Raw genomic sequence first — 72,089 nt, 5'->3', positions numbered from 1 at the left:
GAATAATAAGATCATACACATAACGTTAGCTAGCGAGGCAGCCAGCTAACGTTAGCTAGCTAGCTAACAGTACACTAACTTGAAATGAAAATACTTTATTTCAAAATTAGAAATGTGTAACATCTGAAAATGTAGCTAGCTAGACTAACTTTACTAACTTACCTCCTGGTTCATCACCTCCTGGTTCATCACCTCCCCGGCCTGGTTAATCATTTCCTGGTTCATCACCTCCTGGTTCATCACCTCCTGGTTCATCACCTCCCTGGCCTGGTTAATCATTTCCTGGTTCATCACCTCCTGGTTAATCATCTCCTGGTTAATCATCTCCTGGTTCATCACCTCTTGGTTCATCACCTCCCCGGCCTGGTTAATCATTTCCTGGTTCATCACCTCCTGGTTCATCACCTCCTGGTTAATCATTTCCTGGTTCATCACCTCCTGGTTAATCATTTCCTGGTTCATCACCTCCTGGTTAATCATCTCCTGGTTAATCATCTCCTGGTTCATCACCTCCTGGTTCATCACCTCCTGGTTAATCATCTCCTGGTTAATCATCTCCTGGTTAATCATCTCCTGGTTCATCACCTCCTGGTTCATCACCTCCTGGTTAATCATCTCCTGGTTAATCATCTCCTGGTTAATCATCTCCTGGTTCATCACCTCCTGGTTTATCATCTCCCTGGCCTGGTTCATCACCTCCTGGTTCATCGCCTCCTGGTTCATTGCCTCCTCGGCCTGGTTCATCACCCTTTGCGTTATCATCTCCCAGGCCTGGTTCATCACCCCCTTGTTCATCCCTTCCCATCACCTTACAAAGAATCTTAGTAAGAGGATAGGGGCCTAAGATGCTCGATCAGGACAGAGTAAGAGGATGGGGGCCTATGTCCTGATCAGGAAAAACAGTTTATGTCGGAAGTTTACATACACCTTAGCCAAATACATTTAAACTCAGTTTTTCACAATTCCTGACATTTAATCCCAGTAAAAATTCCCTGTTTTAGGTCAGTTAGGATCACCACTTTATTTTAAGAATGTGAAATGTCAGAATAATAGTAGAGAGAATTATTTATTTCAGCTTTTATTTCTTTCATCACATTCCCACTGGGTCAGAAGTTTACATACACTCAATTAGTATTTGGTTGTATTGCCTTTAATTTTTTTTACTTAGGTCAAATATTTCGAGTAGCCTTCCACAAGCTTCCCAGAATAAGTTGGGTGAATTTTGTCCCATTCCTCCAAACAGAGCTGGTGTGACTGAATCAGGTTTGTAGGCCTCCTTGCTCGCACACGCTTGTTCAGTTCTGCCCACAAATTTTCTATAGGATTGAGGTCAGGGCTTTGTGATTGCCACTCCAATACCTTGACTTTGTTGTCCTTTAGCCATTTTACCACAACTTTGGAAGTATGCTTGGGGTCATTGTCCATTTGGAAAACCCATTTGCAACCAAGCTTTAAATTCCTGACTGATGTCTTGAGATGTTGCTTCAATATATCCACATAATTGTCCACGCAAAACATCCCCACAACATGATGCTGCCACCCCTGTGCTTCATGGTTGGGATGGTGTTCTTAGGCTTGCAAGCCTCCCCCTTCTCCCTCCAAACATAACAATGGTCATTATAGCCAAACAGTTCTATTTTTGTTTCATCAGACCAGAGGACAATTCTCCAAAAATAACGATCTTTGTCCCCATGTGCAGTTGCAAACCATAGTCTGGCTTTTTTATGGTGATTTTGGAGCAGTGGCTTCTTCCTTGCTGAATGGCCTTTCAGGTTATGTTGATATAGGACTCGTTTTACTGTGGATATAGATACTTTTGTACCTGTTTCCTCCAGCATCTTCACAGGGTCCTTTGCTGTTGTTCTGGGATTGATTTGCACTTTTCGCACCAAAGTACATTCATCTCTAGGAGACAGAATGCCTCTCCTTCCTGAGTGGTATGACGGCTGTGTGGTCCGATGGTGTTTATACTTGCATACTATTGTTTGTACAGATGAACTCAGCCTCTAGTATTTATGCTGCAGTAGTTTATGTGTCGGGGTCTAGGGTCAGTCTGTTATATCTGGAGTATTTCTCCTGTCTTATCCGGTGTCCTATGTGAATTCAAGTATACTCTCTCTAATTCTCTCTTTCTCTCTTTCTTTCTTTCTTTCTTTCTTTCTCTCTCTCGGAGGACCTGAGCCTTGTGTCCCCAGTCCACCTGGCCGTGCTGCTGCTCCAGTTTCAACTGTTCTGCCTGCGGCTATGGAACCCTGACCTGTTCACTGTGATTACTATTATTTGACCATGCTGGTCATTTATGAACATTTGAACATCTTGGGCCATGTTCTGTTATAATCTCCACCCGGCACAGCCAGAAGAGGACTGGCCACCCTCATAGCCTGGTTCCTCTCTAGGTTTCTTCCTAGGTTCTGGCCTTTCTAGGGAGTTTTTCCTAGCCACCGTGCTTCTACACCTGCATTGCTTGCTGTTTGGGGTTTTAGGCTGGGTTTCTGTACAGCACCTTGTGACAGCAGCTGATGTAAGAAGGGCTTTATAAATACATTTTTAAATTTGATTTGATGAACGTGGTACTTTCAGGCGTTTGGAAATTGCTCCTAAGGATGAACCAGACTTGTGGAGGTCTACAATTTTGGCTGATTTCTTTTGATTTTCACGTGATGACAAGCAAAGAGGCACTGAGTTTGAAGGTTGACCTTGAAATACATCCACAGGTTGACTCAAATTATATTACTTAGCCTATTATAAGCTTCTAAAGCCATGACATCATTTTCTGGAATTTTCCAAGCTGTTTAAAGGCACAGACAACTTAGTGTATGTAAACTTCTGAACCACTGGAATTGTGAAACAGTGAATTATAAGTGAAATAATCTGTCTGTAAACAATTGTTGGAAAAATTACTTGTGCCATGCACAAAGTAGATGCCCTAACAGACTTGCCAAAGCTATAGTTTGTTAACAAGAAATTTGTGGAGTGGTTGAAAAACGAGTTTTAATGACTCCAACCTAAGTGTATGTAAACTTCAAACTTCAACTGTAGGCTCCTATCCTCTTACTAAGATGCCTGATCAGGACATAGGCCCATATCCTTTTACTTTGTCCTGATCAGGCAACTTAGGCCCCTATCCTCTTACTAAGATGCCTGATCAGGACATAGGCCCATATCCTTTTACTTTGTCCTGATCAGGCATGTTAGTAATAGGATCAGGACATAGGTCCCTATTATCTTACTAAGATGCCTGATCAGGACGTCCCAATCCTCTTAGTAAGATGACTGACACTTTTATGTGGCATATCATTACCACATCTATATTGGTATAATTTCCCCATCATATGTATAGTCACATGGGAATATCTCGTCTCCCACGAAGACATACAACAAAGTTCTGGGACACTGTAAAGTCCATGGAGAATAAGAACACCTCCTCCCAGCTGCCCACTGCTCTGAGGCTAGGAAACATTGTCACCACCGATAAATCTGCTATAATTGAGAATTTCAATAAGCATTTCTCTACGGCTGGCTATGCTTTCCACATCGCTACCCCGGTCAACTGCCCGGTACCCTGCACAGCAACCCGCCATAGCCCCCACCATTTCTCCTTTACCCAAATCCAGATAGCCGATGTTCTGAAAGAGCTGCAAAATCTGGATCCCTACAAATCAGCCGGGATAGACAATCTGGACCCTCTCTTTCTAAAATTATCTGCCGAAATTGTTGCAACCCCTATTACTAGCCTGTTCAACCTCTCTTTCGAATCGTCTGAGATTCCCAAAGATTGGAAAGCTGCCGCAGTCATCCCCCTCTTCAAAGGGGATCCCCCTCTCCCAAACTGCTACAGACCTATATCTATCCTACCCTGTCTTTCTAAGGTCTTTGAAAGCCAAGTCAACAAACAGATTACTGAACATTTCGAATCCCACCATACCTTCTCCGCTATGCAATCTGGTTTCAGAGCTGGTCATGGGTGCACCTCAGCCACGCTCAAGGTTCTAAATGACATCATAACCGCCATCGATAGGAGACATTACTGTGCAGCCGTATTCATCGACCTGGCCAAGGCTTTCGACTCTGTCACTCACAACATTCTTATTGGCAGACTCGACAGCCTTGGTTTCTCAAATGATTGCCTCGCCTGGTTTACCAACTACTTCTCTGATAGAGTTCAGTGTGTCAAATTGGAGGGCCTGTTGTCTGGACCTCTGACAGTCTCTATGGGTGTGCCACAGGGTTCAATTCTCGGGCCGACTCTCTTTTCTGTATAGAACAATGATGTTGCTCTTGCTGCTGGTGATTCTCTGATCCACCTCTACGCAGACGACACCATTCTGTATACTTCTGGCCCCTCCTTGGACACTGTGTTAACTAACCTCCAGACGAGCTTCAATGCCATAAAACTCTCCTTCCGTGGCCTCCAACTGCTCTTAAACGCAAGTAAAACTAATTGCATGCTTTTCAATCGATCGCTGCCCGCACCTGCTCCCCCATCCAGCATCACTACTCTGGACGGCTCTGACTTAGAATACGTGGACAACTACAAATACCTGGGTGTCTGGTTAGACTGTAAACTCTCCTTCCAGACTCATATTAAGCATCTCCAATCCAACATTAAATCTAGAATTGGCTTCCTATATCGCAACAAAGCATCGTTCACTCATGCTGCCAAACATACCCTCGTAAAACTGACCATCCTACCGATCCTCGACTTCGGTGATGTCATCTATAAAATAGCCTCCAACACTCTACTCAACAAACTGGATGCAATTTATCACAGTGCCATCCATTTTGTCACCAAAGCCCCATACACTACCCACCATTACCGACCTGTACGCTCTCGTTGGTTGGCCCTTGCTTCATACTCGTCGCCAAACCCACTGGCTACAGGTTATCTACAAGTCTCTGCTAGGTATAAAGCCCCGCCTTATATCAGCTCACTGGTCACCATAGCAGCACCCACTCGTAGCACTCACTCCAGCAGGTATATCTAATTGGTCACCCCCAAAGCCAATTCCTCCTTTGGTCGTCTTTCCTTCCAGTTCTCTGCTGCCCATGACTGGAACAAATTGCAAAAATCTCTGAAGCTGGAGACTCACATCTCCCTCACTAGCTTTAAGCACCAGCTGTCAGAACATTTTACAGATCACTGCACCTGTACTTTGCCTATCTGTAAACAGCCCATCTATCTACCTACCTCATCCCCATAGTGGTATTTATTTAGTTATTTGTCTCCTTTGCACCCCAGTATCTCTACTTGCACATTCATCTTCTGCCGATCTACCATTCCAGTGTTTAATTGCTATATTATAACGTCAACAAAACTAAGGAGATGATTGTGGACTTCAGGAAACAGCAGAGGGAACACCCCCCCATCCACATCGATGGAACAGTAGTGGAGAGGGTAGCAAGTTTTAAGTTCCTCGGCATACACATCACAGACAAACTGAATTGGTCCACTCACACAGACAGCATCGTGAGGAAGGCGCAGCAGCGCCTCTTCAACCTCAGGAGGCTGAAGAAATTCGGCTTGTCACCAAAAGCACTCACAAACTTCTACAGATGCACAATCGAGAGCATCCTGGCGGGCTGTATCACCGCCTGGTATGGCAACTGCACCGCCCTCAACCGTAAGGCTCTCCAGAGGGTAGTGAGGTCTGCACAACGCATCACCGGGGGCAAACTACCTGCCCTCCAGGACACCTACACCACCCGATGCTACAGGAAGGCCATAAAGATCATCAAGGACATTAACCACCGAGCCACTGCCTGTTCACCCCGCTGTCATCCAGAAGGCGAGGTCAGTACAGGTGCATCAAAGCTGGGACCGAGAGACTGAAAAACAGCTTCTATCTCAAGGCCATCAGACTGTTAAACAGCCACCACTAACATTGAGTGGCTACTGCCAACACACTGTCAATGACACTGACTCTACTCCAGCCACTTTAATCATGGGAATTGATGGGAAATGATGTAAATATATCACTAGCCACTTTAAACAATGCTACCTTATATAATGTTACTTACCCTACATTATTCATCTCATATGCATACGTAGATACTGTACTCTATATCATCGACTGCATCCTTATGTAATACATGTATCACTAGCCACTTTAACTATGCCACTTGGTTTACATACTCATCTCATATGTATATACTGTACTCGATATCATCTACTGTATCTTGCCTATGCTGCTCTGTACCATCACTCATTCATATATCCTTATGTACATATTCTTTATCCCCTTACACTGTGTATAAGACAGTAGTTTTTTTGGAATTGTTAGTTAGATTACTTGTTCGTTATTACTGCATTGTCGGAACTAGAAGCACAAGCATTTCGCTACACTCGCATTAACATCTGCTAACCATGTGTATGTGACAAATAAAATTTGATTTGATTTAATTACTTCGCCACCATGGCCTATTTATTTCCTTAACTTACCTCATTTGCACTCACTGTATATAGACTTTTTTGTTTTCTTTTGTTCTACTGTATTATTGACTGTATGTTTTGTTTATTCCATGTGTAACTCTGTGTTGTTGTATGTGTCGAATTGCTACGCTTTATCTTGGCCTGGTCGCAGTTGTTAATGAGAACTAGTTCTCAACCTACCTGGTTAAATAAAGGTGAAATAATAAATACATAAATAAACATACAGGCTCGGTGTCTGGGTCATAAAAATGCTGTAGAATTGCAGGAACTCTCACGTAGGGCCTCCAAAAAGCGAGGGCCGGCCCAGTTGCGGCTGCTACCAGGGTTCGTCTCTGTCGTCTCTCCAGCTAATAGAATACAGCTGCTACAGTTTTTCTCAGGAAGGTAAATTCTGATTTAGTTAATGGTGCACAATAATCTGTTAATAATAACACAGCCCATAAATATAGAGCCTACATCTACCAATCAACATCTACCAATCAACATCTACCAATCAACGTCTACCAATCAACATCTACCAATCAACGTCTACCAATCAACATCTACCAATCAACATCTACCAATCAACGTCTACCAATCAACGTCTACCAATCAACGTCTACCAATCAACATCTACCAATCAACATCTACCAATCAACGTCTACCAATCAACGTCTACCAATCAACGTCTACCAATCAATGTCTACCAATCAACATCTACCAATCAACATCTACCAATCAACATTGACCAGTCAACATCTACCACACTGTCAGAAAACAGTCAGAACTCCACCCAGCCCTAACTAGTCAGAACACCACCCAGCCCTAACTGGTCAGAACACCACCCAGCCCTAACTAGTCAGAACACCACCCAGCCCAAACTAGTCAGAACTCCACCCAGCCCTAACTAGTCAGAACTCCACCCAGCCCTAACTAATCAGAACTGCACCCAGCCCTAACTAGTCAGAACTCCACCCAGCCCTAACTAGTCAGAACTCTACCCAGCCCTAACTAGTCAGAACACCACCCAGCCCTAACTAGTCAGAACTCTACCCAGCCCTAACTAGTCAGAACTCCCCAGCCCTAACTAGTCAGAACTCTACCCAGCCCTAACTAGTCAGAACTCCCCCAGCCCTAACTAGTCAGAACTCCCCAGCCCTAACTAGTCAGACCTCCACCCAGCCTTAACTAGTCAGAACTCCACCCAGCCCTAACTAGTCAGAACACCATCCAGCCCTAACTAGTCAGAACACCACCCAGCCCTAGTCAGAACTCCACCCAGCCCTAACTAGTCAGAACTCTACCCAGCCCTAACTAGTCAGAACTCTACCCAGCCCTAACTAGTCAGAACACCACCCAGACCTAGTCAGAACTCCACCCAGCCCTAACTAGTCAGAACTCTACCCAGCCCTAACTAGTCAGAACACCACCCAGCCCTAACTAGTCAGAACTCTACCCACCCCTAACTAGTCAGAACACCACCCAGCCCTAGTCAGAACTCCACCCAGCCCTAACTAGTCAGAACTCTACCCAGCCCTAACTAGTCAGAACTCTACCCAGCCCTAACTAGTCAGAACACCACCCAGACCTAGTCAGAACTCCACCCAGCCCTAACTAGTCAAAACTCTACCCAGCCCTAACTAGTCAGAACACCACCCAGCCCTAACTAGTCAGAACTCCACCCAGCCCTAACTAGTCAGAACTCTACCCACCCCTAACTAGTCAGAACTCTACCCAGCCCTAACTAGTCAGAACTCCCCCAGCACTAACTAGTCAGAACTCCACCCAGCCCTAACTAGTCAGAACACCACCCAGCCCTAGTCAGAACTCCACCCAGCCCTAACTAGTCAGAACTCTACCCAGCCCTAACTAGTCAGAACACCACCCAGACCTAGTCAGAACTCCACCCAGCCCTAACTAGTCAGAACTCTACCCAGCCCTAACTAGTCAGAACACCACCCAGCCCTAACTAGTCAGAACTCCACCCAGCCCTACCTAGTCAGAACTCCACCTTGCCCTAACTAGTCAGAACTCTACCCAGCCCTAACTAGTCAGAACTCTACCCAGCCCTAACTAGTCAGAACTCCACCCAGCCCTAACTAGTCAGAACTCTACCCACCCCTAACTAGTCAGAACTCTACCCAGCCCTAACTAGTCAGAACTCCCCCAGCACTAACTAGTCAGAACTCCACCCAGCCCTAACTAGTCAGAACTCCACCAGCCCTAACTAGTCAGAACTCCACCCAGCCCTAACTAGTCAGAACTCTACCCAGCCATAACTAGTCAGAACTATACCCAGCCCTACCTAGTCAGAACTATATCCAGCCCTAACTAGTCAGAACTCCACCAACCCTAACTAGTCAGAACTCCTAAAGAAGACCAGTCTGCCCCTTAGTATAGGAGGGCCCTTGACCCTGGGATTAGTAAAACATACAGGGAGGCTCCTACCCCCACTTGTATCAGTCAGTCTTTCTATCCTGATTCCTGTCTGTGCATGTCTGACTGTTTTGACAGCCTAGCAGGACAAAGAGAGAGACTCTACTAACATAGTGTTCTGGGCTGTTTTGACAGCATACCAGGATACAGAGAGAGACGCTACTAACATAGTGTTCTGGGCTGTTTTGACAGCCTAGCAGGATACAGAGAGAGACTCTACTAACATAGTGTTCTGGGCTGTTTTGACAGCATACCAGGATACAGAGAGAGACTCTACTAACATAGTGTTCTGGGCTGTTTTGACAGCCTAGCAGGATACAGAGAGAGACTCTACTAACATAGTGTTCTGGGCTGTTTTGACAGCCTAGCAGGATACAGAGAGAGACTCTACTAACATAGTGTTCTGGGCTGTTTTGACAGCCTAGCAGGAAACAGAGAGAGACTCTACTAACATAGTGTTCTGATCTGGGAGTGGCGTTCCCATGTCTTTATCTGTTCTTTATCTGTTCCTTCTTGTCAAACTGTAAATTCCTCCGGCTTCTTTTAAGAAATGAATGTTAAGCAATTCACATATGCAGTCATTCATGTTATTTTGTAAGCATTCACAAATAGTCACTCACAGCTAAATCAGTTATAGCAAATTTCTATCAACAGGTTAAATGTGGAATCAGAGGGAAACCAACTCTAGACCACTTTTACTCCACACATAGAGACGCGTACAAAGCTCTCCCTCGCCCTGCATTTGGCAAATCTGACCATAACTCTATCCTCTTGATTCCTGCTTACAATCTAAAATTAAAGCAGGAAGCACCCGTGACTAGAATAACAAAGTGGTCAGATGAAGCAGATGCTAAACTACAGGACTGTTTTGCACAGACTGGAATATGTTCTGGGATTCTTCCGATGGCAGTGAGGAGTACACCACATCAGTCACTGGCTTTATCAATAAGTGCATCGAGGACGTCGTCCCCACAGTGACTGTACGTGCTCAGTCCCCTCCTGTACTCCCTGTTCACTCATGACTGCACAACCAGGCACAACTCCAACACCATCATTAAGTTTGCTGATGACACAACAGTGGTAGCCCTGATCACCGACAACTATGAGACAGCCTATAGGCAGGAGGCCAGAGACCTGACCATGTGGTGCAAGGACAACAACCCCTCCCTTAATGTGATCAAGAAAAAGAAGCTGATTGTGGACTACAGGAAAAGGAGGACCGAGAACGCCCCCATTCTTTCTTGCATCGTTGGCTAAGGGCTTGTGAGCATTTCACTGTGAGGTCTACACCTGTAGTATTCAGCATTTCACTGTGAGGTCTACACCTGTAGTATTCAGCATTTCACTGTGAGGTCTACTACACCTGTAGTATTCAGCATTTCACTGTGAGGTCTACACCTGTAGTATTCAGCATTTCACTGTGAGGTCTACACCTGTTGTATTTAGCATTTCACTGTGAGGTCTACACCTGTTGTATTCAGCATTTCACTGTAAGGTCTACTACACCTGTAGTATTCAGCATTTCACTGTAAGGTCTAATACACCTGTTGTATTCAGCATTTCACTGTGAGGTCTACTACACCTGTTGTATTCAGCATTTCACTGTGAGGTCTACTACACCTGTTTTATTCAGCATTTCACTGTGAGGTCTACTACACCTGTTGTATTCAGCATTTCACTGTGAGGTCTACTACACCTGTTGTATTCAGCATTTCACTGTGAGGTCTACTACACCTGTTGTATTCAGCATTTCACTGTGAGGTCTACACCTGTTGTATTCAGCATTTCACTGTGAGGTCTACTACACCTGTAGTATTCAGCATTTCACTGTGAGGTCTACACCTGTAGTATTCAGCATTTCACTGTGAGGTCTACTACACCTGTAGTATTCATCATTTCACTGTGAGGTCTACACCTGTTGTATTCAGCATTTCACTGTGAGGTCTACTACACCTGTTGTATTCAGCATTTCACTGTGAGGTCTACTACACCTGTTGTATTCAGCATTTCACTGTGAGGTCTACACCTGTTGTATTCAGCATTTCACTGTGAGGTCTACTACACCTGTTGCAGTCATTCATGTTATTGTGTAAATATTCACAGTCATTCAGGTTATTGTGTAAATATTCACAGTCATTCCAACAGCACCTTATTCTGCTGAGTAAAATAAATGTTTTCATGAGATAAAGGAGGAAGAAGGAAGGACCCACTGGGCACAGACGTCAGTTCAACATCTAGTTTTGTTTTACATTGAGTTGTCAACTTACCTGAATTCAACATGAAATCAACTAAAATGGTCACCATGTGGTTAGATTGAGGTTAAAAGTTGGGTGATAAAAGACTAACTGTCCTTATGTTGATGACTTTTTCCTATCCAATCAGTTTTCCGTGTTGATTCAACGTCATCACATTGCATTTTTTTGGTTCAAATGATGTGGAATCAATGTTGACTCAAGCAGTTTTTGCCTCACAGCTAAATCCCCAAACTAATGCAATCAAGTTGGCTGGCCTTCTACTCTGTGTGTGCAGTTGCACCTCTGGCATGCAACAACATGTCTGTTTCTCCATTATTGACTCACCACCCACCCACCCACACACACACACACACACACACACACACACACACACACACACACACACACACACACACACACACACACACACACACACCACCCACCCACCCACCCACCCACCCACCCACACACACACACACACCCACCCACCCACCCACCCACCCACACACACACACACACACCCACACACACACACCCACCCACCCACCCACCCACACACACACACACACACACCACCCACCCACCCACCCACCCACACACACACACACACACACACACACACACACACACACACACACACACACACACACACACACACACACACACACACACACACACACACACACAGCAGATGTGTATAACACATGTTCAATTGACACATAATAGCAGTCTGTGTGTCTGTCTAACAACTCATGTCCTAAACTCTCCATCAAATCTTATTACATTGTATCCTTCCTGCCTGCCTGTACTCTCTCTCTCTCTCTCTCTCTCTCTCTCTCTCTCTCTCTCTAATTCAATTCAATTCAAGGGGCTTTTAAATTTAAAAAATTTACCTTTATTTAACTAGGCAAGTCAGTTAAGAACAAATTCTTATTTTCAATGACGGCCTAGGAACAGTGGGTTAACTGCCTGTTCAGGGGCAGAACGACAGATTTGTACCTTGTCAGCTCAGGGGTTTGGAACTTGCAACCTTCCGGTTACTAGTCCAACGCTCTAACCAGCAGGCTACCCTGCCGCCCCAAAAGGGGCTTTGTTGGCATGGGAAACATGTGTTAACATTGCCAAAGCAAGTGAGGTAGATAATATACAAAAGTGAAATAAACAATAAAAATTAACAGTAAACATTACACATACAGAAGTTTCAAAACAATAAAGACATTACAAATGTCATATTATATATATTAATACAATGTTGTAACAATGTACAAATGGTCTCTCGCTCTCTCTCTCTCTCTCATTTGAGGGAAAGAGAGAGGTGGAGAAAGAGAGAGAGACAGAGAGAGAGAGAGGTGGAGAGAGAGAGACTGGCAGAGAGAGAGACAGACAGACAGACAGACAGACAGACAGACTGTCTGTCTGTCTGTCTGTCTCTCTGCTAGTCTGTCTCTCTCTCTCCACCTCTCTCTCTCTCTCTCCACCTCTCTCTCTCTCTGTCTCTCTCTCTTTCCCTCAATTCAATTCAAAAGATTTTATTGGCATGGGAAACATATATTAACATTGCCAAAGCAAGTGAAATAAATAAAAACCAAGTGAAATAAACAAAAATTAACAGTAAACATTACACTCACAAAAGTTCCAAAGGAATAAAGACATTTCAAATGTTATGTCTATATAAAGTGTTGTACTGATGTGCAAATAGTTAAAGTACAGAAAATAAATAACCATAAATATGGGTTGTATTTATGTACTATATATACTGTATGGGTTGTATTTATGTACTATATATACTGTATGGGTTGTATTTATGTACTATATATACTGTATGTGTTGTATTTATGTACTATATATACTGTATGTGTTGTATTTATGTACTATATATACTGTATGGGTTGTATTTATGTACTATATATACTGTATGGGTTGTATTTATGTACTATATATACTGTATGGGTTGTATTTATGTACTATATATACTGTATGTGTTGTATTTATGTACTATATATACTGTATGTGTTGTATTTATGTACTATATATACTGTATGGGTTGTATTTATGTACTATATATACTGTATGTGTTGTATTTATGTACTATATATACTGTATGGGTTGTATTTATGTACTATATATACTGTATGTGTTGTATTTATGTACTATATATACTGTATGGGTTGTATTTATGTACTATATATACTGTATGTGTTGTATTTATGTACTATATATACTGTATGTGTTGTATTTATGTACTATATATACTGTATGGGTTGTATTTATGTACTATATATACTGTATGTGTTGTATTTATGTACTATATATACTGTATGGGTTGTATTTATGTACTATATATACTGTATGTGTTGTATTTATGTACTATATATACTGTATGTGTTGTATTTATGTACTATATATACTGTATGTGTTGTATTTATGTACTATATATACTGTATGGGTTGTATTTATGTACTATATATACTGTATGTGTTGTATTTATGTACTATATATACTGTATGGGTTGTATTTATGTACTATATATACTGTATGTGTTGTATTTATGTACTATATATACTGTATGTGTTGTATTTATGTACTATATATACTGTATGTGTTGTATTTATGTACTATATATACTGTATGGGTTGTATTTATGTACTATATATACTGTATGGGTTGTATTTATGTACTATATATACTGTATGTGTTGTATTTATGTACTATATATACTGTATGTGTTGTATTTATGTACTATATATACTGTATGTGTTGTATTTATGTACTATATATACTGTATGTGTTGTATTTATGTACTATATATACTGTATGTGTTGTATTTATGTACTATATATACTGTATGTGTTGTATTTATGTACTATATATACTGTATGTGTTGTATTTATGTACTATATATACTGTATGTGTTGTATTTATGTACTATATATACTGTATGTGTTGTATTTATGTACTATATATACTGTATGTGTTGTATTTATGTACTATATATACTGTATGTGTTGTATTTATGTACTATATATACTGTATGTGTTGTATTTATGTACTATATATACTGTATGTGTTGTATTTATGTACTATATATACTGTATGGGTTGTATTTATGTACTATATATACTGTATGGGTTGTATTTATGTACTATATATACTGTATGGGTTGTATTTATGTACTATATATACTGTATGTGTTGTATTTATGTACTATATATACTGTATGGGTTGTATTTATGTACTATATATACTGTATGGGTTGTATTTATGTACTATATATACTGTATGTGTTGTATTTATGTACTATATATACTGTATGGGTTGTATTTATGTACTATATATACTGTATGGGTTGTATTTATGTACTATATATACTGTATGGGTTGTATTTATGTACTATATATACTGTATGTGTTGTATTTATGTACTATATATACTGTATGTGTTGTATTTATGTACTATATATACTGTATGGGTTGTATTTATGTACTATATATACTGTATGGGTTGTATTTATGTACTATATATACTGTATGTGTTGTATTTATGTACTATATATACTGTATGTGTTGTATTTATGTACTATATATACTGTATGGGTTGTATTTATGTACTATATATACTGTATGTGTTGTATTTATGTACTATATATACTGTATGTGTTGTATTTATGTACTATATATACTGTATGTGTTGTATTTATGTACTATATATACTGTATGTGTTGTATTTATGTACTATATATACTGTATGTGTTGTATTTATGTACTATATATACTGTATGGGTTGTATTTACAATGGTGTTTGTTCTGCACTGGTTGCCCTTTTCTTGTGGCAACAGGTCACACATCTTGCTGCTGTGATGGCACACAGTGGTATCTCACCCAGTAGATATGGGAGTTTATCAAAATTGAGTTTGTTTTTTAATTATTTGTGTGTCTGTGTAATCTGAGGGACATATGTGTCTCTAATATGGTCATACATTTGGCAGGAAGTTAGGAAGTGCAGCTCAGTTTCCACCTCATTTTGTGGGCAGTGTGCACATAGCCTGTCTTCTCTTGAGAGCCATTGTTGCCTACGGCGGCCTTTCTCAATAGCAAGGCTATGCTCACTGAGTCTGTACATAGTCAAAGCTTTCCTTAAGTTTGGGTCAGTCACAGTGGTCAGGTATTCTGCCACTGTGTACTCTCTGTTTAGGGTCAGTCACAGTGGTCAGGTATTCTGCCACTGTGTACTCTCTGTTTAGGGTCAGTCACAGTGGTCAGGTATTCTGCCACTGTGTACTCTCTGTTTAGGGTCAGTCACAGTGGTCAGGTATTCTGCCACTGTGTACTCTCTGTTTAGGGTCAGTCACAGTGGTCAGGTATTCTGCCACTGTGTCCTCTCTGTTTAGGGCCAAATAGCATTCTAGTTTGCTCAGTTTCTTAAATTCTTTCCAATGTGTCAAGTAATTATCTTTTTGTTTTCTCATGATTTGGTTGGGTCTAATTGTGTTGCTGTCCTGGGGCTCTGTGAGGTCTGTTTGTGTTTGTGAACAGAGCCCCAGGACCAGCTTGCTTAGGGGACTCGTCTCCAGGTTCATCTCTCTGTAGGTGATGGCTTTGTTATGGAAGGTTTGGGAATCGCTTACTTTTAGGTGGTCGTAGAATTGAACGTCTCTTTTCTGGATTTTGATTATTAGCGTGTATCAGCCTAATTCTGCTCTGCGTGCATTATTTGGTGTTTTACATTGTTCACAGGGGATATTTTTGCAGAATTCTGCATGCAGAATCTGAATTTGGTGTTTGTCTCATTTTGTGAATTCTTGGTTGGTGAGTGGACCCCAGACCTCACAACCATAAAGGGCAATGGGTTCTGTAACTGATTCAAGTATTTTTAGCCAGATTGTATGTTAAATATTATGTTCCTTTTGACGGCATAGAAGGCCCTTCTTGCCTTGTCTCTCAGATCGTTCACAGGTTTGTGGAAGTTACCTGTGGCACTGATGTTCAGGCCGAGGTAGGTATAGTTTTTTATGTGCTCTAGGGCAACGATGTCTAGGTGGTATTTGTATTTGTGGTCCTGGAGACTGGACCTTTTTTGGAACACCATTATTTTTGTCTTACTGAGATTTACTGTCAGGGCCTAGGCCTGGCCAGGTCTGGCAGAATCTGTGCAGAAGATCTAGGCGCTGCTGTAGGCCCTCCTTGGTTGGTGACAGATCATCAGCAAACAGTAGAATTCAGATTCTAGTAATGCCGGGTGCTGCAGACTGTTCTAGTGCACTCGCCAATTCGTTGATTTATGTGACCCGCTTCAGGAAACTAGGCGTACATCACAAGTCACGACTTCACAGGAGAGCAGTTTGAACGTACAAAACATGTTTTTACCAAAACATGTGTGTCATTCTCAAAACCTTTGGTTTAGTAGTGGTGATAAAAACATGTTTTGTACGGTCAAATGGCGTTCGTATTTTATTTGCATTTTAGTAGGAACTCCCTGCTGTATTGGATTCCGCTGCCAGCAGCGTTTTCATCATTTAGTCCGTTCGTAGCGGGTATGTACACCATCAACAAGATCAGCCCAACACCCCACCACTGTGAATCCATGGTTGGCAGATTGTTTGTAAACTAAGTGTACAAATTAAAAACATAAAAGAACGCCAAGCCAAATGTCACACACAGTGCAGGATGCAACAGAGCCGCTCAAAATCCATGTTATCATGTGTGTGTACAGTAGTGGCCAAAAGTTTTGAGAATGACACAAATATGCATTTTCGCAAAGTCTGTTGCCTCAGTTTGTATGATGGCAATTTGCATATACTCCAGAATGTTATGAAGAGTAATCAGATGAATTGCAATTAATTGCAAAGTCCCTCTTTGCCATGCTAATAAACTGCACACACTACTACTAAAGTGCAAATAAAATACGAACGCCATGGATAACCCAATCTAATCCCTGATTGTCTGCGAGTGGAAACCCAAATGCAAACGTGGAAAATGCGGGGAATCAGACAAAGACTTAAAAAATGTAAGAACCAACTTCCCTTACCCACCACCTTGCTGATTAATGCCCAGTCACTGAGGGGGAAGCGGATGAGCTGTCAGCCAATCTGCGCCAGTCACTGAGGGGGGAGAGGATGAGCTGTCAGCGAATCTGTGCCAGTCACTGAGGGGGGAGAGGATGAGCTGTCAGCAACTCTGTGCCAGTCACTGAGGGGGAAGAGGATGAGCTGTCAGCGACTCTGTGCCAGTCACTGAGGGGGAGGGATTGAGCTGTCAGCGAATCTGTGCCAGTCACTGAGGGGGAAGAGGATGAGCTGTCAGCAACTCTGTGCCAGTCACTGAGGGGAAATGGATGAGCTGTCAGCGAATCTGTGCCAGTCACTGAGGGGGAAGAGGATGAGCTGTCAGCAACTCTGTGCCAGTCACTGAGGGGGAAGAGGATGAGCTGTCAGCGACTCTGTGCCAGTCACTGAGGGGGAAGGATAAGCTGTCAGCGAATCTGTGCCAGTCACTGAGGGGGAGGGATGAGCTGTCAGCAATCTGTGCCAGTCACTGAGGGGGAAGAGGATGAGCTGTCAGCGACTCTGTGCCAGTCACTGAGGGGGAAAGAGGATGAGCTGTCAGCGACTCTGTGCCAGTCACTGAGGGGGAGAGGATGAGCTGTCAGCGACTCTGTGCCAGTCACTGAGGGGGAGAAGGATGAGCTGTCAGCAAATCTGTGCCAGTCACTGAGGGGGAGGGATGAGCTGTCAGCGACTCTGTGCCAGTCACTGAGGGGGAAGAGGATGAGCTGTCAGCGACTCTGTGCCAGTCACTGAGGGGGAAGAGGATGAGCTGTCAGCAACTCTGCGCCAGTCACTGAGGGGGAGAGGATGAGCTGTCAGCGACACTGTGCCAGTCACTGAGGGGGAAGAGGATGAGCTGTCAGCAACTCTGTGCCAGTCACTGAGGGGGGGAACAGGATGAGCTGTCAGCGACTCTGTGCCAGTCACTGAGGGGGAAGCAGATGAGCTGTCAGCGACTCTGTGCCAGTCACTGAGGGGGAAGAGGATGAGCTGTCAGCAACTCTGCGCCATTCACTGAGGGGGAAGAGGATGAGCTGTCAGCGACTCTGCGCCAGTCACTGAGGGGATGAGCTGTCAGCGACTCTGCGCCAGTCACTGAGGGGGAAGAGGATGAGCTGTCAGCGACTCTGTGCCAGTCACTGAGGGCGAAAGCAGATGAGCTGTCAGCGACTCTGCGCCAGGTCTCCAGGGTGTTTTGACTGTACTATGTGGGAGGTGTTTTGTCTCCAGGGGTGTTTTGACTGTACTATGTGGGAGGCGTTTTGTCTCCAGGTGTGTTATGACTGTACTATCTGGGAGGTATTTGGTCTCCAGGGGTGTTTTGACGATACTATGTTGGAGATATAACACTTGTCTCCAGGGGTGTTTTGACTGTACTATGTGGGAGGTATTTGGTCTTCATGGTGTTTGGACTGTACTATGTGGGAGGTATTTGGTCTCCAGGTTTTTTTTGACTGTACTATGTGGGAGTTATCTGGTTTCCAGGGGTGTTTTGACTGTACTATGTGTGTGGTATTTGGTCTCCAGGGTGTTTTGACTGTACTGTGTGGGAGGTATTTGGTCTCCAGGGTGTTTGGACTGTACTATGTGGGAGATATTTGGTCTCCAGGGGTGTTTTGACTGTACTATGTGGGAGGTATCTGGTCTCCAGGGGTGTTTTGACTGTACTATGTGGGAGATATAACACTTGTCTCCAGGGGTGTTTTGACTGTACTATGTGGGAGGTATCTGGTCTCCAGGGGTGTTTTGACTGCCCGGTACCCTGCACAGCAACCCGCCATAGCCCCCACCATTTCTCCTTTACCCAAATCCAGATAGCCGATGTTCTGAAAGAGCTGCAAAATCTGGATCCCTACAAATCAGCCGGGATAGACAATCTGGACCCTCTCTTTCTAAAATTATCTGCCGAAATTGTTGCAACCCCTATTACTAGCCTGTTCAACCTCTCTTTCGAATCGTCTGAGATTCCCAAAGATTGGAAAGCTGCCGCAGTCATCCCCTTTATTCTGTTAGGAACGGCACAAAATTGCACGTCATGCAATGCACGTCTCACCATCCAACTCTGCACTCACGCACGCTGGTTTGGTGCTTGTTCACTGGGACGATTCTAACTGGAACATCCCCCCTCGTAAGCAAGCTACGCAAACCGGCCAATAAGATGCCATGTTGAGTAGGTGAAGGCAAGACAAACTCAAACCAAAAACCCATTGGCTTAACAATAAAGTGGCAAGGGGAATCACCAATATAACCCTGTTACATTTAGAACATCAGACTGTTGAACAACAACTTTCTCATACATTTGTAATGATGCTTCCATTTGTTTTACCTCCGACACAAAGCTGTCTGTTTCAAATCTTGAGAAGAAAACATTCAGTTCATTAGCCATGTTCTGGCCCTCATATCTCCCAAGGTCAGCACTAGCACTGGTTTTCCCCTGCCTATGTGGGGGGCACTAGCTATGGATTTAATCCCTTGCCAGGTCACCCTTGCGTTTCCTGAGGAGACGGTCCTCTCCACCCTTTGCTTGTATGCCTCCTATTCCACCAGTATCTCTTTTGATCTCACATCGAAAATCAAATCAAGAATCGGCTTTCTATTCCCGAACAAAGCCTCCTTCACTCACGCCGCCAAACTTACCCTAGTAAAACTGACTATCCTACCGATCCTCGACTTCGGCGATGTCATCTACAAAATTGCTTCCAACACTCTACTCAGCAAACTGGATGCAGTTTATCACAGTGCCATCCGTTTTGTCACTAAAGCACCTTATACCACCCACCACTGCGACTTGTATGCTCTAGTCGGCTGGCCCTCGCTACATATTCGTCGCCAGACCCACTGGCTCCAGGTCATCTACAAGTCCATGCTAGGTAAAGCTCCGCCTTATCCCAGTTCACTGGTCACGATGGCAACACCCATCCGCAGCATGTGCTCCAGCAGGTGTATCTCACTGATCATCCCTAAAGCCAACACCTCATTTGGCCGCCTTTCATTCCAGTTCTCTGCTGCCTGTGACTGGAACGAATTGCAAAAATCGCTGAAGTTGGAGACTTTTATCTCCCTCACCAACTTCAAACATCTGCTATCTGAGCAGTTAACCGATCGCTGCAGCTGTACATAGTCTATCGGTAAATAGCCCACCCATTTTTACCTACCTCATCCCCATACTGTTTTTATTTATTTACTTTTCTGCTCTTTTGCACACCAATATCTCTACCTGTACATGACCATCTGATCATTTATCACTCCAGTGTTATTAATCTGCAAAATTGTAATTATTCGCCTACCTCCTCATGCCTTTTGCACACAATGTATATAGACTCCCCTTTTTTTTCTTTTGTTTTCTACTGTTATTGACTTGTTAATTGTTTACTCCATGTGTAACTCTGTGTTGTCTGCTCACACTGCTATGCTTTATCTTTGCCAGGTCGCAGTTGCAAATGAGAACTTGTTCTCAACTAGCCTACCTGGTTAAATAAAGGTGAAATAAAAAATACATTTTAAAAAAGCAACACTGAAGCATGCACAAGAGCACCAGCTGTTCTGGATGACTGTGTGATCACACTCTTGGTAGCCGATGTGAACAAAATCTTTAAACAGGTCAACATTCACAAAGCCGCTGGGCCAGACGGATTACCAGGACGTGTACTCAGAGCAGACCAACTGTTTCAACCTCTCCCTGACCCAGTCTGTAATACCTACATGTTTCAAACAGACCACCATAGTCCCTGTGCCCAAGGAAGCGAAGGTAACCTGCCGAAATGATTACCGCCCCGTGGCACTCACGTCGGTAGCCATTAAATGCTTTGAAAGGCTGGACATGGCTCACATCAACAGCATCCTCCCGGACACCCTAGACCCACTCCAATTCGCATACTGCCCTAACAGATCCACAGATGACGCACTCTTAATCGCACTCCACACTGACCTTTCTCACCTGGACAAAAGGAACACCTATGTGAGAATGCTGTTCATTGACTACAGCTCAGCGTTCAACACCATATTGCCCACGAAGTTCATCACTAAGCTAAGGACTCTGGGACTAAGAACCTCCCTCTGCAACTGGATCATGGACTTCCTGATGGGCCGCCCCCAGGTGGTAAGAGTAGGCAACAACACATCTGCCAGGGGCCTCTCAGGGGTGTGTACTTAGTCCCCTCCTGTATTCCCTGTTAACCCAAACACAACTCCAACACCATCATTAAGTTTGCTGACGACACAACAGTGGTAGGCCTGATCACCGACAACGATGAGGGCTTATAGGGAGGAGGTCAGAGACCTGGCAGTGTGGTGCCAGGACAACAACCTCTCCCTCAATGTGAGCAAGACAAATGAGCTGATCGTGGACTACAGGAAAAGGCAAGCTGAACAGGCCCCCATTAACATTGACGGGGCTGTAGTAGAGCGGGACGAACAGGCCCCCATTAACATCGACGGGGCTGTAGTAGAGCGGGAGGAACAGGCCCCCATTAACATTGACGGGGCTGTAGTAGAGCAGGGCGGGGCTGTAGTGGACACGCCCCCATTAACATTGACGGGGCTGTAGTGGAGCGGGACGAACACGCCCCCATTAACATTGACGGGGCTGTAGTGGAGCGGGACGAACAGGCCCCCATTAACATTGACGGGGCTGTAGTGGAGCGGGACGAACAGGCCCCCATTAACATCGACGGGGCTGTAGTAGAGCGGGACGAACAGGCCCCCATTAACATTGACGGGGCTGTAGTAGAGCGGGACGAACAGGCCCCCATTAACATCGACAGGGCTGTAGTAGAGCGGGTCGAACAGGTCCCCATTAACATCGACAGGGCTGTAGTAGAGCGGGACGAGAGTTTCAAGTTTCTTGGTGTCCACATCACCAACGAACTATCATGGTCCAAACACACCAAGGCAGTCGTGAAGAGGTCACGACAAAACCTATTTGCCCTCAGGAGACTGAAAAGATTTGGAATGGGTCCCCAGATCCTCAAAAGGTTCTACAGCTGCACCATCGAGAACATCCTGACCGGTTGCATCACCGCCTGGTATGGCAACTGCTCAGCATCTGACCGTAAGGTGCTACAGACGGTAGTGATAATGGCCCAGTACATCACTGGGGCCAAGCTCCCTGCTTGTTGATTTGATTTGATTTAATGAATGGTGTGGCTGTTGAACAAGTTGAGGAGACTAAATTACTTGGTGTTAGATTGTAAACTGTCATGGTCAAAACATATAGATTCAGTGGTTGTAAAGATGGGGAGAGGTCTGTCTGTAATAAAGAGATGGTCTGCTTTTTTGACACCACACTCCCCAAAGCAAGTCCTGCAGGCTCTAGTTTTATCTTATCTGGATTATTGTCCAGTCGTGTGGTCAAGTGCTGCAAAGAAAGACCTAGTTAAGATACATCTGGCCCAGAACAGAGCTGTACATCTTGCTCTTCATTGTAATCAGAGGGCTGATATTAATACTACAGTATGCCAGTCTCTCTTGGCTGAGAATTGAGGAAAGACAGACTGCGACACTCCTTGTTTTTATGAGAAACATTGTGTTGGAAATTCCAAATGGTTTGAGTAGTCAACTGACACACAGAACTAACACACCCACGTACCCCACCAGGGGCCTTTTCACAGTCACCAGGTCCAGAATAAACTTTTGGCTAAGCCGAAGCCTAACACAAACACCAACACAAACACATGACCTGGGAGTCATTGCTGATGGATGTTATGAACATGGCCTGGTTATCTGTGGAGTCATTGCTGATGGAAGTTATGAACATTGCCTGGTTATCTGTGGAGTCATTGCTGATGGAAGTTATGAACATGGCCTGGTTATCTGGGAGCCATTGCTGATGGAAGTTATGAACATGGCCTGGTTATCTGGGAGTCACCACTGATGGAAGTTATGAACATGGCCTGGTTATCTGTGGAGTCATTGCTGATGGAAGTTATGGACATGGCCTGGTTATCTGGGAGTCACCACTGATGGAAGTTATGAACATGGCCTGGTTATCTGTGGAGTCATTGCTGATGGAAGTTATGAACATGGCCTGGTTATCTGGGAGTCATTGCTGATGGAAGTTATGAACATGGCCTGGTTATCTGGGAGTCATTGCTGATGGAAGTTATGAACATGGCCTGGTTATCTGGGAGTCACCACTGATGGAAGTTATGAACATGGCCTGGTTATCTGGGAGTCACCACTGATGGAAGTTATGAACATGGCCTGGTTATCTGTGGAGTCATTGCTGATGGAAGTTATGAACATGGCCTGGTTATCTGTGGAGTCATTGCTGATGGAAGTTATGAACATGGCCTGGTTATCTGTGGAGTCATTGCTGATGGAAGTTATGAACATGGCCTGGTTATCTGGGAGTCATTGCTGATGGAAGTTATGAACATGGCCTGGTTATCTGTGGAGTCATTGCTGATGGAAGTTATGAACATGGACTGGTTATCTGGGAGTCATTGCTGATGGAAGTTATGAACATGGCCTGGTTATCTGGGAGTCATTGCTGATGGAAGTTATGAACATGGGGATATAATATATTTCGACATGGTTATCCAGGTGTGATATTTACCTAAATCCCCAGTTGTTTCTCTGGTGGTATTACAGGTCATCTTTAGTCATGATTCATCTCAGAATACTGTACTGTATAATATCTCAGAATACTGTACTGTATAATATCTCAGAATACTCTACTGTATAATATCTCAGAATACTGTACTGTATAATATCTCAGAATACTGTACTGTATAATATCTCAGAATACTCTACTGTATAATATCTCAGAATACTGTACTATATATAATATCTCAGAATACTGTACTGTATAATATCTCAGAATACTGTACTGTATAATATCTCAGAATACTGTACTATATATAATATTTTAGAACACTGTACTGTATAATATCTATCTATCTATATCGCTTGCACTGCTATGCAGTGTCTTAGACCGTTGCGCCACTCAGGCACTGTACAACACAACTGGTCTGGAGTGGCCTACACAACTGGTCGGGAGTGGCCTACACAACTGGTCGGGAGTGACCTACACAACTGGTCGGGAGTGACCTACACAACTGGTCGGGAGTGGCCTACACAACTGGTCGGGAGTGACCTACACAACACGTCGGGAGTGACCTACACAACTGGTCGGGAGTGGCCTACACAACTGGTCGGGAGTGACCTACACAACTGGTCGGGAGTGACCTACACAACACGTCGGGAGTGGCCTACACAACTGGTCGGGAGTGACCTACACAACACGTTGGGAGTGACCTACACAACTGGTCGGGAGTGACCTACACAACTGGTCGGGAGTGACCTACACAACACGTCGGGATTGGCCTACACAACACGTCGGGAGTGACCTACACAACTGGTCGGGAGTGACCTACACAACACATCGGGAGTGACCTACACAACTGGTCGGGAGTGACCTACACAACAGGTCGGGAGTGACCTACACAACACGTTGGGAGTGACCTACACAACTGGTCGGGAGTGACCTACACAACTGGTCGGGAGTGACCTACACAACACGTCGGGAGTGGCCTACACAACACGTCGGGAGTGACCTACACTACTACAGTAAGAGCAAAATAATCCTTCTTTTCACTCTGTCATTTAGGTTAGTAGTGGAGTAACTACAATGTTGTTGATCAGTTATCTCCTATCACAGCCATTAAACTCTAACTGTTTAATGTCACCATTGGCCTCATGGTGAAATCCCAGAATGGTTTCCTTCCTCTCCGGCAACTGAGTTAGGAAGGATGCCTGTATCTCTGTAGTGACTGGGTGTATTGATACAACAAACAAAGTTAATTAATAACTTCAATGTCTGCTTTAAAAAATAAATAAAAATTAATCGCCCAATAGGTGTCCTTCTTCGTGAGGCATTAGAAAACCTCCCTGGTCTCTGTGGTTGAATCTGTGTTTGAAATTCTCGACTGAGGGACCTTACAGATAATTGAATGTGTGGGGTAAAAAGATGAGGTAGTCATTCAAAAATCATGTTTAACACTATTATTGCACACAAAGTGAGTCCATGAAACTTATGTGACTTGTTAAGCACATTTGTACTCCTGAACGTATTTAGGCTTGCCATAACAATGGGGCTGAATACTTAATGACTCAAGACAAATCAGCTTTGAATGTTTAATTACATTGTCAAAAGTTCTACAAAAATAATTCCACGTTGACATTATGGGGTATTTGTGTGTAGGCCAGTGAAACAAAATCCCTCAGGCTGTAACACAACAAGGCTGTAACACAACAAGGCTGTAACAGGTAAAAGTCAAGAGTTGTGAATACTTTCTGAAGGCCCTGTGTGTGTGTGTGGTGGTGGTGGTGCACGGGATAGCAGCTTGTTCACCCGCACCAGCCTGCAATTGCTAATAAGTCATCTGGAACCCCCTCATCTGGAACCCCCCCTCATCTGGAACCTCCCCATCTGGAACCTCCCTCATCTGGAACCTCCCTCATCTGGAACCTCCTCCCATCTGGAACCTCCCCCATCTGGAACATCCCTCCCATCTGGAACCTCCCCCGCATCTGGAACCATCTCCATCTGGAACCTCTCCCATCTGGAACCTCCGACTATACATGATAAAGTGAACATCGGAGGACCCAACCCTAAACCGCTATAGGCTACAGTCAAGACTAAGGAACAATTTTTGACAATGGGTTGACTGGATGTAAGAAAACAGAAAGCTGTGAAAACTACCCAACGTGTTTCTGAAAATATTTAATTTCAGCTTTGATGCATATTTTATGTGGTTGAAATACAATCTGTTTTTATGATGCTTTAACCTGATGATGGCACCTCTACAGATGGTATCTAACTGAGCATTCCATTCTCTCAATATGAACAAAGCAAGAAATATTTCTCCACTCCTGTTCTCAAGTCCAAATGTGTGTCTACATTTGGTGTATCATTGACCTTCAGCAGTTGTTATTCAGCCTAGAGGGGCTTTTCTAGGTGTGATGATATTTCAACAGGTCCAGGCAATAACAGGCCATGCTGATAACTGGAGCTTCCCAAGTGTCTAAACCAAACCGTCTTTGGTACAGTGTCGCTGTAATATCTGAATTGAGGAAGTGTGATTATAGTCATTAGGACGATTCAGCGATCCGCAGTACGTCCTAAATGCCCCCCTGGCCTTCAGATGTGAGCTAAACAGCTAACCTACCCTTCAGATGTGAGCTAAACAGCTAACTTACCCTTCAGATGTGAGCTAAACAGCTAACTTACCCTTCAGATGTGAGCTAAACAGCTAACTTACCCTTCAGATGTGAGCTAAACAGCTAACTTACCCTTCAGATGTGAGCTAAACAGCTAACTTACCCTTCAGATGTGAGCTAAACAGCTAACTTACCCTTCAGATGTGAGCTAAACAGCTAACTTACCCTTCAGATGTGAGCTAAACAGCTAACCTACCCTTCAGATGTGAGCTAAACAGCTAACTTACCCTTCAGATGTGAGCTAAACAGCTAACTTACCCTTCAGATGTGAGCTAAACAGCTAACTTACCCTTCAGATGTGAGCTAAACAGCTAACTTACCCTTCAGATGTGAGCTAAACAGCTAACTTACCCTTCAGATGTGTTTTTAGACAATGGGTGAGAAAGTGAACGTATCCTTTCCATTAGATCAGTTGTATGCTGCTTTCCCAGGTATTCATTTGCATTAATAAATAAAAATATATGAATGAGTGATGGCTGAACAGCAGTAACGTGTACAGTATTTTTTTCACCTTTATTTAACCAGGCAAGTCAGTTAAGAACAAATTCTTATTTTCAATAACGGCCTAGGAACAGTGGGTTAACTGCCTGTTCAGGGACAGAACGACAGATTTGTACCTTGTCGGCTCAGGGGTTTGAACTTGCAACCTTTTGGTTACTAGTCCAACACTCTAACCACTAGGCTACCCTGCCATATGAGATGAGTAATGTAGGGTATGTAAATATTATATAAAGTGGCATTGTTTAAAGTGGCTAGTGATACATTTATTACATCCATTTTTTCATTATTAAAGTGCCTGGAGTCAGTATGTTGGCAGCAGCCACTCAATGTTAGTGATGGCTGTTTAACAGTCTGATGGCCTTGAGATCGAAGCTGTTTTTCAGTCTCTCGGTCGCTGCTTTGATGCCTTCTGGATGATAGCGGGGTGAGCAGGCAGTGGCTCGGGTGGTTGTCCTTGATGATCTTTTTGGCCTTCCTGTGACATCGGGTGGGGTAGGTGTCCTGAAGGCCAGGTAGTTTTCCCCCAGTGATGCGTTGTGCAGACCTCACTACCCTCTGAGAGCCTTACGGTTGTGGGCAGAGCACTTGCCGTACCAGGCGGTGATACAGCCCAACAGGATGCTCTCGATTGTGCATCTGTAGAAGTTTGTGAGTGTTTTTGGTGACAAGCCGAAATTTCTTCAGCCTCCTGAGGTTGAAGAGGCGCTGCTGCCTCTTCTTCACTACGCTGTCTGTGTGGGTTGACCAATCCAGTTTGTCAGTGATGTGTACGCTGAGGAACTTAAAACTTTCCACCTTCTCCACTACTTTCCCGTCGATGTGGATAGGGGGTGCTCCCTCTGCTGTTTCCTGAAGTCCACGATCATCTCCTTTGTTTTCTTGACATTGAGTGTGAAGATATTTTCCTGACACCACACTCCGAGGGCCCTTCACCTCCTCCCTGTAGGCCGTCTTGTTGTTGTTGGTAATCAAGCCTGCCACTGTAGTGTCGTGTGCAAACTTGATGATTGAGTTGGTGGTGTGCATGGCCACGCAGTCATGGGTCAACAGGGAGTACAGGAGAGGGCTGAGAACGCACCCTTGTGGGGCCCCAGTGTTGAGGATCAGCGGGGTGGAGATGTTGTTACCCTCACCACCTGCGGGCGGCCCGTCAGGAAGCCCAGGACCCAGTTGCACAGGGCGGGGTCAAGACCCAGGTCCTCGAGCTTAATGACGAGATTGGAGGGTACTATGGTGTTAAATGCTGAGCTGCAGTCGATGAACAGCATTCTTACATAGGTATTCCTCTTGTCCAGATGGGTTAGGGCAGTGTGCAGTGTGGTTGTGATTGCGTCGCCTGTGGACCTATTGGGGCGGTAAGCAAATTGGAGTGGGTTTAGGGTGTCAGGTAGGGTGGAGGTGATATGGTCCTTGACTAGTCTCTCAAAGCACTTCATGATGAAGGAAGTGCTACGGGGCGAGTCATTTAGCTCAGTTACCTTAGCTTTCTTGGGAACAGGAACAATGGTGGCCCTCTTGAAGCATGTGGGAACAGCAGACTGGGATAAGGGTTGATTGAATATGTCTGTAAACACAACAGCCAGCTGGTCTGCGCATGCTCTGAGGACGCGGCTGGGGATGCCGTCTGGGCCTGCAGCCTTGCGAGAATTAGCACGTTTAAATGTTTTACTCACGTTGGCTGCAGTGAAGGAGAGCCCGCAGGTTTTGGTATTGGCCCGTGTCAGTGGCACTGTGTTGTCCTCAAAGCGAGCAAAGAAGTTGTTTAGTCTGTCTGGGAGCAAGACATTCTGGTCCACGACAAGGCTGGATTTCCATTTGTAGTCCATGAGTGACTGCCAGCACTGCTATCATCCTCTAACTACTTCACCACATAACATAGCCAGCACTGCTATCATCCTCTAACTACTTCATTAAATATTTTCCAAGCGTTACTTTTCTGTCCCTCCCTTCAACTGAACATTCGCAGCTTCTGTCTCATTGAATTAAACTTTGACCATGTCGTTTTGGCCCCGGTTGATTGACATGAACCATTTCTGCCTGTTCCCCAAAGCATAATTTGGTGATTGGCAGTGAAGGATATACGGCACACATACAGTTAAGGAGGATATATGGCACGCGTACAGTTAAGGATATATGGCACACGTACAGTTAAGGAGGCTATACGGCACTCGTCCAGTTAAGGATATATGGCACGCCTACAGTTAAGGAGTATATATGGCAAGCGTACAGTTAAGGAGGATATATAGCACGCGTACAGTTAAGGAGGCTATATGGCACGCATACAGTTAAGGATATACAGCACGCGTACAGTTAAGGAGGATACGGCACGTACAGTTAAGGAGGATATATGGCACGCGTACAGTTAAGGAGGATATACGGCACGCGTACAGTTAAGGAGGATATATGGCACGCGTACAGTTAAGGAGGATATATGGCATTACAGTTAAGGAGTTAAGTTAAGGAGGATATATGGCACGCGTACAGTTAAGGAGGATATATGGCACACTTACAGTTAAGGAGGATATATGGCACACGTACAGTTAAGGAGGATATATGGCACACGTACAGTTAAGGAGGATATATGGCACACGTACAGTTAAGGAGGATATACGGCACGCGTACAGTTAAGGAGGCTATATGGCACACACACGTACAGTTAAGGAGGATATATGGCACACGTACAGTTAAGGAGGATATATGGCACACGTACAGTTAAGGAGGATATATGGCACACGTACAGTTAAGGAGGATATACGGCACACGTACTGTTAAGGAGGCTATATGGCACACTATATGGCACACGTACAGTTAAGGAGGAGGCACACGTATTAAGGAGGATGGCACACGTACAGTTAAGGAGGATATATGGCACACGTATTAAGGAGGATATATGGCACACGTACAGTTAAGGAGGATATATGGCACACGTACAGTTAAGGAGGATATATGGCACACGTACAGTTAAGGAGGATATATGGCACACGTACAGTTAAGGAGGATATATGGCACACGTACAGTTAAGGAGGATATATGGCACACGTACAGTTAAGGAGGATATATGGCACACGTACAGTTAAGGAGGATATATGGCACATGTACAGTTAAGGAGGATATATGGCACATGTACAGTTAAGGAGGATATATGGCACACGTACAGTTAAGGAGGATATATGGCACACGTACAGTTAAGGAGGCTATATGGCACGCGTACAGTTAAGGAGGATATATGGCACGCGTACAGTTAAGGAGGATATATGGCACGCGTACAGTTAAGGAGGATATATGCGTGTAGTTCTACCCTGAAGCTGAGGCTTATGCTCTAAAACCAGAGAAACCCTAATGTAGACTAAACTAAGTGCACACTAATTACAGATTTATGGATTTTGAAGTTATTGTTTCTCTTCAACCCATTCGCCTTACAGCCACACAATATTTAATGACCCTGACCCTGTCCACCCCGTAGATGTAATGCAGAGACTGCAGGTTAGTCAACACACACATCACTAGTGTTTAGGGTTAAGATTAGGGTTAGGTGTGTGTGTGTGTCTCTGAGTGTGAGGGGTGTTTGTGTAGGTGTGTGTATCAGTGTGTAGGTGTGTGTGTCTGAGTGTGAGTGGTGGTTGTGTGTCTAGTTGTGTGTGTCTGAGTGTGAGGGGTGTGTGTGTGTGTGTGTAGGTGTGTGTGTGGGGTGTGTGTGTGCGCCGGTGTGTGTCTCTGAGTGTGAGGGGTGTTTGTGTAGGTGTGTGTATCAGTGTGTAGGTGTATGTGTCTGAGTGTGAGTGTTGGTTGTGTGTCTAGGTGTGTGTGTCTGAGTGTGAGGTGTGTGTGTGTGTAGGTGTGTGTGTGGGGTGTGTGTGTGCGCCGGTGTGTGTCTCTGAGTGTGAGGGGTGTTTGTGTAGGTGTGTGTATCAGTGTGTAGGTGTGTGTGTCTGAGTGTGAGTGTTGGTTGTGTGTCTAGGTGTGTGTGTCTGAGTGTGAGGGGTGTGTGTGTGTGCCGTGTGTGTGTCTCTGAGTGTGAGGTGTGTTTGTGTAGGTGTGTGTATCAGTGTGTAGGTGTGTGTGTCTGAGTGTGAGTGGTGGTTGTGTGTCTAGGTGTGTGTGTCTGAGTGTGAGGGGTGTGTGTGTGTGTGTGTCTGAGTGTGAAGGGTGTGTGTGTCTGAGTGTGAGGGTGTGTGTGTGTGTAGATGTGTGTGTGTGTGTGTGAAGGGTGGTTGTGCTCTGAGGGTTATGTGTTCTAACAGGTGCTGTGTGTTTATGTGCCGCAGCGAATCACAATTCCCTGCTCAAATCCTGTCAACCAATCACAACAGCAGCTGCCTTTAATACCTTATAAAGTCATGCAGGCTGAGAGGTGGGGTGTGGTGTGTGTGAGAGGATGTGTGTGTACTTGTAGAATGACTGCATTGTTCCTCAGGGTAGCACTGGGGCCGTAAGGAACACAGCCAGCCGCCTGCAGTCTGCTCCTCTCCTCCTGGTGGAGTTAATAAGGAACTACATCACCACTCCTCTTCTGTCTCTCTGAAGGGTGCTCCACCTCTCCCAGTCTGAACTACATCACCACTCCTCTCCTGTCTCTGAAGGGTGCTCCACCTCTCCCAGTCTGAACTACATCACCACTCCTCTCCTGTCTCTCTGAAGGGTGCTCCACCTCTCCCAGTCTGAACTACATCACCACTCCTCTCCTGTCTCTCTGAAGGGTGCTCCACCTCTCCCAGTCTGAACTACATCACCACTCCTCTCCTGTCTCTCTGAAGGGTGCTCCACCTCTCCCAGTCTGAACTACATCACCACTCCTCTCCTGTCTCTCTGAAGGGTGCTCCACCTCTCCCAGTCTGAACTACATCACCACTCCTCTCCTGTCTCTGAAGGGTGCTCCACCTCTCCCAGTCTGAACTACATCACCACTCCTCTCCTGTCTCTGAAGGGTGCTCCACCTCTCCCAGTCTGAACTACATCACCACTCCTCTCCTGTCTCTCTGAAGGGTGCTCCACCTCTCCCAGTCTGAACTACATCACCACTCCTCTCCTGTCTCTCTGAAGGGTGCTCCACCTCTCCCAGTCTGAACTACATCACCACTCCTCTCCTGTCTCTCTGAAGGGTGCTCCACCTCTCCCAGTCTGAACTACATCACCACTCCTCTCCTGTCTCTCTGAAGGGTGCTCCACCTCTCCCAGTCTGAACTACATCACCACTCCTCTCCTGTCTCTCTGAAGGGTGCTCCACCTCTCCCAGTCTGAACTACATCACCACTCCTCTCCTGTCTCTGAAGGGTGCTCCACCTCTCCCAGTCTGAACTACATCACCACTCCTCTCCTGTCTCTCTGAAGGGTGCTCCACCTCTCCCAGTCTGAACTACATCACCACTCCTCTCCTGTCTCTCTGAAGGGTGCTCCACCTCTCCCAGTCTGAACTACATCACCACTCCTCTCCTGTCTCTGAAGGGTGCTCCACCTCTCCCAGTCTGAACTACAACCCAGTCTGCTGTCCCTACTTTCTTCAAGATGTCCACCATTGTTCCTGAATTAAATGACTATCGCCCCGTAGCACTCAATTCTGTCATCATGTAGTGCTTAGAGGGTCTAGTTGAGGATCATATCACCTCTACTTTACCTGACACCCTAGACCCACTTCAATTTACTTACCGCGCCAATAGATCCACAGACAATGTTATCGCCATCACACACTGCCCTATCCCATCTGGACAAGAGGATTACCGATGTAAGAATGCTGTTCTTTGAATATAGCTCAGCCTTCAACACCATAGTACCCTCCAAGCTCATCATTAAGCTCCGGGCCCTGGGTCTGAACCCTGCCCTGTGCAACTTGGTCGTGGACTCCCTGACGGCCTGCCCCCAGTCACCCATGACTGCATGATCACACACGCCTCCAACTCAATCAGGCCTGATTACCAACAAAGATGAGATGGCCTACAGGGAGGAGGTGAGGGCCCTCGGAGTGTGGTGTCAGGAAAATAACCTCTCACTCAATGTCAACAAAACAAAGGAGCTGATCGTGGACTTCAGGAAACAGCAGAGGGAGCACGCCCAATATCCACATCGCCAGGGCCGTAGTGGAGAAGGTGAAAAGCTTAAAGTTCCTCAGCGTACACATCACTGAAGATCTGAAATGGTCCACCCACACAGACAGCGTGGTGAAGAAGACACAACAGCGCATCTTCAACCTCAGGAGGCAGAAGAAATTTGGCATGGCACCTAAGACCCTCACAAACTTTTACAGATGAACAATCGAGAGCATCCTGTCGGGCTGTATCACCGCCTGGTACGGCAACTGCACCGCCCTCAACCGCAAGGCTCTCCAGAGGGTAGTGAGGTCTGCACAACGCATCACCGGGGACAAACTAGCTGCCCTCCAGGACACCTACAGCACCCGATGTCACAGGAAGGCCATAAAGATCATCAAGGACAACAACCACCCGAGCCACTGCCTGTTCACCCTGCTATGATCCAGAAGGCGAGGTCAGTACAGGTGCATCAAAGCTGGGACCGAGAGACTGAAAAACAGCTTCTATCTCAAGGCCTTGATGATTGAGTGCGGAACATATCCCAGTCCATGTGATGGAAGCAGTCTTGGAGCGTGGAATCAGATTGGTTGGATCAGCGTTGAACAGACCTGAGCGCGGGAGCTTCTTGTTTTAGCTTCTGTCTGTAGGCAGGGAGCAACAAAATGGAGTCGTGGTCAGCTTTTCCAAAAGGAGGGCGGGGGAGGGTCTTATATGCATCGCGGAAGTTAGAATAGCAATGGTCTAGGGTTTTACCAGCCCTGGTTGCGCAATCAATATGCTGATACAATTTAGGGGGTCTTGTTTTCAGATTAGCCTTGTTAAAATGCCCAGCTACAATGAATGCAGCCTCAGGATATGTGGTTTCCAGTTTGCAAAGAGTCAAATAAAGTTCGTTCAGAGCCATTGATGTGTCTGCTTGAGGGGGAATAATGTATATACGGCTGTGATTATAATCAAAGAGAATTCCCTTGGTAGATAATGCGGTCGACATTTGATTGTGAGGAATTCTAAATCAGGTGAACAGAAGGACTTGAGTTCCTGTATGTTGTTGTGACCACACCACGTCTCGTTAACCATAAGGCATACGCCCCTCTTCTTACCAGAAAGATGTTTGTTTCTGTCGGCGCGATGTGTAAAGAAACCGATTCCGTTAGCGTCTTTCGAGTGAGCCATTTTTCCGTGAAGCAAAGAACGTTACAGTCTCTGATGTCCAAAGTGAAAAAAGGTATAAAAAATAATGCAAATTTTGGACAAATAAGAAACAGAAATACCTTATTTACATATAATAAAACATCACATTTACTTAAAGTATTCAGACTCGTTGCTATGAGACGCGAAATTGAGCTCAGGTGCATCCTGTTTCCATTGATCTTCCTTGAGATGTTTCTACAACTTGGAGTCCACCTGTGGTAAATTTAATTGATTGGATATGATTTGGAAAGGCACACAACTATCTATATAAGGTCTGACAGTTGACAGTGCATGTCAGAGCAAAAACCAAGCCATGAGGGTGAAGGAATTGTACATAGAGCTCCAAGACATGATTCTGTCGAGGCACTGATCTGGGGAAGGGTACCAAAACATTTCTGCAGATTTGAAGGTCCCCAAGAACACAGTGGCCTCCATCATTCTTAAATGGAAGAAGTTTGGAACCACCAAGACTTTTCCTAGAGCTGGCCGCCTGGCCAAACTGAGCAAGGGACTTGGTCAGGGAGGTGACCAAGAACCCGATGAGCACTCTGACAGAGCTCCTCTGTGGAGATGGGAGAATTTTCCAGAAGGACAACCATCTCCGCAGCACTCCACCAATCAGGCCTTTATTGTAGACTGGCCAGATGGAAACCACTCCTCAGTAAAAGGCCCATGACAGCCCGCTTGGAGTTTGCCAAAAGGCACCCAGAGGATTCTCAGACCATGAGAAACAAGATTCTCTGGTCTGATGAAATCAAGATTGAACTCTTTGGCCTGAATACCAAGTGTCACATCTGGAGGAAACCTGGCACCATCCCTAAGGTGAAGCACGGTGGTGGCAGCATCATGCTCTGGGGATGTTTTTCATGGGAAGGGACTGGGACACTAGTCAGGATGGGAGACTAGTCAGGATGGGAGACTAGTCAGGATCGAAGGAAAGATGACCGGAACAAAACAGAGAGATCCTTGATGAAAACCTACTCCAGAGTCTCAGACCGGGATGAAGGTTCACCTTCCAACAGGACAACGACCCGAAGCACACAGCCAAGACAACAAAGTCTCTGAATGTCCTGGAGTGGCCGAGCCAGAGCCCGGACGTGAAACCGATCAAACATCTCTGGAGAGACCTGAAAATAGCTGTGCAGCAATGGTCCCCATCGAACCTGACAGAGCTTAAGAGGATCTGCAGAGAAGAATGGGAGAAACTCCCCAAATACAGGTGTGTCAGGCTTGTAGAGTCATACCCTAGAAGACTCGAGGCTGTAAACACTGCCAAAGGTGCTTCAACAAAGTACTGAGTAAAGGGTCTGAATACTTATGTAAATGTGCTATTTCTAAAATCCTGTTTTTGCTTTGTCATTGTGGGGCATTGTGTGTAGACTGACGGATAAGGCTGTGTAGTGTGTAGAATAAGGCCGTGTAGTGTGTAGAATAAGGATGTGTAGTGTGTAGAATAAGGCTGTGTAGTGTGTAGAATAAGGCCGTGTAGTGTGTAGAATAAGGCCGTGTAGTGTGTAGAATAAGGCCGTGTAGTGTGTAGAATAAGGCTGTAACGTAACAAAATGTGGAAAAAGTCAAGGGGTCTAAATACTTTCCCAATGCACTGTGAACTGTCCTCGCCTACAAATCCTACAGTATACTAAATATTTTATCCACAAACTGTCCATAATGCTTATACATCCCATCACACGTGTATATATATACTGTATGTGTATGTACCAATAACATCTGTTAAATATGGACCAATAACATCTGTTAAATATGGACCAATAACATCTGTTAAATATGGACCAATAACATCTGTTAAATATGGACCAATAACATCTGATAAATATGGACCAATAACATCTGATAAATATGGACCAATAACATCTGATAAATATGGACCAATAAATCAAATATTCTTTCACATACACATGGTTAGCAGATGTTAATGTGAGTGTAGCGAAATGCTTGTGTTTCTCGTTCCGACAATGCAGTAATTACCAACAAGTAATCTAACTAACAATTCCACAACCTCATACACAAGTGTAAAGGGGTAAAGAATATGTACATAAAGATATGAGTGATAGTACAGAACGGTATAGGCCAGATGCAGTAGATGGTATAGAGTACAGTATATACATGAGATGACTATGTAAACCTTATATTAAGTGGCATTGTTTAAAGTGGCTAGTGATAATTTTTTTTTTACATCAATTTCCATCCATTTCCATTATTAAAGTGAGCTGGAGTTGAGTCAGTATGTTGGCAGCAGCCACTCAATGTTAGTGGTGGCTGTTTAACAGTCTGATGGCCTTGCGATAGAAGCTGTTTTTCAGCAGCTGTTAAATATGTGTATGTACCAATAACATCTGTTAAATATGGACTAAAAACATCTGTTTAATATGTTTATGGACCAATAAAATTTTATTTTAAGGGCGCATCACCTCCCCCTACTGGCGTTATTGAGGAACTTACACCACACCTATGCTTCTAAACCTGAACCAACCTCAGGGCAGTGCTGTTACCTCCTGGTTGGAAGTGGTACCGCTGTTCAGTTACAGCCCTCTCTCGAAACCCCACACCTTCACCCAGTAGGACAAAGTAGTTGACTTACTTGACTAAAGGCCTTGGCTCCTAATAGGATCATAGGCCGTTTGGCGAATGTCCTCCATATCACTCGGCTCGCGGGAAGTTTCTCCAGGTCAAACCAGTTGTGGATGCTCTCTGTCATATCTGCCTTGATGGTTAGTGTTTATTGGCTTATTTCACTGTAGAGCCTCTGGCCCTGCTCATTATACCTTACCCCTTATTGGGGTGGCAGCGTAGCCTAGTGGTTAGAGCGTTGGACTAGTAACCAGAAGGTTGCGAGTTCAAACCCCCAAGCTGACAAGGTACAAATCTGTCGTTCTGCCCCTGAACAGGCAGTTAACCCACTGTTCCCAGGCCATCATTGAAAATAAGCATGTGTTCTTAACTGACTTGCCTGGTTAAAGGTAAAATAAAAAATCCAACCTTTCAGTTCCACCACCCACACTTGCGATGACATCATCTGGTTTCAATTATGTTTCTAGAGACAATATCTCGCTCATCACTCAATACCTAGGTTTACCTCCACTGGATTCACATCCTACCACACCTTAGTCTGTACATTAAACTTTGAAGCTATTTTATTACCCCCAGAAACCTCATTTTACTCTCTGTTCCGGACGTTCTAGACGACCAATTCTCATAGCTTTTAGCTGTACCCTTATCCTATGCCTCCTCTGTTCCTCTGGTGATGTAGAGGTTAAGCTATGCCCTGCAGTGCCTAGCTCCACTCCTATTCCCCAGGTGCTCTCTTTTGATGACTTCTGTAACTGTAATAGCCTTGGTTTCATGCATGTTAACATTAGAAGCCTCCTCCCTAAGTTTGTTTTATTAACTGCTTTAGCACACTGCCAACCCGGATGTTCTAGCCATGTCTGAATCCTGGCTTAGGAAGACCACCAAAAATTCTGAAATCTTCATCCCTAACTACAACATTTTCAGACAAGATAGAACTGCTAAAGGGGGCAGAGTTCCAATCTACTGCAGAGAGAGCCTGCAGAGTTCTGTCCTACTATCCAGGTCTGTACCCAAACAATTTGAGCTTCTACTTTTAAAAATCCACCTCTCTAAAAACAAGTCTCTCACAGTTGCCGCCTGAAATAGACCACCCTCTGCCCCCAGCTGTGCTCTGGACACTATGTGAACTGTTTGTCCCCCCATCTATCTTCAGAGCGCGTGCTGCTAGGCAACCTAAACATGTTTAAAACTTCTTCAGGCTACGGGGCAGTATTTTCACGTCCGAATGAAAAGTGTGCCCAAAGTAAACTACCTGTTACTCAGGCCCAGAAGCTAGGATATGCATAGTATTATTAGTAGATTTGGATACAAAACACTCATTCGACAATCTAAGCTTGATGCCCTCAATCTCACACAAATTAATCTATCAGGTACTGATATCTCAGTGCTGTACAGAAACCCAGCCTAAAACCCCAAACAGCAAGCAATGCAGGTGTAGAAGCACGGTGCCTAGGAAAAACTCCCTAGAAAGGCCAAAACCTAGGAAGAAACAGAGAGGAACCAGGCTATGTGGGGTGGCCAGTCCTCTTCTGGCTGTGCCGGGTGGAGATTATAACAGAACATGGCCAAGATGTTCAAATGTTCATAAATGACCAGCATGGTTGAATAATAATAAGGCAGAACAGTTGAAACTGGAGCAGCAGCACGGCCAGGTGGACTGGGGACAGCATGGAGTCATCATGTCAGGTAGTCCTGGGGCATGGTCCTAGGGCTCAGGTCCTCCGAGAGAGAGAAAGGAGGAGAGAATTAGAGAACGCACACTTAGATTCACACAGGACACCGAATAGGACAGGAGAAGTACTCCAGATATAACAAACTGACCCTAGCCCCCCGACACAAACTACTGCAGCATAAATACTGGAGGCTGAGACAGGAGGGGTCAGGAGACACCTCTGCTGTTTTCAACCAACCAAGATCTCAGAGATCACTGCCTCATTGCCTGCATCCGTAATGGGTCAGCGGTCAAACGACCTCCACTCATCACTGTCAAACGCTCCCCAAAACACTTCAGCGAGCAGGCCTTTCTAATCGACCTGGCCGGGGTATCCTGGAAGAATATTGACCTCATCCCGTCAGTAGAGGATGCCTGGTTATTCTTTTAAAATGCCTTCCTCACCATCTTAAATAAGCATGCCCCATTCAAGAAATTTAGAACCAGGAACAGATATAGCCCTTGGTTCTCCCCAGACCTGACTGCCCTTAACCAACACAAAAACATCCTATGGCGTTCTGCATTAGCATCAAACAGCCCCCGTGATATGCAGCTGTTCAGGGAAGCTAGAAACCATTATACACAGGCAGTTAGAAAAGCCAAGGCTAGTTTTTTCAAGCAGAAATTTGCTTCCTGCAACACAAACTCAAAAAGGTTCTGGGACACTGTAAAGTCCATGGAGAATAAGAACACCTCCTCCCAGCTGCCCACTGCACTGAAGATAGGAAACACTGTCACCACTGATAAATCCACTATAATTGAGAATTTCAATAAGCATTTCTACGGCTGGCCATGCTTTCCACCTGGCTACCTCTAGCCCGGTCAACAGCACTGTACCCCCCACAGCAACTCGCCCAAGCCTTCCCCATTTCTCCTTCTCCCAAATCCAGTCAGCTGATGTTCTGAAAGAGCTGCAAATCAGCCGGGCTAGACAATCTGGACCCAAAATTGTTCCAATCCGATTACTAGCCTGTTCAACCTCTCTTTCGTGTCGTCTGAGATTCCCAAAGATTGGAAAGCAGCTGCGGTCATCCCCCTCTTCAAAGGGGGGAACACTCTTGACCCAAACTGCTACAGACCTATATCTATCCTACCCTGCCTTTCTAAGGTCTTCGAAAGCCAAGTCAACAAACAGATTACTGACTATTTCGAATCTCACTATACCTTCTCCGCTATGCCATCTGGTTTCAGAGCTGGTCATGGCTGCACCTCAGCCACGCTCAAGGTCCTAAACGATATCTTAACCGCAATCAATAAGAAACAATACTGTGCAGCCGTATTCATTGATCTGGCCAAGGCTTTCGACTCTGTCAATCACCACATCCTCATCGGCAGACTCGACAGCCTTGGTTTCTCAATTGATTGCCTCACCTGGTTCACCAAGAATTCAGTGTGTCAAATCGGAGGGCCTGTTGTCCGGGCCTCTGGCAGTCTCTATAGGGGTGCCTCAGGGTTCAATTCTTGGACCGACTCTCTTCTCTGTATACATCAATGATGTTGCTCTTGCTGCTGGTGATTCTCTGATCCACCTCTACGCAGACGACACCATTCTATATACTTCTGGCCCTTCTTTGGACACTGTGTTAACAACCCTCCAGACGAGCTTCAATGCCATACAACTCTCCTTCCGTGGCCTCCAATTGCTCTTAAATACAAGTAAAACTAAATGCATGCTCTTCAGCCAGGGTGTACCACAGATGCTCATGGTACATATATTCCACAGTAACAATGATGCTGACCGATTTTTTAATTTAAAATATATGTCAAACAAAAACAAATGATTGCAAAGTTCAACAAACCGCACAACTATATCCACAAGGACAACAACCTTTAACAATTTACACGGAACATTTGACAAAAATACATTTACTTGAAGAACAGTGCAGATGGGTTGTGCTGTTTGGGCTGTCATTATGGTCCAATACTAATTTGTCAGGATTGTAGTGAGGAGACAGAACACTGGAAATATCCACAGGAGGCGGAATAGTCATTAAGGCACTTTAATGGCAACAAGTATCATCAACACCTGAGACAGACAGAGACATACAGCAGCTCAGTCAGATATCACATAACCCTCCATACCCCAACACTCAGTTACAGACCCTCTTCTTTCTCTAACCCAGTCTGTACTGATCATCAACATGCTAGACCGGTACAACATGTGTAGAACCATAGACCAATACAATGCTTTAGATTCATAGACCAGTACAACATGTGTAGAACCATAATGCTTTAGATGCATTGACCAGTACAAACACTGTACACCAATATCTCCATTTCCTTTATGTAGACAGAACATCCTTATCCTCCATGTAGAAAGAGGAAATGGAGGATAAGGATGTTCTGTCCACATGGAGGATAAGGATGTTCTATCCACATAGAGGAAATGGAGGATAAGGATGTTCTATCTACATAGAGGAAATGGAGGAGGGATAAGGATGTTCTGTCCACATAGAGGAAATGGAGGATAAGGATGTTCTGTCCACATGGAAATGGATAAGGATGTTCTGTCCACATGGAGGAAATGGAGGATAAGGATGTTCTGTCCACATGGAGGAAATGGAGGATAAGGATGTTCTGTCCACATAGAGGAAATGGAGGATAAGGATGTTCTATCCACATAGAGGAAATGGAGGATAAGGATGTTCTGTCCACATGGAGGATAAGGATGTTCTATCCACATAGAGGAAATGGAGGATAAGGATGTTCTATCCACATAGAGGAAATGGAGGATAAGGATGTTCTATCCACATAGAGGAAATGGAGGATAAGGATGTTCTGTCCACATGGAGGATAAGGATGTTCTATCCACATAGAGGAAATGGAGGATAAGGATGTTCTGTCCACATGGAGGAAATGGAGGATAAGGATGTTCTATCCACATAGAGGAAATGGAGGATAAGGATGTTCTATCCACATAGAGGAAATGGAGGATAAGGATGTTCTGTCCACATGGAGGATAAGGATGTTCTATCCACATAGAGGAAATGGAGGATAAGGATGTTCTATCTACATAGAGGAAATGGAGGAGGGATAAGGATGTTCAATCTACATCCTCTATGTAGGTAGAACATCCTCACCACCATACTGTAGGTAGAACATCCTCACCACCATACTGTAGGTAGAACATCCTCACCACCATACTGTAGGTAGAACATCCTCACCACCATACTGTAGGTAGAACATCCTCACCACCATACTGTAGGTAGGACATCCTCACCACCATACTGTAGGTAGAACATCCTCACCACCATACTGTAGGTAGAACATCCTCACCACCATACTGTAGGTAGAACATCCTCACCACCATACTGTAGGTAGGACATCCTCACCACCATACTGTGTTGGTAGGACATCCTCACCACCATACTGCAGGGTAGGACATCCTCACCACCATACTGTGGTAGGACATCCTCACCACCATACTGTAGGTAGGACATCCTCACCACCATACTGTCCAGGCTTCATCCTCACCACCATACTGTAGGTAGAACATCCTCACCACCATACTGTGGTAGAACATCCTCACCACCATACTGTAGGTAGGACATCCTCACCACCATACTGTTAGGTAGAACATCCTCACCACCATACTGCAGGTAGGACATCCTCACCACCATACTGTAGGTAGGACATCCTCACCACCATACTGCAGGTAGAACATCCTCACCACCATACTGTAGGTACACATGAACACTGAGGACATCCTCACCACCATACTGTAGGTAGAACATCCTCACCACCATACTGTGGTGGACATCCTCACCACCATACTGTAGGTAGGACATCCTCACCACCATACTGTAGGTAGAACATCCTCACCACCATACTGTAGGTAGGACATCCTCACCACCATACTGTAGGTAGGACATCCTCACCACCATACTGTAGGTAGGACATCCTCACCACCATACTGTAGGTAGGACATCCTCACCACCATACTGCAGGTAGGACATCCTCACCACCATACTGTAGGTAGGACATCCTCACCACCATACTGTAGGTAGGACATCCTCACCACCATACTGTAGGTAGGACATCCTCACCACCATACTGCAGGTAGAACATCCTCACCACCATACTGCAGGTAGAACAATTGTATTGTAAACAATGTCTTCCTGGTAGTTTCTAGTAACAGAGGAGATAAAGCCAAAGCCAGATGAACAGTGTGTGGTGTGTGGTGTTGTATTGTGGTGGTGTGTTCTTGTGGTGTTATGGTGTGTTGTGGTGTGTCGTCGTGTGTTGTTGTCCTGTGTTGGTGTGTTGTGGTGGTGTGGTTTGTTGTTGTGGTGTGTTCTGTTGTTGTGTTGTGGTGTTGTGGTGTGTTGTTGTGGTGTGTGGTTGTTGTGTTGTGGTGTGAGGCGTCCGAGGCACTTTGGAACTTCCAGGCTTCTTCCTCCCAGCTCTCTAACTCAACAGGAAACTGGAAACACAAACAGTTAGTCAGACAACACGGAGTGAAAAAGAAGTGTGTGTGTGTGTGTGTTTATTACCTGTAAGGGTATCCATGGTATTTAGCTCTAAAGATGGACAGCAGCCAACTGAAGAAGAGCATCACCAGACCGATCCCTGCTACACACATGACTAGAGACAGAGAGAGAGAGACTGATAGAAAACTGAGGAAAACACTGACTTGGTACAGACTCAGAGAGCACAGTCTGGCTATAGAGACCGGTCGTCACAGACAAACCTGACTGCCCAGAGAGGACAGTCTGGCTATAGAGACCGGTCGTCACAGACAAACCTGGCTACCCAGAGAGGACAGTCTGGCTATAGAGACCGGTCGTCACAGACAAACCTGGCTGCCCAGAGAGGACAGTCTGGCTATAGAGACCGGTCGTCACAGACAAACCTGGCTGCCCAGAGAGGACAGGCTGTGCTCACTCTACTCCAGGGGAGAGGTAGAGACAGAGCTGCATTTCCTACTACACTGTGACAAATACTCAGACATAAGAGAATATTTCTTTCCCAAAAGTATAATTCAATACAAAGAATTTGAAACTATAAAAGATGAAGAAAAAAATCTAATATTTATTGGGTGAAAAGCCAATATGTGTCCTCCTGCCACAACCTGAGGGACAGCCAGTGAAAAGTGCAATGGAATGTCGATAATATTTCCCATGTAGTTTTGTTTTGTCTTTCATACCAGGTCATGTGTCTTCTCAGTCATGTTGACACTGGTCCACTACCAGGTCATGTGTCTTCTCAGTCATGTTGACACTGGTCCACTACCAGGTCATGTGTCTTCTCAGTCATGTTGACACTGGTCCACTACCAGGTCATGTGTCTTCTCAGTCATGTTGACACTGGTCTACTACCAGGTCATGTGTCTTCTCAGTCATGTTGACACTGGTCCACTACCAGGTCATGTGTCTTCTCAGTCATGTTGACACTGGTCTACTAACAGGTCATGTGTCTTCTCAGTCATGTTGACACTGGTCTACTACCAGGTCATGTGTCTTCTCAGTCATGTTGACACTGGTCTACTACCAGGTCATGTGTCTTCTCAGTCATGTTGACACTGGTCTACTACCAGGTCATGTGTCTTCTCAGTCAGGTTGAGACTGGTCTACTACCAGTCTTTATTCTTTCTCAATAGCAAGGCTATGCTCACTGAGTCTGTACATAGTCAAAGCTTTTCTTAAGTTTGGGTCAGTCACAGTGGTCAGGTATTCAGAGGAAAACCTAAAAATACTCATGGGCGAAGGAGCAATGCCTCCTCTTGCAGCAAAATATGTATTTTCCTGCCATAGCCTGAGGGACACTGAATAATAACAGTCTAGTGGTAAGTGGTAGTGGTATGGGTGGTATTATTACTATTAGTTTATGATTGGTAGTAGTGGTATGGGTGGTAATGATAACAGTTTAGTGATGGTGGTGGTGGTGGTAGTGGGTAGTGGGTATGGGTGGTAATGATAACAGTTTAGTGATGGTGGTGGTAGTAGTAGTGGTATGGGTGGTAATGATAACAGTTTAGTGATGGTGGTGGTGTAGTAGTAGTGGTATGGGTGGTAATGATAACAGTTTAGTGATGGTGATAATGGTGGTAGTAGTGTGTGGTGGTGGTGGTAGTAGTGGTATGGGTGGTAATGATAACAGTTTAGTGATGGTGGTGGTAGTAGTAGTGGTATGGGTGGTAATGGTAACAGTTTAGTGATGGTGGTGGTAGTAGTAGTGGTATGGGTGGTAATGATAACAGTTTAGTGATGGTAGTAGTGGTATGGGTGGTAATGATAACAGTTTAGTGGTGGTAGTGGTATGGGTGGTAATAATAACAGCTTAGTGGTGGTGGTGGTAGTAGAGTGGTATGGGTGGTAATGGTAACAGTTTAGTGGTGGTAGTAGTAGTGGTATGGGTAGTAATGATAACAGTTTAGTGGTGGTAGTATAGTAGTAGTGGTGGTATTGGTAATGATAGCAGTTTAGTGGTGGTGGTAGTGGTATGGGTGGAAATGGTAATGATAACAGTTTAGTGGTGGTGGTAGTGGTATGGGTGGTAATGATAACAGTTTAGTGATGGTGGTGGTAGTAGTAGTGGTATGGGTGGTAATGATAACAGTTTAGTGGTGGTGGTGGTGGGTGGTAATGTAGTTTAGTGGTGGTGGTAGTGGGGGTGGTAATGATAACAGTTTAGTGATGGTGGTGGTGGTAGTAGTGGTATGGGTGGTAATGATAACAGTTTAGTGGTGGTGGTGGTGGTAGTAGTGGTATGGGTGGTAATGATAACAGTTTGGTGATGGTGGTGGTAGTATTGGTATGGGTGGTAATGATAACAGTTTAGTGGTGGTGGTGGTAGTAGTGGTATGGGTGGTAATGATAACAGTTTAGTGGTGGTGGTGGTGGTAGTAGTAGTGGTATGGGTGGTAATGGTAATGATAGCAGTTTAGTGGTGGTGGTGGTATGGGTGGTAATGGTAACAGTTTAGTGATGGTGGTGGTAGTAGTAGTGGTATGGGTGGTAATGATAACAGTTTAGTGGTGGTGGTAGTGGTATGGGTGGTAATGATAACAGTTTAGTGATGGTGGTAGTAGTGGTATGGGTGGTAATGATAACAGTTTAGTGATGGTGGTGGTGGTAGTAGTAGTGGTATGGGTGGTAATGATAACATAGTTTAGTGGTGGTGGTAGTAGTGGTATGGGTGGTAATGATAACAGTTTAGTGGTGGTGGTGGTGGTAGTAGTTGTATGGGTGGTAATGATAACAGTTTAGTGGTGGTGGTGGTGGTAGTAGTTTAGTGGTGGTGGGTGGTAATGGTAATGATAGCAGTTTAGTGATGGTGGTGGTAGTAGTGGTATGGGTGGTAATGATAACAGTTTAGTGATGGTGGTGGTAGTAGTAGTGGTATGGTGGTAATGATAACAGTTTAGTGGTGGTGGTGGTGGTGGTAGTAGTGGTATGGGTGGTAATGATAACAGTTTAGTGGTGGTGGTAGTAGTGGTATGGGTGGTAATGATACCAGTTTAGTGATGGTGGTAGTAGTGGTATGGGTGGTAATGATAACAGTTTAGTGATGGTGGTGGTGGCAGTAGTAGTGGTATGGGTGGTAATGATAACAGTTTAGTGGTGGTGGTGGTAGTAGTGGTATGGGTGGTAATGATAACAGTTTAGTGATGGTGGTGGTGGTAGTAGTGGTATGGGTGGTAATGATAACAGTTTAGTGATGGTGGTGGTAGTATTGGTATGGTTGGTAATGATAACAGTTTAGTGATGGTGGTAGTAGTAGTGGTATGGGTGGTAATGATAACAGTTTAGTGATGGTGGTGGTGGTAGTAGTGGTATGGGTGGTAATGATAACAGTTTAGTGGTGGTGGTGGTAGTAGTGGTATGGGTGGTAATGATAACAGTTTAGTGATGGTGGTGGTAGTAGTGGTATGGGTGGTAATGATAACAGTTTAGTGATGGTGGTAGTAGTAGTGGTATGGGTGGTAATGATAGCAGTTTAGTGGTGGTGGTAGTGGTATGGGTGGTAATGGTAATGATAACAGTTTAGTGGTGGTGGTAGTGGTATGGGTGGTAATGGTAACAGTTTAGTGATGGTGGTGGTAGTAGTAGTGGTATGGGCGGTAATGATAACAGTTTAGTGATAGTGGTAGTAGTAGTGGTATGGGTGGTAATGATAACAGTTTAGTGATGGTGGTGGTGGTGGTAGTAGTGGTATGGGTGGTAATGATAACAGTTTAGTGATGGTGGTGGTGGTAGTAGTGGTATGGGTGGTAATGATAACAGTTAGTGATGGTGGTGGTAATAGTAGTGGGATGGGTGGTAATGATAACAGTTTAGTGATGGTGGTGGTGGTGGTGGTAGTAGTGGTATGGGTGGTAATGATAACAGTGTAGTGATGGTGGTAGTAGTAGTGGTATGGGTGGTAATGATAACAGTTTAGTGATGGTGGTGGTGGTGGTAGTAGTGGTATGGGTGGTAATGGTAATGATAACAGTTTAGTGATGGTGGTGGTAGTAGTAGTGGTATGGGTGGTAATGGTAACAGGTTGGTGATGGTGGTGGTAATAGTAGTGGGATGGGTGGTAATGATAACAGGTTAGTGATGGTGGTGGTAGTAGTGGTATGGGTGGTAATGATAACAGTTTAGTGGTGAGGGTAGTTGTAGTGGTATGGGTGGTAATGGTAACAGTTTAATGGTGGTGGTAGTAGTGGTATGGGTGGTAATGGCAATGATAACAGTTTAGTGATGGTGGTGGTAGTAGTAGTGGTATGGGTGGTAATGGTAACAGTTTAGTGGTATGGGTGGTAATGATAACAGTTTAGTGGTGGTGGTGGTAGTAGTAGTAGTATTGATAATGATAACAGTTTAGTGATGGTGGTAGTAGTAGTAGTGGTATGGGTGGTAATGATAACAGTTTAGTGATGGTGGTGGTAGTAGTATTGGTATGGGTGGTAATGGCAATGATAACAGTTTAGTTGTGGTGGTGGTAGTATTGGTATGGGTGGTAATGATAACAGTTTAGTGGTGGTAGTAGTATTGGTATGGGTGGTAATGGCAATGATAACAGTTTAGTGATGGTAGTAGTGGTATGGGTGGTAATGATAACAGTTTAGTGGTGGTAGTAATGATAACAGTTTAGTGGTGGTTTATCATGCCAATAAAGCAGCTTGAATTTGAGAGAGAGAGAGAGAGAGACAGAGAGAGAGTAAGAGAGAGAGAGAGACAGACAGAGTAAGAGAGAGTAAGGGAGAGAGAGAGTAAGGGAGAGAGAGAGAGACACACAGACAGACAGAGAGAGACAGAGAGAAGAGAGAGAGGACAGAAAGGGACAGAGAGACAGACAGACAGACATAGAGACAGATCGAGACAGACAGAGAGACAGACAGACAGGGACAGAGAGTGACAGACAGACAGACAGAGGGACAAAGAGACAGACAGACAGACAGACAGACAGACAGACAGACAGACAGACAGACAGACAGATATATACTTTTCCTCTTGCCAATGTCCATATCTGACGTGGCAGCCTCGTGCAACAGCACCATCCCCATGGTAACAGCAGAGTCTGGGACAGGAGGTTAAGGGTCACAGAGAGAAGCTGTAGCCAATGAGAGGCTCTCATACAGGGTTAGAGGTCAGGGGTCAGACTGAGGTGTGTAAAGGATACTGAAGAACAGCACGATGTGAGTTTCTGCTACAAACTGGGCCTGACTGCTGCCGTGGATGTAACTCTGAAACAACACACACACAGTGATGAACACACACACACGGAGAAACAAACATACAGAGAAACACACACACACACAGAGAAACACACATACAGAGAAACACACACACACAGAAACACACATACAGAGAAACACACACACACACACACAGAGAAACACACACACACACACACAGAGAAAACACACACACACACACACACACACACAGAAACAAACACACACACACACACAGAGAAACAAACACACACACACACAGAGAAACAAACACACACACACACACACAGAGAAACACACACACACAGAGAAACACACACAGAGACACACACAGAGAAACAAACACACACACAGAGAAACACACACACAGAGAAACACACACACACACACACACAGAAACACACACACACACAGAGAAACACACACACACACACACACACACACAGAAACACACACACACACACACACACAGAGAACACACACAACACACACACACACACACACACACACACACACACAGAGAAACACACACACACACACAGAGAAACAAACACACACACACACACAGAGAAACAAACACATACACACACACACACACACACACAGAGAAACACACACACACACACACACACAGAGAAACACACACACACACACAAGAAAACACAAACATCATTGTAAATACAACCCATTTATGTTTATTTATTTTTCCTTTTGAAACAAACACAACACACAGAGAAACACATCACACACAACACTGTAAACACACACACACAGAGAAACATTACAGAGACAGAGTCTTTATCCTTTGAAACCCCTCCTGTCTGTAGTATTTATGTAAGTAGTTTACTGTTCATTTGTTATATTGTTTCTCCTGTCCTATTCGGTGTCCTGTGTGAATCTAAGTGTGTTCTCTAATTCTCTCCTTCTCTCTTTCTTTCTCTCCTTCTCACTTTTTTTGCTGTCAATGGCCATTAACCCTAGTTTCCCAGGATGTCAATAAAGCCCTTTGAATTGAATTGAGCTGGTCATTTATGAACATTTGAACATCTTGGCCATGTTCTGTTATAATCTCCACCCGGCACACTTGTTCCAGTGGTTTTTCCTAGGGGTTAAGGGGTTTTAGATATCTATATCAGAGAGAATAAATTTGATTTGATTTGATTTGAGAGAGACAGAGAGAGCACAAGAGAGACAGAGAGAGACACAGAGAAAGGCCAACCAGTGAAGAACAAACATCATTGTAAATACAACCCATTTATGTTTATTTATTTTTCCTTTTGTACTTTAAATATTTGCACATCATTACAACACTGTATCTATACGTAATATGACATTAGAAATGTCTTTATCCTTTTGAAACTTCTGTATGTGTAATGTTTACTGTTCATTTATATTGTTTATTTCACTTGTATATTATCTACCTCACTTTTTTTGGCAATGTTAACACGTTTCCCATGTCAATAAAGCCCTTTGAATTGAATTGAGAGACGTACCACTTGTCCAGTGGTGGGGTTAAGAGATATCTATAGAGAGAGAGAGAGGGACGTACCACTTGTCCAGTGGTGGGGTTAAGAGATATCTATAGAGAGAGAGAGGGACGTACCACTTGTCCAGTGGTGGGGTTAAGAGATATCTATAGAGAGAGAGAGGGACGTACCACTTGTCCAGTGGTGGGGTTAAGAGATATCTATAGAGAGAGAGGGACGTACCACTTGTCCAGTGGTGGGGTTAAGAGATATCTATAGAGAGAGAGAGGGACGTACCACTTGTCCAGTGGTGGGGTTAAGAGATATCTATAGAGAGAGAGAGGGACGTACCACTTGTCCAGTGGTGGGGTTAAGAGATATCTATAGAGAGAGAGAGGGACGTACCACTTGTCCAGTGGTGGGGTTAAGAGATATCTATAGAGAGAGAGAGGGACGTACCACTTGTCCAGTGGTGGGGTTCTTGTGGGCGTAGGGAGGTCCTCTAATGTGGTTCCACATCTGACCTGAAGTCATGATCAGGCAGAAACACTAGAGAGAACACACACCGTTGACAATGACTAAACACTTATTCATCCATAACTTTGATAGTCAGCTACATAATGAACCAGTGTGTTCCTACCAGAGCAGAGAAGGCCCAGACGTTCTTGTTGTAGAGGAATTCCAGGTTGTTTCTACGGAGGTAAGCCAGTCCTCCTATGACTGCCAGCAGGAATCCCAGCATCAACGGCCCCGCATAGTTCGGAGGACGGATCACACGGATCTACACAGAGAGAGACACACACACACACAGTCAGCCTGATCACCCACATCTATACATATAAACACAGACTAATACATTACGCAGAGTCTTAGAGTGAGAGTTGAAAGGTGAAGAGGTGAGAGGTCAGGAGGGGCTACCTGTACGCCAGTGAAGAGGTGAGAGGTCAGGAGGGGCTACCTGTACGCCAGTGAAGAGGTGAGAGGTCAGGAGGGGCTACCTGTACGCCAGTGAAAGGTGAAGAGGTGAGAGGTCAGGGGGCTACCTGTACGCCAGTGAAAGGTGAAGAGGTGAGAGGTCAGGGGGCTACCTGTACATCAGTGAAAGGTGAAGAGGTGAGAGAGTCAGGAGGGCTACCTGTCAGGAGGGCTACCTGTACATCAGTGAAAGGTGAAGAGGTGAGAGGTCAGGAGGGGCTACCTGTACATCAGTGAAAGGTGAAGAGGTGAGAGGTCAGGGGGCTACCTGTACGCCAGTGAAAGGTGAAGAGGTGAGAGGTCAGGGGGCTACCTGTAAAAGGTGAAGAGGTGAGAGGTCAGGAGGGGCTACCTGTACATCAGTGAAAGGTGAAGAGGTGAGAGGTCAGGAGGGGCTACCTGTACATCAGTGAAAGGTGAAGAGGTGAGAGGTCAGGAGGGGCTACCTGTACATCAGTGAAAGGTGAAGAGGTGAGAGGTCAGGAGGGGCTACCTGTACATCAGTGAAAGGTGAAGAGGTGAGAGGTCAGGAGGGCTACCTGTACATCAGTGAAAGGTGAAGAGGTGAGAGGTCAGGAGGGCTACCTGTACATCAGTGAAAGGTGAAGAGGTGAGAGGTCAGGAGGGCTACCTGTACATCAGTGAAAGGTGAAGAGGTGAGAGGTCAGGAGGGGCTACCTGTACATCAGTGAAAGGTGAAGAGGTGAGAGGTCAGGAGGGCTACCTGTACATCAGTGAAAGGTGAAGAGGTGAGAGGTCAGGGGGGCTACCTGTACGTCAGTGAAAGGTGAAGAGGTGAGAGGTCAGGAGGGGCTACCTGTACGTCAGTGCGGTCCCCAACCCAGCGGGCCAGCTGTTCTGCAGCGAAGCCTCTGACCTGCAGCTCATAGGAGTCAGACTTCTTAGGCTTCCCTTTAGCAGGGAAATGGATGAAGGAGGGAGCCGAGTTCATATTCAACTGGGGAGACAAAGACAGATATATAAATACTACTATATACACAAATACTACTTAACTGCTACTATATACACAAATAACACAGAAATATAATACTACTAAATACACACACAAATACTACTTAACTACTACTATATACACAAATAACACTGATATAAATACTACTATATACACACAAATACTACTTAACTACTAATATACACACAAATAACAGACATATAAATACTACTATATACACAAATACTACTTAACTACTACTATATACACAAATAACACAGATATATAAATACTACCATATACACACAAATACTACTTAACTACTACTATATACACAAATAACACAAGATATATAACTACTGCTATATACACAAATAACACAGATATATAACTACTACAATATACACAAATATTACTTAACTACTACTATATACACAAATAACACAGATTATAAATACTACTATATACACAAAATACTACTTAACTACTACTATATACACAAACAACACAGATATATAAATACTACTATATACACAAAATACTACTTAACTACTACTATATACACAAACAACACAGATATATAAATACTACTATATACACAAATACTACTTAACTACTACTATATACACAAATACTACTTAGCTACTACTATACACAAATACTACTTAACTACTACTATATACACAAATAACATATACACTGCTCAAAAAAATAAAGGGAACACTAAAATAACACATCCTAGATCTGAATGAATGAAATATTCTTATTAAATACCTTTTTCTTTACATAGTTGAATGTGCTGACAACAAAATCACACAAAAATGATCAATGGAAATCAAATTTATCAACCCATGGAGGTGGATTTGGAGTCACACTCAAAATTAAAGTGGAAAACCACACTACAGGCTGATCCAACTTTGATGTAATGTCCTTAAAACAAGTCAAAATGAGGCTCAGTAGTGTGTGTGGCCTCCACGTGCCTGTATGACCTCCCTACAACGCCTGGGCATGCTCCTGATGAGGTGGCGGATGGTCTCCTGAGGGATCTCCTCCCAGACCTGGACTAAAGCATCCGCCAACTCCTGGACAGTCTGTGGTGCAACGTAGCGTTGGTGGATGGAGCGAGACATGATGTCCCAGATGTGCTCAATTGGATTCAGGTCTGGGGAACGGGCGGGCCAGTCCATAGCATCAATGCCTTCTTCTTGCAGGAACTGCTGACACACTCCAGCCACATGAGGTCTAGCATTGTCTTGCATTAGGAGGAACCCAGGGCCAACCGCACCAGCATATGGTCTCACAAGGGGTCTGAGGATCTCATCTCGGTACCTAATGGCAGTCAGGCTACCTCTGGCGAGCACATGGAGGGCTGTGCGGCCCCCTAAAGAAATGACACCCCACACCATGACTGACCCACCGCCAAACCGGTCATGCTGGAGGATGTTGCAGGCAGCAGAACGTTCTCCACGGCGTCTCCAGACTCTGTCACATGTGCTCAGTGTGAACCTGTTTTCATCTGTGAAGAGCACAGGGCGCCAGTGGCGAATTTGCCAATCTTGGTGTTCTCTGGCAAATGCCAAACGTCCTGCACGGTGTTGGGCTGTAAGCACAACCCCCACCTGTGGACGTCGGGCCCTCATACCACCCTCATGGAGTCTGTTTCTGACCGTTTGAGCAGACACATGCATCAGACATCATTTTGCAGGGATCTGGCAGTGCTCCTCCTTGCACAAAGGCGGAGGTAGCGGTCCTGCTGCTGGGTTGTTGCCCTCCTACGGCCTCCTCCATGTCTCCTGATGTACTGGCCGGTCTCCTGGTAGCGCCTCCATGCTCTGGACACTATGCTGACAGACACAGCAAACCGTCTTGCCACAGCTCGCATTGATGTGCCATCCTGGATGAGCTGCACTACCTGAGCCACTTGTGTGGGTTGTAGACTCCGTCTCATGCTACCACTAGAGTGAAAGCACCACCGGCATTCAAAAGTGACCAAAACATCAGCCAGGAAGCATAGGAACTGAGAAGTGGTCTGTGGTCACCACCTGCAGAACCACTCCTTTATTGGGGGTGTCTTGCTAATTGCCTATAATTTCCACCTGTTGTCTATTCCATTTGCACAACAGCATGTGAAATTTATTGGCAATCAGTGTTGCTTCCTAAGTGGACAGTTTGATTTCACAGAAGTGTGATTGACTTGGAGTTACATTGTGTTGTTTAAGTGTTCCCTTTATTTTTTTGAGCAGTGTATATAACTACTACTATACTTCAGTCTGGTTTTAGACCCCATCATAGCACTAAGACTACACTTGTGAAGGTGGTAAATGGCCTTTTAATGGCGCCAGACCAAGGCTCTGCATCTGTCCTCGTGCTCCTACAACTTAGAACTGCTTTTGATAGCATTGATCACCACAATCTTTTGGAGAGATTGGAAACCCAAATTGGTCTACACGGACAAGTTCTGGTCTGGTTGAGATCTTAGCTGTCGGAAAGATATTAGTTTGTCTCTGTGGATGGTTTGTCCTCTGACAAATCAACTGTAAATGTCGTTGTTCCTCAAGGTTCTGTTTTAGGACCACGATCGTTTTCACTATATAATTTTACCTCTTGGGGATGTCATTCAGAAACATAATGTTAACTTTCACTGCTATGTGGACGATACACAGCAGTACATTTCAATGAAACATGGCAAAGCCCCAAAATTGCCCTGGAAGCTTGTGTTTCAGACATAAGGAAGTGGATGGCTGCAAATGTTCTAATTTTAAACTTCGACAAAACAGAGATGCTTGTTCTAGGTCCCAAGAAACAAAGAGATCTTCTGTTGGATCTGACAATTAATCTTGATGGTTGTACAGTCGTCTCAAATAAAACTGTGAAGGACCTCGGCGTTACTCTGGATCCTGATCTCTGTTTTGACGAACATATCAAGAATGTTTCAAGGACAGCTTTTTTCCATCTACGTAACATTGCAAAAATCTGAAACTTTCAGTCCAAAAATGATGCAGAAAAATTAATCCATGCTTTTGTTACTTCTAGGTTAGACTACTGCAATGCTCTACTTTCCGGCTACCCGGATAAAGCACTAAATAAACTTCAGTTGGTGCTAAACACGGCTGCTAGAATCCTGACGAGAACCAAAAAATGTGATCATATTACTCCAGTGCTAGCCTCCCTACACTGGCTTCCTGTCAAGGCAAGGACTGATTTCAAGGTTTTACTGCTAACCTACAAAGCACTACATGGGCTTGCTCCTACCTATCTCTCTGATTTGGTCCTGCCGTACATACCTACACGTACGCTACGGTCACAAGACGCAGGCCTCCTAATTGTCCCTAGAATTTCTAAGCAAACAGCTGGAGGCAGGGCTTTCTCCTATAGAGCTCCATTTTTATGGAACGGTCTGCCTACCCATGTCAGAGACGCAAACTCGGTCTCAACCTTTAAGTCTTTATTGAAGACTCATCTCTTCAGTAGGTCCTATGATTGAGTGTAGTCTGGCCCAGGAGTGTGAAGGTGAACGGAAAGGCTCTGGAGCAACGAACCGCCCTTGCTGTCTCTGCCTGGCCGGTTCCCCTCTCTTCACTGGGATTCCCTGCCTCTAACCCTATTACAGGGACTGAGTCACTGGCTTACTGGTGCTCTTCCATGCCGTCCCTAGGAGGGGTGCGTCACTTGAGTGGGTTGAGTCTGGGTCTGAGTCTTCCTGTCTGGGTTAGCGCCCCCCTTGAGTTGTGCGTGGCGGAGATCTTTGTGGGCTATACTCGGCCTTGTCTCAGGATGGTAAGTTGGTGGTTGAAGATATCCCTCTAGTGGTGTGTGGGCTGTGCTTAAGCAAAGTGGGTGGGGTTATATCCTGCCTGTTTGGCCCTGCCCGGGGGTATCATCGGATGGGGCCACAGAGTAACCTGACCCCTCCTGTCTCAGTCTCCAGTATTTATGCTGCAGTAGTTTATGTGTCGGGGGGCTAAGGTCAGTCTGTTATATCTAGAGTATTTCTCCTGTCTTATCTGGTGTCCTGTGTGAATTTAATTCTCTAATTCTCTCTTTCTTTCTTTCTCTCTCTCGGAGGACCTGAGCCCTAGGACCATGCCTCAGGACTACCTGGCATGATGACTCCTTGCTGTCGCCAGTCCACCTGGCCGTGCTGCTGCTCCAGTTCTAACTGTTCTGCCTGCGGCTATGGAACCCTGCCCTGTTCACCGGACATGCTACCTGTCCCAGACCTGCTGTTTTCAACTCTCTAGAGATAGCAGGAGTGGCAGAGATACTCCTAATGATCGGCTATGAAAAACCAACTGACATTTACTCCTGAGGTGCTGACCTGTTGCAACCTCGACAACTACTGTGATTATTATTATTCGACCATGCTGGTCATCTATGAACATTTGAACATCTTGGCCATGTTCTGTTATAATCTCCACCCGGCACAACCAGAAGAGGACTGGCCACCCCTCATAGCCTGGTTCCTCTCTAGGTTTCTTCCTAGGTTCTGGCCTTTCTAGGGAGTTTTTCCTAGCAACCGTGCTTCTACACCTGCATTGCTTGCTGTTTGGGGTTTTAGGCTGGGTTTCTGTACAGCACTTTGAGATATCAGCTGATGTAAGGGCTATATAAATAAATTTGATTTGATTCTAACAGTCAGGGAGACAGGCCGGTTCTAACTGTCAGGGAGACAGGCCGGTTCTAGCGGTCAGGGAGACAGGCCGGTTCTAGCGGTCAGGGAGACAGGCCGGTTCTAGCGGTCAGGGAGACAGGCCGGTTCTAGCGGTCAGGGAGGCAGGCCGGTTCTAGCGGTCAGGGAGGCAGGCCGGTTCTAGCGGTCAGGGAGGCAGGCCGGTTCTAGCGGTCAGGGAGGCAGGCCGGTTCTAGCGGTCAGGGAGGCAGGCCGGTTCTAGCGGTCAGGGAGGCAGGCCGGTTCTAGCGGTCTGGGAGGCAGGCCGGTTCTAGCGGTCAGGGAGGCAGGCCGGTTCTAGGGAGACGGTCAGGGGGAGACAGGCCGGTTCTAACGGCCAGGGAGACAGGCCGGTTCTAACGGCCAGGGAGACAGGCCGGTTCTAACGGCCAGGGAGACAGGCCGGTTCTAACGGCCAGGGAGACAGGCCGGTTCTAGCGGTCAGGGAGACAGGCCGGTTCTAGCGGTCAGGGAGACAGGCCGGTTCTAGCGGTCAGGGAGACAGGCCGGTTCTAAATAACATGTGAAGGGTGAAATAAACCAAAAGATTTAGAAGAGTTATACCATCTGAAAGACGTCAGATCCTTCATCAAAGTCGACGGTAGCGAAGAAGACCTTGTTGGTGAAGGCAGTGGAGTAACGCCAGGAATTAGCTAGGATCTGGTACTCCTCGTCAGCCTGTCTGTAGTGGGGGTGGATACACACAGCATGTCAAATACCTTTCAATATTTCAGATACCAATGATTTAGTGTGTCAAGGACAATGGAACTAATAGAATAGTGTAAGCTGAATAAATCATACCATAAACAAATAATATGACATGTATTTGCCCCAACCATGTGTAAAACTAACATGTGACCCCTTACTGGCAGACTAGACACAGTCTCTGTTACTGACTGGCAGACTAGACAGTCTCTGTTACTGACTGGCAGACTAGACGCAGTCTCTGTTACTGACTGGCAGACTAGACGCAGTCTCTGTTACTGACTGGCAGACTAGACGCAGTCTCTGTTACTGACTGGCAGACTAGACGCAGTCTCTGTTACTGACTGGCAGACTAGACACAGTCTCTGTTACTGACTGGCAGACTAGACACAGTCTCTGTTACTGACTGGCAGACTAGACACAGTCTCTGTTACTGACTGGCAGACTAGACAGTCTCTGTTACTGACTGGCAGACTAGACACAGTCTCTGTGGCTGTTACTTGCAGACAGGTTTGTCTGAATTGAGAAAAGAAACACATTTTTTGCTCTATGAAGTACTCTGTCATGTTGTCTATTTGAAGTGTTCTCTCAGTATCCTGACATGCATCACTTTGGGGTGAACACCCACCTGTCTCAATGAGAGAAGACTTGAAATGGACACCATGGCGGTGTACACATTGTAGAATTACTCCATGGAGCAAATCATGTATTTATTTTCACAATTAAAACGGACACAGACCTTTTATGACACTCCTGTTTCCACTAAATAAGGACGAAGACAGTATTGCCAAGCTATGGTTGGTCGAAAATCCCCTGCGCTACACCAAACATTACCCACCCGATAACTCCCAAGAAATGGATACCAAAAATCTTTGTTTAAATCTCATTATGTGGTGTCACAATCTGTAGCGAACTTACTTGCAGACACCACACTGTCTCTGTGGCTGCAGGGCGGTGAACATGATGACCACAGAGTAGTTCCTGGGAGGAGCCTTCACAAAGCGACGGAACTTCTCCCCGTTCATACGGATCACAGCTCTTCTCCCTGTCCAGTCCATCAACTGACCTACCTTCTCAGAGAGCAGAGTCTGGAGAGAGAGAGAAGAGAGGTTAGGGTCTTATACCAGCCCAGTTCATCAACTAGCCCCCCCTCTCAGAGAGCAGGGTCTGGAGGGAGAGAGAGGTTAGGGTCTTATACCAGCCCAGTTCATCAACTAGCCCCCCTCTCAGAGAGCAGGGTCTGGAGGGAGAGAGAGGTTAGGGTCTTAAACAGGCCCAGTCCATCAACTAGCCCCCCATCTCAGAGAGCAGGGTCTGGAGGGAGAGAGAAGAGAGGTTAGGGTCTTATACCAGCCCAGTTCATCAACTAGCCCCCTCTCAGAGAGCAGGGTCTGGAGGGAGAGAGAGGTTAGGGTCTTATACCAGCCCAGTTCATCAACTAGCCCCCCTCTCAGAGAGCAGGGTCTGGAGGGAGAGAGAGGTTAGGGTCTTAAACAGGCCCAGTCCATCAACTAGCCCCCATCTCAGAGAGCAGGGTCTGGAGGGAGAGAGAAGAGAGGTTAGGGTCTTATACCAGCCCAGTTCATCAACTAGCCCCCTCTCAGAGAGCAGGGTCTGGAGGGAGAGAGAGGTTAGGGTCTTAAACAGGCCCAGTCCATCAACTAGCCCCCATCTCAGAGAGCAGGGTCTGGAGGGAGAGAGAGAGGTTAGGGTCTTATACCAGCCCAGTTCATCAACTAGCCCCCATCTCAGAGAGCAGGGTCTGGAGGGAGAGAGAGGTTAGGGTCTTAAACAGGCCCAGTCCATCAACTAGCCCCCCATCTCAAAGAGCAGGGTCTGGAGGGAGAGAGAGGTTAGGGTCTTATACCAGCCCAGTTCAACTAGCCCCCCCTCTCAGAGAGCAGGGTCTGGAGGGAGAGGTTAGGGTCTTAAACAGGCCCAGTCCATCAACTAGCCCACCCTCACAGAGGGAAAGTATCTACTTCCTAGCTAGCGCCAAAAGAGGGCGCCTTCCTGACCCGGAAGTGCTAACAGTTTAGTAAATGCGGATTATAGCTGCAGGAAGGTTAAACGTTTTCGACCAAATAGAACATAGCCATGTCAATAAGTGATTTGTTAGTCATTACAAGTATCTAGATAGCTATATCTGCAGCATTTCGACGATGCAAACTAGCTAGGTAACCGGTTCCTGGCTAAAAGTTAATAGCTAGCTAGCTAGACCCATGAGCTAACGTTAGCGATTTAGTAAGTTTACGATGCTTGCAGTGTGATGATTATGTCACCGTGCGCTAAGAATAATATCTATACCTCCTTTTTCTTTTGTCCGGCTGAAGGGACACCATATAAAGTCAACACCAACAACAACACAGTTAGATACATGTTCATTCTATTTCACAGAGGCGCTATCCGTCAGTCGTCTGGCCACGGATTCGCTGTTACATTCCTATTGGTACAATTTCAGCTTCAAGAGCCAATGGCGTGATAGAGGAAGAGACCGTAGATCTTGGTTGGGCCGCTCTGCTTCTTGTCCCCGCCCGGTGGAGGAGGTGCCCCCAGGGAGAGTCATCTCGCTGGCTATTTCTTTATGGTCTGGGCGGGATGGGATCATAGACAAACTCAGCAACAACAACAAAAAGAAACGTCCTCTCACTGTCAACTGCGTTTATTTTCAGCACACTTAACATGTGTATATATACAACTGAGACCGAGACATAAACTGAACAAGTTCCACAGACATGTGACTAGCAGAAAGGGAATAATGTGTGCCTGAACAAAGGGGGGGCGGGTCAAAAGTATCAGGTGTGGCCACCAGCTGCATTAAGTACTGCAGTGCATCTCCTCCTCATGGACTGCACCAGATTTGCCAGTTCTTGCTGTGAGATGTTACGCCACTCTTCCACCAAGGCACCAGCAAGTTCCTGGACATTTCTGGGCAGAATGGCTCTAGCCCTCACCCTCCGTTCCAACAAGTCCCAGACGTCCTCAAGGGGATTGAGATCCTGGCTCTTCGCTGACCATGGCAGAACACTGACATTCCTGTCTAAGAGAGACATTGAACAAGCAGGGAAACAGTGTTTAAACCCTTTACATTGAAGATCTGTGAAGTTATTTGGATTTTTATTAATTATCTTTGAAAGACAGAATCCTGAAAAAGGGACATTTCTTTTTTTGCTAATATGAACCAGATGGGACAGACCAGAGCTAGTTGTTCCCTCTCTCACTTCAGTGTGCTAGATATAGAGCTCACCAGCTTGTAGTCCTAAAACGTAGAAATGAGTTACCTCTGGTTCGTTCAGTCATCCCTATGGGAAAAATGTATTGGGAAAGAATAGGGTGTTGGAATCAAAGCTGAAAATAAGGTCTGAGGTTAATGCAGGACATCTTAGCTCTACATTTTGTTGTGTGAGTTAACAGCGGTCACTAACATGACCTTTATGAATTATGAAGCCTTGACCAGATACATGTCTCTCCGCCCAATGGGAGTCGTTGTCCACAAAGCAGCATTGACGACACACTACTTCCCGCCTATCCTTTCTTTGGATTGGTGGATATATCTGATTATTGTAATACTTTTTTTAATATTCAATAAGGGTTTTTGACATCAACTGCCTGAATTCAATGGAGAGAGATGCTACTATGCCACTAGCCTATGTCATGAATATGCAAAGCCAACTTTTTTTATTATTTTTATTTTACCTTTATTTAACTAGGCAAGTCAGTTAAGAACAAATTCTTATTTACAATGACGGCCTACACATCAACCGCCTGAGAACTCGGATATAAAGTGTTTTTTCTCAAATTTGCCTAGTTATGTCCTAGTTACAGTGGGGCAAAAAAGTATTTAGTCAGCCACCAATTGTGCAAGTTCTCCCACTTAAAAAGATGAGAGAGGCCTGTAATTTTCATCATAGGAACACTTAAACTATGACAGACAAAATTAGAAGAAAAAAATCCAGGAAATCACATTGTAGGATTTTTTAATGAATTTATTTGCAAATTATGGTGGAAAATAAGCTAGGACATCAGAGTCCCTGCCCAGCTTCCCCCTGATGCTAGGACATCAGAGTCCCTGTCCATCTTCCCCCTGGAGCTAGGACATCAGAGTCCCTGTCCATCTTCCCCCTGGAACTAGGACAGCAGAGTCCCTGCCCATCTTCCGACAATGTCTGAAACCCTACTTAACCAGCACTGACCCCCCACCCCCCTTCTAGCTCTGACTCTACTGACAGCAACGTTATTGAGAAAAAATTTACTTTCTATGACTGTGATATGTGCTTGTCCCACCTAGCTATCTGGAGATGAATGTACTGACTGTAAGTCATTCTGGATAAGACCATCTACTAAATGACTCAAATGTAAATGAAAACGCCTCTTATTTATCCACCATCTTTGATAAGGAGTCATTGGATGTATGAAGTAAGATTTGAGGTGTATTCAATACGAGTAAACTTTCTAAACATTTCAAATAGTTCACTCTGAACCATTTAAAACAAAGAGTTGAGACAAGTTAACTGAACAAGAAACCAAAGAGGGTTTAAAGACAAGACAAAGGTACTCTCATTTTATATCACATGTCCAGTTCTTCTGGATCAGTGTCACTTTGAAAGTATCAATTCATTAACATCAGAATTTGGTGTTGGCATTGGTCTGTCATTGTGTTATAAATGGAGCCATATTTTTTTTTAAAGAGAGGACAATCTAGATGAGTTATACCCGTTGAAGTAATTTTCCTATTTTTACACATTCACAGAGACTTTTCTTGAAGGTGGAGCTATAACAGCCAACGCTCTTTATTTCACTTCCTGTTCTATTCTCACTACCTGTTCAAGACATCGTGTCAAACTCATTCCATGGAGGGCCGAGTGTCGGTGGGTTTTCGCTCTTCCCTTGTACTTGATGGACAAATTAAGGTCACTAATTAGTAAGGTACTCCCCTCACCTGGTTGTCTAGGTCTTAGTAAGGAACTCTCCTCACCTGGTCGTCTAGGTCTCAGTAAGGAACTCCCCTCACCTGGTTGTTGGGGTCTCAGTAAGGAACTCCCTTCTCCTGGTTGTCTAGGTCTTACCTGGTTGTCTACTCCCCTCACCTGGTTGTCTAGGTCTCAAACCTGGTTGTCTAGGTCTCAGACAAAGAACTCCCCTCACCTGGTTGTCTATATCTCCCCTCACCTGGTTGTCTAGGTCTCAGTAGTTCCCCTCACCTGGTTGTCAGTGTCACTCTCAAAGGAATTCCCCTAACCCAGTTTGTCTAGGTCTCAGTAAAGAACTCCCCTCATTGATTGTTATAAATGGAGCTCCCCTCACCTGGTTGTCTCAAGTAGAGGAACTCCCCTCACCTGGTTGTTGGGGTCTCAGTAAGGAACTCCCTTCTCCTGGTTGTCACATTCTTAGAGAACTCCCCTCACCTGGTTGTCTAGGTCTCAGTAAGGAACTCCCCTCACCTGGTTGTCTCTATTCTCCCCTCACCTGGTCAAGACAGGTCTCAAACTCCCTCACCTGGTTGTCTAGGTCTCAGTAAGGAACTCCCCTCACCTGGTTGTCTGGTCTTCCCTTGTACTTGATGGACAAATTAAGGAACTCCCTCAATTGTCTCAGTAAGGTACTCCCCTCACCTGGTTGTCTAGGTCTCAGTAAGGAACTCCCCTCACCTGGTTGTCTAGGTCTCAGTAAGGAACTCCCCTCACCTGGTTGTCTAGGTCTCAGTAAAGAACTCCCTTCACCTGGTTGTCTAGGTCTTAGTAAGGAACTCCCCTCACCTGGTTGTCTCAGGTCCCCTCACCTGGTAAGGAACTCCCCTCTCCTGGTTGTCTAGGTCTTAGTAAGGAACTCCCTCACCTGGTTGTCTAGGTCTCAGTAAGGAACTCCCCTCACCTGGTTGTCTAGGTCTCAGTAAGGAACTCCCCTCACCTGGTTGTCTCAGTAAGGAACTCCCCTCACCTGGTTGTCTAGGTCTCAGTAAGGAACTCCCTCACCCTGGTTTGTCTAGGTCTCAGTAAAGAACTCCCCTCACCTGATTGTCTAGGTCTCAGTAAGGAACTCCCTCACCTGGTTGTCTCAGTAAGGAACTCCCTCACCTGGTTGTTGGGGTCTCAGTAAGGAACTCCCTTCTCCTGGTTGTCTAGGTCTTAGTAAGGAACTCCCCTCACCTGGTTGTCTAGGTCTCAGTAAGGAACTCCCTCACCTGGTTGTCTCAGTAAGGAACTCCCCTCACCTGGTCGTCTAGGTCTCAGTAAGGAACTCCCCTCACCTGGTTGTCTAGGTCTCAGTAAGGAACTCCCCTCACCTGGTTGTCTAGTCTCAGGGTCTCAGTAAGGAACTCCCCTCACCTGGTTGTCTAGGTCTCAGTAAGGAACTCCCCTCACCTGGTTGTCTAGGTCTCAGTAAGGAACTCCCCTCACCTGATTGTCTAGGTCTCAGTAAAGAACTCCCCTCACCTGATTGTCTAGGTCTCAGTAAGGAACTCCCCTCACCTGGTTGTCTCAGTAAGGAACTCCCCTCACCTGGTTGTTGGGGTCTCAGTAAGGAACTCCCTTCTCCTGGTTGTCTAGGTCTTAGTAAGGAACTCCCCTCACCTGGTTGTCTAGGTCTCAGTAAGGAACTCCCCTCACCTGGTTGTCTCAGTAAGGAACTCCCCTCACCTGGTCGTCTAGGTCTCAGTAAGGAACTCCCCTCACCTGGTTGTCTAGGTCTCAGTAAGGAACTCCCCTCACCTGGTTGTCTAGGTCTTAATTGAAGGAAAAAAATAAAAGCCTGTAGACACTAGACCCTCCATGGAATGAGTTTAATACCCCTACTCTACTCTGTGGCTTCTCAGTTCTTGTGTGACTTGATGTCGAATACACAATAATTGGTCATGTTGTTCAGTGTGAGGCAATACTGTGAGACAACTGTTGTGTAGAACCATACAGAGTACTTAGTGCTATATATATTTATATAGCTTTATGTATATGACTATGTACATAACATTTATATAGCTTTATTTATCTGACTTAATTACCTTGTACCCCTGCACATTACTCAGTACTGGTACCCCATAGAGCCGTTATCATTATTCAGTACTGGTACCCCATAGAGCCGTTATCATTACTCAGTACTGGTACCCCATAGAGCCGTTATCATTACTCAGTACTGGTACCCCATAGAGCCGTTATCATTACTCAGTACTGGTACCCCATAGAGCCGTTATCATTACTCAGTACTGGTACCCCATAGAGCCGTTATCATTACTCAGTACTGGTTCCCCATAGAGCCGTTATCATTACTCAGTACTGGTACCCCATAGAGCCGTTATCATTACTCAGTACTGGTTCCCCATAGAGCCGTCATCATTACTCAGTATTGGTACCCCATAGAGCCGTTATCATTACTCAGTACTGGTACCCCATAGAGCCGTTATCATTACTCAGTACTGGTTCCCCATAGAGCCGTTATCATTACTCAGTACTGGTTCCCCATAGAGCCGTTATCATTACTCAGTACTGGTTCCCCATAGAGCCGTTATCATTACTCAGTACTGGTACCCCATAGAGCCGTTATCATTACTCAGTACTGGTACCCCATAGAGCCGTTATCATTACTCAGTACTGGTACCCCATAGAGCCGTTATCATTACTCAGTACTGGTTCCCCATAGAGCCGTTATCATTACTCAGTACTGGTTCCCCATAGAGCCGTTATCATTACTCAGTACTGGTACCCCATAGAGCCGTTATCATTACTCAGTACTGGTACCCCATAGAGCCGTTATCATTACTCAGTACTGGTACCCCATAGAGCCGTTATCATTACTCAGTACTGGTACCCCATAGAGCCGTTATCATTACTCAGTACTGGTACCCCATAGAGCCGTTATCATTACTCAGTACTGGTACCCCATAGAGCCGTTATCATTACTCAGTACTGGTACCCCATAGAGCCGTTATCATTACTCAGTACTGGTACCCCATAGAGCCGTTATCATTACTCAGTACTGGTACCCCATAGAGCCGTTATCATTACTCAGTACTGGTACCCCATAGAGCCGTTATCATTACTCAGTACTGGTACCCCATAGAGCCGTTATCATTACTCAGTACTGGTTCCCCATAGAGCCGTTATCATTACTCAGTACTGGTACGCCATAGAGCCGTTATCATTACTCAGTAATGGTACCCCATAGAGCCGTTATCATTACTCAGTACTGGTTCCCCATAGAGCCGTTATCATTACTCAGTACTGGTACCCCATAGAGCCGTTATCATTACTCAGTACTGGTTCCCCATAGAGCCGTTATCATTACTCAGTACTGGTACCCCATAGAGCCGTTATCATTACTCAGTACTGGTTCCCCATAGAGCCGTTATCATTACTCAGTACTAGTTCCCCATAGAGCCGTTATCATTACTCAGTACTGGTTCCCCATAGAGCCGTTATCATTACTCAGTACTGGTACCCCATAGAGCCGTTATCATTACTCAGTACTGGTACCCCATAGAGCCGTTATCATTACTCAGTACTGGTACCCCATAGAGCCGTTATCATTACTCAGTACTGGTACCCCATAGAGCCGTTATCATTACTCAGTACTGGTACCCCATAGAGCCGTTATCATTACTCAGTACTGGTACCCCATAGAGCCGTTATCATTACTCAGTACTGGTTCCCCATAGAGCCGTTATCATTACTCAGTACTGGTACCCCATAGAGCCGTTATCATTACTCAGTACTGGTACCCCATAGAGCCGTTATCATTACTCAGTACTGGTACCCCATAGAGCCGTTATCATTACTCAGTACTGGTTCCCCATAGAGCCATTATCATTACTCAGTACTGGTACCCCATAGAGCCGTTATCATTACTCAGTACTGGTACCCCATAGAGCCGTTATCATTACTCAGTACTGGTTCCCCATAGAGCCGTTATCATTACTCAGTACTGGTACCCCATAGAGCCGTTATCATTACTCAGTACTGGTTCCCCATAGAGCCATTATCATTACTCAGTACTGGTACCCCATAGAGCCGTTATCATTACTCAGTACTGGTACCCCATAGAGCCGTTATCATTACTCAGTACTGGTTCCCCATGCATGAGCCAAGAGAGTTGCAAAGAAAAAGCCGTATCTCAGACTGGTCAATAAAAAGAAAATTGCTTCTTTTAATCAGAACAGCTTTCAGCTGTGCTAACATAAATGTAAAAGGGTTTTCTAATGATCAGTTAGCCTTTTAAAATGATAAACGTGGATTAGCTAACACATCGTGCCATTAGAACACAGGAGTGATGGTTGCTGATAATGGGCCTCTTTATGCCTATGTAGATATTCCATAAAAACAGCCGTTTCCAGCTACAATAGTAATTTACAACATTAACAATGTCCACACTGTATTTCTGATCAATTTGATGATATTTTAATGGACAGAAAAAATAGCTTTTCTTTCAAAAAACAAGGATATTTCAAAGTGACCCCAAACTTTTGAACAGTAGTGTACATTCTGATGTTATTGTTATACAGTCCAGGGTGATGTACATTCTGATGTAACTTGGCTCTATGCATGGGCTACTGAGTCAATGTGCAAGGGTATGAGGTAATTGAGGTAGATATGTACACATAGGTAGGGGTAAAGTAACTAGGCAACAGAACAGATAATAAACAGTAACAGCAGCATGAGTCAAAATAGTTTGTGCATAAAGGGTCAGTGTAGATAGTTAAGTAGTTAACCAATAGCCATTCAGACTATTTATCAGTCTTATGACTTGGGGGTAGAAGCTGTTCAGGTCCTGTTGGTTCCAGACTTGGTGCATCGGTAACGGTTTCAGTGCGGTAGCAGAGGGAACAGTCTATAACTTAGGTGGCTGGAGTCTGGCCCTTTTTAGGGTCTTCCGCTGAAGAAATTATTTGTATTTATTGTATTGTATTTATATATATACATGTATTTTTAAATCTGATTCTCCTGCTGCATCAGTTACTTGATGTGGAATAGAGTTCCATGTAGTCATGGCTCTATGTAGTACTGTGGAATAGAGTTCCATGTAGTCATGGCTCTATGTAGTACTGTGGAATAGAGTTCCATGTAGTCATGGCTCTATGTAGTACTGTGGAATAGAGTTCCATGTAGTCATGGCTCTATGTAGTACTGTGGAATAGAGTTTCATGTAGTCATGGCTCTATGTAGTACTGTGCACCTCCCATAGTCTGTTCTGGACTTGGGGACTGTGAAGAGACCTCTGGTGACATGTCTTGTGGGGTATGCATGGGTGTCCAAGCTGTATGCCAGCAGCTCAAACAGACAGCTTGGTGCATTCAACATGTCAATACCTCTCATAAATACAATTAGTGATGAAGTCAATCTCTCCTCCACTAAGAACGTGAGGATGGGAGATCAAGCCTGACAGATCTCAGTAGCACTACATAGGATCACTCCAATATGGTATCCTTCCGTGCGACAGGATACATTCCGAGTACGAATTTCAGATTAGTCCCGTGTACCGGGTAGTGCTGTGGCTAACACCCTTAAATAGCTGCTGCCGCACTACTTCTTTTTTTTGGGCTCATTCTAGAGAGAATTCGCTTGGTAAGAGCTCTATGTTAGAGTGTATGAGTGGAGAAGTATACCCTCAGCTTTTCAATGGCTTGGAGTAGCTAGCTAGCTAGCATCTCTATCAGAAGTATACCCTCAGCAATTCAATAGTTTGGAGCAGCTAGCTAGCTGGATGCTCTGCTGTCCCCCAACTCGGTTTGGCTTCTGCCATCTCGTTTGGGTTTTGTCCTTGTATTTAATTACTTCTGACAGTGTACCAAACTGGGCGATACTCGGTTTGGTCGACCAGTATTGCGGCGCTGAGGGCTTGTCCTAGTTGTCTGTGACTTGTCTGTCCACCCTCCGAGTTAGCCTTTGGTCTCAGCCTTTGGGCTCGGGGACTGCGCTTAACCCTGCAAGATCGGGAGTCTGTGTATGTTTCGCTCAGGCGGGCTTGCAGTTCTCCCTGAGAGTGAGCTATGTGGTGCGAGGCCACGTTTCATCTCCCACAGGGCGCAGCCATCTTGCCTAGACTCTTTTGTGTTCCACGGCGAACAAGCTATGCAAATTAGATAGCTTAATGTGAACATTGCAGGCCTAAGCACAGTTATAAACACACTTTCCCTTAAAACTTCTTGTGGCTGCAATCCCGTTAACGGGATCGATATGACAACAGCCAGTGAAAGTGCAGGGCGCCAAATTCAAAACAACAGTAATCCAATAATTCAAATTCCTCAAACATACAAGTATTTCATACCATTTTAAAGATAATATTGTTGTTAATCCCACCTCAGTGTCCGATTTCAAATAGGCTTTACAGCGAAAGCACCACAACCGATTATGTTAGGTCACCAACAACTCACAGAAAAATACAGCCATGTTTCCAGCCAAAGAGGAGTCACAAAAAGCACAAATAGAGATAAAATGAATCACTAACCTTTGATGATATTCATCAGATGACACTCATAGGACTTCATGTTACACAATACATGTATGTTTTGTTTGATAAAGTTCATATTTATATAAAAAAATCTGAGTTTACATTGGCACGTTACTTTCACTAGTTCCAAAAACATCCAGTGATTTTGCATAGCCACATCAATTCAACATAAATACACTATACACTTCTCCTTAATGCAACCGCTGTGTCAGATTTAAAAAAATATTTACAGAAAAAGCAAACCATGCAATAATCTGAGTACGGCACTCAGAGCCCAAACAAGCCAAAAAGATATCCGCCATATTGTGCAGTCAACAGAAGTCAGAAATAACATTATAAATATTCCCTTACATTTGATGATCTTCATCAGAATGCACTCCCAGGAATCCTAGTTCCACAATAAATGTTTGATTTGTTCGATAATGTCCATTATTTATGTCCAAATAGCTTCTTTTGTTAGCGCGTTTGGTAAACAAATTCAAACTCACAAAGCGCGTTCACTAGTTGCAGACGAAATGTCAAAAAGTTCCGTTACAGTCTGTAGAAACATGTCAAATGATGTATAGAATCAATCTTTAGGATGTTTTTATCAGAAATCTTCAATAATGTTCCAACCGGAGAATTCCTTTGTCTGTAGAATTGCAATGGAACACAGGTCACTCTCACGTGAACGAGTGTGGCCAGCTCGTGGCTCTCTGCCAGACACCTGACTCTGTCAACATGAATATTAAATCGCCCAACACAATGATTTTATCATATTTCTCAAGGGCAATAGAAAATAGTTCAGATAAATCAGTAAAGAAAGTGGGGCAGTGCTTTGGTGGCCTATACAGGGTTATGGGCAGCGCTGGTGGCTCACATTTAAACAGTATAGCATGATGCTCAAAAGACCCAAAGTCACCAAATGAATAGTCCTTACAGCTGAGAGCATTAGTTAAAATAGAGGCTACCCCTCCCCCCACCCTTTGTCCCTTTTCTGATAGAGTATGAAAAGCTGTAGTCCGGGGGGAGGCTTCAATAAGAGCAGAATGCCTCCTAAGTTTTGTTTGTGAATTATGCAGAATATCCTCCTGGATCGTGATAGACACACTTACAGAGTAACGAAACAAATCTCCGTACTAGATGAGGGATCCCCTGTCAAGGGGTTCCCATGGCCAGGTCCCGCAAGGTGGTCACGACAGACACGACCCTTCAAGGGTGGGGTGCACTGTGCGATGGTTACTCAATTTGGGGTGTATGGACGGTGTCACAGAGTGCCTGGCATATTAATTACCTGGAACCGGCGCTCTGGCGTACCAGTGGCCTCGGACCCCCTTTAGGTGTTTCCACCAGTGGTTCTGATTCCATGTTGGAGAGGATGTGCTGGGAAGGCTTATCATTGATTCTTGTGGCTCCATGTTGGAGAGGATGTGCTGGGAAGGCTTATCATTGATTCTTGTGGCTTCATGTTGGCCCAGGCAGTCTTGGTTTCCAGAGATCATTTGCCTTATAGACGGGGACCCGTGGCAGCTCCTGTTGTCCCAGGCGCAAGGGCAGGTTTGGCACCTGAGGCCGGAGATTTGGTTCCTATGTGCCTAGCCCCTAAATGTGCCCATTTTGATGGCTAGAGGTTTACCTCCAAATGTTATTGATATCTTTCAGTCTGTAAGGACTCCATGAGAGGGCTGTATGATAATACGTGGCAAATGTTTGAGGTCTGGTGTCAAGATAAAGGAATTGTTCCTTTCCAGTGAGGACATTCTGATATTCCTACAATAGCTTTTCAAACATTCTATGCTTTGAAAGTATACATGTGGGAATTGACGGAGCCTCACCGGGGGCTCACCCCCTGGAGGTGTGGTTTCTGGAAGGTGTATGACGTTTCAGACAGGTCTTTACATGGAACTTGGCGTTGGTTTTTGAGGCACCTCTGGAGTCGGTGCATCCTCCCTCTTCATGGCTTTGGCCTCGGCTGAACGTGTTGGTGACCTCCACGCGTTATCCGTACAGCCTTCCTGTACTCAGTTCGCCCCGGGCCATTCCTAAGGTGACGTTGGGTCCAATACCCAGACTGCCACATCTGGCGGGTTCATGTCTGGGTGGTCTTCCATTGGTTCGTTTCATTTCATATCCAATGGGGTCGGCTTAGGGCGTGATTATATTTCCCCATAGTATGTTGTACCGGAGTTGACTGACTGAAAGGGAACATTATGACTACTGTTCCCTGAAGGAGGGAAATGAGGTACAACACCTCTTTGGTCCTGCGTCACCCCTTCCTGAGCTCAGTAAAGAGCGGTATTAAATTCATGGAATGAATCCGAGCCTTGCGATTACCACCGGTACAGATTTCATTGTCAGGTGTGATTGTAAATCCTTCATTGGCCTTGTCAGGCGTGATTGTAGATCCTTCAACAGGAAGTCGCGAGACTGCTACTCCCCATACTATGTAGTTCATCATTTCCCTCATTCAGGGAACAGTAGTTATAGTCATAACGTTATGTTTAGTTGATGCTGTTGATGCTGTTGTGAAAGTGAAAGTCACCGGAGCCTACTCTGAATTTTGAATAAAAAAGGTTATTTTACTTTGAATAAATAACCTTTCCTTCCAACATTGGATGTTGCCCTTACAACACTGAGTTCACTACACACAGACTCCCAGAGCATCACCGTGTGATAATGAAGTGATGAGGTGTGTTCAGATGAGTGTCTGTCTCTGAAATCCACTGACCAGTAGGTGGTCCTTAGTTACTAAGGAACTGAGTGTGACTGATGATGAATATGACCTAGGGAATGTCACCACGGCTCAGCCTTTCACCTGTACTGTCATTCTAGATGATTAACGTCTGTAGTTTCCACCTGCGGCTCAGCCTTTCACCTGTACTGTCATTCTAGATGATTAACGTCTGTAGTTTCCACCTGCGGCTCAGCCTTCCTGGCAGGACCGTATATAAGAGATCACACAGGTTGAGGACTCCACATCACCGAGACTTCTACTACCACAGTTTCATACTGACCTACAGAGCCTCTGCTGTGACCATCATCCAGACATCAGACCACCGTCCAGACAGACGGAGACATCTGAGACTTCGGCAGAAGCAGACAGAGGTATGGAGGAGAGTCTCTCTCTCTCTCACTCTCTCTCTCTCACTCTCACTCACACACACGGACAAACTGACTTGGTCCACCCACACAGACAGCGTCGTGAAGAAGGCGCAGTAGCGCCTCTTCAACCTCAGGAGAAATTCGGCTTGTCACCAAAAGCACTCACAAACTTCAACAGGTGTACAATCAAGAGCATCCTGTCGGGCTGTATCACCGCCTGGTACGGCAACTGCTCCGCCCACAACCGTAAGGCTCTACAGAGGGTAGTGAGGTCTGCACAACGCATCACCGGGGGCAAACTACTTGCCCTGCAGGACACCTACACCACCCAATGTCACAGGAAGGCCATAAAGATCATCAAGGACAACAACCACCCGAGCCACTGCCTGTTCACTCCGCTATCATCCAGAAGGCGAGGTCAGTACATGTGCATCAAAGCTGGGACCGAGAGACTGAAAAACAGCTTCTATCTCAAGGTCATCAGACTGTTAAACAGCCACCACTAACATTGAGTGGCTGCTGCCAACACACTGACTCAACTCCAGCCACTTTAATAATGGGAATTGATGGGAAATGATGTAAAATATATCACTAGCCACTTTAAACAATGCTACCTAATATAATGTTTACATACCCTACATTATTAATCTCATATGTATACGTATATACTGTACTCTATATCATCTACTGCATCTTTATGTAATACATGTATCACTAGCCACTTTAACTATGCCACTGTAACAGTACTCGTCTTGCGTTGTGTACAATCGGTCATCGACACG

General features: G+C 45.0%; 1 protein-coding gene and 1 long non-coding RNA gene across 4 annotated transcripts; both read right to left on the bottom strand.

Moving 5' to 3' along the window:
- Window positions 1-42,703: 42,703 nt before the first annotated feature.
- LOC112237579 (magnesium transporter protein 1-like) lies at window positions 42,704-59,247 on the bottom strand. Its single transcript, XM_042303560.1, has 10 exons — window positions 59,098-59,247; window positions 57,709-57,878; window positions 56,650-56,767; window positions 51,282-51,422; window positions 50,130-50,270; window positions 49,949-50,038; window positions 47,969-48,032; window positions 47,792-47,866; window positions 42,853-42,943; window positions 42,704-42,782 (listed from the first exon to the last, which is right to left on the bottom strand). The coding sequence occupies exons 1-10, from the start codon at window positions 59,173-59,175 to the stop codon at window positions 42,767-42,769; spliced, it is 984 nt and encodes a 327-aa protein (XP_042159494.1). The 5' UTR covers window positions 59,176-59,247; the 3' UTR covers window positions 42,704-42,766.
- Window positions 59,248-62,414: 3,167 nt separating this feature from the next.
- Window positions 62,415-63,488, bottom strand: LOC121840334. Of its 3 annotated transcripts, none has more exons than XR_006079508.1 (3): window positions 63,465-63,488; window positions 62,626-62,697; window positions 62,415-62,474 (listed from the first exon to the last, which is right to left on the bottom strand). It is a non-coding gene; the product is annotated as an uncharacterized LOC121840334 (long non-coding RNA). The 3 variants fall into 3 exon arrangements; XR_006079506.1 differs by lacking the exon at window positions 63,465-63,488 and adding an exon at window positions 63,038-63,058; XR_006079507.1 differs by lacking the exon at window positions 63,465-63,488 and having other exon boundaries at window positions 62,626-62,716.
- Between the last annotated feature and the right edge of the window lie 8,601 nt (window positions 63,489-72,089).

This window comes from Oncorhynchus tshawytscha, linkage group LG21, assembly GCF_018296145.1.
Source record: "Oncorhynchus tshawytscha isolate Ot180627B linkage group LG21, Otsh_v2.0, whole genome shotgun sequence".
Classification (NCBI taxonomy): Eukaryota; Metazoa; Chordata; class Actinopteri; order Salmoniformes; family Salmonidae; genus Oncorhynchus; species Oncorhynchus tshawytscha.
Note: the sequence above shows the minus strand (reverse complement) of the source record. Positions and strands in the feature narration are given on the sequence as shown.

Excerpts from the sequence above, each read along its gene's own strand:
- LOC112237579 (XM_042303560.1), bottom strand. The coding sequence starts at position 59,175 with ATGAACATGTATCTAACTGTGTTGTTGTTGGTGTTGACTTTATATGGT. Across the intron at positions 50,039-50,129 it reads TCTGGGCCTTCTCTGCTCTG|TGTTTCTGCCTGATCATGAC; the intron begins GTAGGAACACAC and ends TGTTCTCTCTAG. Across the intron at positions 48,033-49,948 it reads ACCCCACCACTGGACAAGTG|AGTTACATCCACGGCAGCAG; the intron begins GTACGTCCCTCT and ends GTGTTGTTTCAG.